The 71,474-nt window shown below is 39.1% G+C and overlaps 5 protein-coding genes across 5 annotated transcripts in view; all 5 read right to left on the bottom strand.

The window, feature by feature from the left end:
• The window catches only part of LOC139324822 (vomeronasal type-2 receptor 26-like), an 8,467-nt gene extending 3,506 nt beyond the window's left edge, over positions 1–4,961 (bottom strand). Inside the window, exons 1-3 of the mRNA XM_070954574.1 lie at positions 4,800–4,961; positions 2,586–3,437; positions 1,481–1,708 (exon numbers count right to left, since the gene is read on the bottom strand). Of these exons, the coding sequence (XP_070810675.1) occupies positions 1,481–1,708; positions 2,586–3,437; positions 4,800–4,961 (1,242 nt within the window). The remainder of the gene's footprint in view (positions 1–1,480; positions 1,709–2,585; positions 3,438–4,799) is intronic.
• A 9,606-nt stretch (positions 4,962–14,567) lies between these two features.
• On the bottom strand, positions 14,568–20,733 carry LOC139324821 (vomeronasal type-2 receptor 26-like). Its single transcript, XM_070954573.1, has 4 exons — positions 19,945–20,733; positions 18,600–18,827; positions 17,655–17,781; positions 14,568–15,466 (listed from the first exon to the last, which is right to left on the bottom strand). Exons 1-4 carry the CDS (start codon positions 20,731–20,733, stop codon positions 14,568–14,570), a joined length of 2,043 nt encoding a protein of 680 aa, XP_070810674.1.
• A 6,098-nt stretch (positions 20,734–26,831) lies between these two features.
• Positions 26,832–32,454, bottom strand: LOC139324820 (vomeronasal type-2 receptor 26-like). Its single transcript, XM_070954572.1, has 4 exons — positions 31,666–32,454; positions 30,561–30,788; positions 29,609–29,735; positions 26,832–27,730 (listed from the first exon to the last, which is right to left on the bottom strand). Exons 1-4 carry the CDS (start codon positions 32,452–32,454, stop codon positions 26,832–26,834), a joined length of 2,043 nt encoding a protein of 680 aa, XP_070810673.1.
• Positions 32,455–43,874: 11,420 nt separating this feature from the next.
• On the bottom strand, positions 43,875–49,861 carry LOC139324819 (vomeronasal type-2 receptor 26-like). Its single transcript, XM_070954570.1, has 4 exons — positions 49,073–49,861; positions 47,733–47,960; positions 46,791–46,917; positions 43,875–44,773 (listed from the first exon to the last, which is right to left on the bottom strand). Exons 1-4 carry the CDS (start codon positions 49,859–49,861, stop codon positions 43,875–43,877), a joined length of 2,043 nt encoding a protein of 680 aa, XP_070810671.1.
• A 6,263-nt stretch (positions 49,862–56,124) lies between these two features.
• LOC139324818 (vomeronasal type-2 receptor 26-like) lies at positions 56,125–64,485 on the bottom strand. Its single transcript, XM_070954569.1, has 4 exons — positions 63,697–64,485; positions 59,992–60,219; positions 59,057–59,183; positions 56,125–57,023 (listed from the first exon to the last, which is right to left on the bottom strand). Exons 1-4 carry the CDS (start codon positions 64,483–64,485, stop codon positions 56,125–56,127), a joined length of 2,043 nt encoding a protein of 680 aa, XP_070810670.1.
• Between the last annotated feature and the right edge of the window lie 6,989 nt (positions 64,486–71,474).

Here is a 71,474-nt window from a genome sequence, read left to right as displayed (position 1 = left end):
GAGGCTTGATTTTCCTCAAAGTTACATTTTATTAGAGATGTCATACTGGCAAATCTGGGAAAACCCGAATCTGAAAGCTTCCTGGTTTTCCCCACCCAACGGAAAGTTCAAGTCCCTGCCCAATACCCACAAGTACATCACATGATCCAATCAAAGCACCGTCCCAACTGGAGATGCCTCCCAGTTCCATCCCCCTCCTGGTGCAGGACAAGTTGTCCTTGACTTCCTGAGAAAGGAATGTTTATTTATTTATTTATTTATTTATTTATTTATTTATTTATTTATTTATTTATTTATTAACTTTATATCCCGCCCTTCTCCCCGAAGGGACTCAGGGCGGTGAACAGCCAAGAATTAAAATAACATACAATATAAAAGTTAAAAGAATTAAAAATAAATTAAATTAAATGGCCGCCCCAATTTAAAATCCCTAGCAATATAATTAAAAAAACCCTAAAACCTATTCAGGCCAGGCCGGCTTGCTGAAATAAAAATGTCTTCAGGGCCTTACGGAAAGTGCAGAGATCCGGAATCAGCCGTATTCCGGGAGGTAGCTCGTTCCAGAGGGCCACAGAGAAGGCTCTCCCCCTGGGGGCCGCCAGCTGACATTGCTTGACCGATGGCACCCTGAGGAGGCCCTCTCTGTGAGAGCGTATTGGCCGGTGGGAGGTTATTGGTAGCAGCATGCGGTCTTGTAAATACCCTGGCCCTAAGCCATGGAGCGCTTTAAAGGTGGGAACCAACACCTTGAAGTGCACCCGGAAGACCACCGGGAGCCAGTGCAGCTTGCGCAGGAGAGGTGTTATATGGGAGCACCATGTCGCTCCCGTGATCACCTGCGCGGCCGCATTCTGGACCAGTTGGAGCCTCCGGGTGCTCCTCAAGGGGAGCCCCATGTAGAGAGAGTTAGCGTAGTCCAGGTGAGAAGTGACGAAAGCATGAGTGACTGTGCATAAGGAATCCCGACTCAGAAAGGGGCGCAACTGGCGTATCAGGCAAATCTGATAAAAAGCCCCCCTGGCCACGGCCATCATATGCTCTTCTAAAGACAGCCGTGTGCCCAGGAGGATGCCCAAGTTGCGAGCCCCCTCTGTGGGGGTCAATGACTCGCCCCCCAATGGCACCAGCTGGCTATATCGGGATGCCGGCATCCACAGCCACTCGGTCTTGGAAGGGTTGAGTCGAAGCCTGTTCCTCCCCATCCAGACCCGCACGGCCTCCAGACACTGGGACATCACTTCAAGGGCATCGTTGGGGTGGTTTGTTATTATGTTTATATATGTTATCATGTTATTATGATTATATATCACCCGTGCTCCATACATTCCCCCTCCCAGTTTCCCACAGCAGTAAACGTGGCAGGTCTGAAGGCCTAATACAAAAGATGGCTTCCAGGCCTGTCACTATGTTCAATACAGACGAAGAGACCTTCGTGGTATCATAATGGATCACAATAAATGGCCATTAAATGTTTCCACACCTGGTTAAAAGCTGGGTGCCAGATAATCTCATCTTCACTGATAAACAATTCTTTCCCTTTTGGAGCACTGGGATCTAAGACTCCAACTGTAACTTTCTGAAAGGATCTGTTTGGAAAAGTGATCAAGTTGGTGATGTCGAATCCACCTGCTGCTTCCCTTTTCTCATTCAGGCACACTCTCTCCCCAGCTGAATTGTTAAATGAAATGCCTTGAAGAAATGGATGGAGCTACTTGAAAGAGAATAGAAGAGAGAGGGAATTGAAAGGATAACAATGGAGAACAAGCCATCGTATTCACATTTCTTTCAGTCATTCTTCCCCTTTCTGTAATAACGCTCAAATAAGTACATTGAGAAAATTGATATTCTGTATTGCATGGAATGTATAGATTTACTCTATTATTAATCTGAGGAAAAATAGAAAATAGTGCCCATCAATACAAGCAAAATGGAAACTGGCTATTTTGTATTAATCAATCAATTAATCAAACCTTCACCCTACATAATCTTATCCACCATTTTTCTTTCTTACAAAGCTATTTGAGAGCCTGGGATCTGACAAATTTCATTAAGCCAGATTTTAGAATTTGCGATTTAAGTGAGGAGAGAGAGAGAGAGAAAGGGAGAGGAGAGAAAAGGAGAGGAGAGGGAACACATTCATATTCTCAACACTGAAAACATTTATGAGCCAAGTAAAAGTATCTTGGACAATTTATTATTTATGGAAAAGAGAATGAAAAATAATTATAAATGATTGTATGAAGCAGTGCTTCCTTTGATCATCTTTTATGATGCAAATTATGATAATTTTCTACATAAACCACACTTAAACCTAACATCTGGCAATCTGCAGATGTGGAACATCAGGGGTTTCTTTATGATAATTGTTTTTTTTTTAATGATACAAAAAATCCATTGACTAGACTGAAAGACTATTTTTTTTTCAACGCTTTTGTTCTATAATATAGAATCAGCTTTTACATTAATAACATTGTTTCCTCGGTATCTGTCTTGATCTGTGGCCATGGCAAACAAGCTATATTAGATTATGATAAGAAAGGCTATTCACTGGGAAAGAAAAGGTAGGTGTGGCATAGAGACATTACCTGCCATGGCTGCAGATTTGAAAATGCAAACATTTTAATTCCTCTGTGTTGGGCTCTTGATCTCACAGCCTCATGCAGAGAATGTGCCACTGCATAAACAGCATTGTAGATGCTGTAGCTTTGGCCAGTCATCTTCATCTCAAACAGAGGAGAAGGCAGATTTTCCAAATTCTCTTCTCCACTACATGTTTGATTGGATATTGGGGGTGATTCTTCATTTGAAAGTGAGCAGTCAAACAATTGCTCCCAAACCTCTTGAAGAAATCCATCTTTGTGGGTTGAAGGTTTGATGACTTGAAGAAATTCTTTGAAGCCTTGAACTTCTCTTGAATGCACCGTAAAGGATAGAGACCCATGGTACAACTGGACATCCCAAGCCCTATGAAATCCTGTCAGTATAAAATCAATTGGAAACATCAGGATCCAAACCTTTCTAAATGACGCACTCTCTTTATTGTCATAATCACGTAGAAACACAATAGTTCTGAGCCACAGAATCATGAAGGATTCGCCATAGACAAGAAAAACATTGGCTTTCTGATCCAACAGTTTCTTAGAAATAATGGTGATTAGAGCAAAGAGTGCTGAAAGTTGTTCAAATGGGGCTTGTTGTGGAATCTTTTGTGTGAAGGTTAAACAGATCCCATTCTGGAAAAGCAACGGATGCATTTTCTGAAGGAACTGTTCTCCCGTGTTTTTATCAAATGTAAAGACTCCAATCCATGTCCATCCAAAATGGAGAAGAAGTTTGATAATTCCAATGTACTGATGGTCCTCTTTTGGCACCATGCAATAAAGTGAAGAGAATTTAGTAGCCTGGAACTCTTCTTGGGCAAAAGAACCATAAGTCAACTGAACAAATAAAAGGCAGTCATTATTCACAAGAAGGAAAAAATATGGGAACTGAATGAACTCTAATGCTTGAACTCTTCGAGACCGCCTTCTACCACATAACTCCCAGCGACTGGTAAGATCTCAGAGAGTTGGTCTCCTCCGGGTCCCATCAGCTAAACAATGCTGGCTGGTGGGCTCACGGGGGATGCCTTCTCTGTGGCTGCCCCAGCTCTCTGGAACCAGTTACCTCCTGAGGTCCGGACAATCCCCACCCTATTGGCCTTCCGAAAAGCAGTGAAGACCTGGCTTTTCTGGAAGGCCTGGGGCCGTTGATCTCGCTCTTGCGATCCAGCGAGATCCGGCCATGAATGGTGTGAATGAGTTTTAATGTTTTTAATTTTTAAATGTTTTTTATAATGATTTTAAATGCATTGTGAGCCACCCTGAGTCTTCGTAGAGGGGTGGTATACAAATTGAATTAATAAATAAATAATAAATAAATAAATAATGGGTCCTAACTCCTGTTTGTGCACTGGGTTGAGCTACATTACAGTAACAGAGTTGAAAGGGTCATCTAGTCCAATCCCCACCCACCCACCCATGAAGAAGACCCTACATGGCACTCCAATCTCTTCTTGAAAGCCTCCAGTGATGAAGCTCCCACAAGTGTAAGAACATTTATCCTTCTTTCCAGGTTGAATCTCTCCTTCTTCAGTTTCCATCCATTATTCCTTGTCTGGCCTTCAGGTACTTTGGAAAATAGCCTCACTCTTTCCTCTCTGTAGCAGCCCCTCAAATATTGGAAGACTACTATCATGTCTCCCCTGATCCTTCTCTTCACTAGACTAGCCTTGCCCACTCCTGCAACCATTCTTCATGATCCCCTCCCACTCTGTTATTCTGTTATTCCCTGTTATTCCCTTATTTTGTGATTCACCCATCTCCTCCCACTTCTGACTGTATGACTTTAACCTTGTAGCTGGTATCCTTAAGATTTATATTGACTGTTTCCTAAAATGATTTGATTGCTTATTTGTTCCCTATGACTATCATTAAGTGTTGTACCTTATGATTCTTGACAAATGTATCTTTTCTTTTATGTACACCGAGAGCGTATGCACCAAGAAAATTCCTTGTGTGTCCAATCACACTTGGCCAATAAAGAATTCTATTTTATTCTAATTCTCTATTTCATTCCATTCCATTCCATTCCATTCCATTCCATTCCATTCCATTCCATTCCATTCCATTCTATTCTATTCTATTCTATTCTATTCTATTCTATTCTATTCTATTCTATTCTATTCTATTCTATTCTTACTGTTAATGTTCATTACAAAAGAAGATAAGATTCTCTCTTACTGCTCTCCCAAAAGTTACCTGTGGAATCTTGAAGAGATTTACACTTTCTGCCATAAAGGAAGAAGTAGGGGCATCTAACCCTCCAATGATGGCCATGAGATTCTTCTGATTATCACATTTGTAGTTAGGAACAAATTCCTGGGATTTGAAAAGGAGGTCCAGAGTGGTGCGGTAAGTCATCCTTGGGTTGTAGTAACTGTCACAGATGTGGAACCCAAGAGTGATGTTAGGTAAGATCTGGGAGTCTTCATTGATCTCCTTCACAGCAAAGGCCACGGCAAGGACGTGTTGATAGAATTTGGTTACTACACTGCCAAGAGTTAAATCCCCCCAATTGAAGAAAGTCATTTTAAGATTCTTATAATTTGGCGTCATTTCTAACTATGTAACAAAGGTTTCTATCTCTGATGCAAGTAGGAGGGTGATAAGTACAATGTATTAATGTATTGTAATAATTTGTACAGAGTGCCATCACACTGCTAAACAAATAATTCCCTCAACACTGTCAAACTAGTTACTAAGTCTGCATTACTATTAATCTTTTCATCCTTCCTATCACCCATCTCCTCCCACCTATGACTGGATGACTGTAATCTTGTTGCTGGTATCCTTAAGATTTATATTGACTGTTTCCTAATATAATTTCATTGCTTATTTGTTCCCTATGACTGTACCTTATGATTCTTGACAAATGTATCTTTTCTTTTATGTACACCGAGAGCGTATGCACCAAGACAAATTCCTTGTGTGTCCAATCACACTTGGTCAATAAAGAATTCTGTTCTGTTCTGTCCTGTCCTGTCCTGTCCTGTCCTGTCCTGTCCTGTCCTGTCCTATCCTATCCAATCCTATTCTATTGTAATAATTTGTTTTTGAGTGTTTCCATGATTTGAAATAAATATACACGACAGCAAACAAATTATGTTTTCTAAGCTACATTTATTTTCCATCAGTTTAGCATGAAATGAAATATAAACAGATCTTGTTTTAAAAGAAATAACTTCAGCTCATTAATTGTTCTTCAAAAAAAACCTCAATAAGCCTTTTGGAGATTTAATTTAGGAATCAATAAGACTTTAAGACTCTAATGTATTTTCATGAGAAAAATTTTAACTTAATGTAAAGAAAGTATTTCTTTGCTCACAACCCAATGTAATGCAAAGACAAAGAAGGCTTAGATTAGATCCAAAATGTACAGTAGTGGTCAAAATTGTGGAAACCTTTTGAGAAAAGTGTATTTTCTAAAACTGGCTAATAACACCACTTTTTTTGGAAGTAGTACCATAAAATTATATATCAATGGAAAGATAATTTAATCAAGAATGTAATGCAATAACTTTTATGAAGGATTTTCTGTTAGAATAGAAGTTACAGTATAAAGAAGAAAAGGGAAACCCGTAGAAAAAAAATGAGAGATACAAAAATGATCACCATGTCAGTTAATACTTAGTTGGGTAACCTTTAGCATGAATTACAGCCTTGCAATGTCTTCCCATGGAGTGAACCAAATCTTTTAGTTCTGCAGATGTTATAATGTGAAACCAAGATTGAATGATTGCTTCTGTTAACTGGGTTTTATTGCTGGGTTGCTTCTGACTAAGTTTCTTTAGTCAGCTCCATAGATTTTCAATTGGGTGAAGGTCTGGGCTATTTCCAGGCCATTCCAGCAGTGGAATAGGATTATCTTGAAACTAAAAAAAAAAAAGTGATGTTATGAACCATCAAACCTCAAAAATACACTTTTCCCAAAAGGTTTCCACAATTTTGGCCACTACTGTGCATTATGTTGAAACTCATATAACAAATATTTAAGGAGCTGGCTAAGATTGGAGAACAGCCCTGAAGAAAAATATATTCTTACAGTGGTAACTGATAAGGTTTTAGGGAAGGATGTTCCTTAAATTCAATTTCAAGAAAGTTATAAAATATTTGAGACACCATCCCACCAATGATGAGGTCACCAGGCTGGAACCACTCATGTGGAACAGGGAAAGCATCACTTGCAGGGCATCTTAGAGTAGCTACTCTGTGCATGGAGAACATCAAAAGGAATAACAGCTTCATTCTATTGTTACATTTGGATCTATCCGTCAAATAGAAGTCAAATAGAAGAAGGAAGAGAATCTGTGGAAATGAACTTCATAGAGCAAACCCCTTTGGGCCCCCATGTGACTCTAGGAGTATTTATACCACTTGTTTCTCAATTCCTATTCCCTTCTGCAGAGAACCTTTGATGTTTTGGACTACATGGAAAATAGACTGATTTCAGTTATTTATAAGGGATATAATTACCTGTGAAACATTGGCAAGCTGGCAATTTTTCTTTGCATAGCTGATCAACATCTTTCTCTCTTTTGGGTGACCGACAGTTAACCTGTTTGTAAAATACTTGGAGAAGTAGAATTGGGAAGGTATTTTTCACTTTTCTATATATTTTCTATATATTTCTATATATTTTCTATTTTTCACTTATTCAAAATAATATTTACAGGTAATCCTCAAATTACATCAACAATTGAGCCCAGAATTTATGTGGCTAAGTGAAACATGTGTTAAGTGAGTTTTGCCCCCATTTTATGACTTTTCTTGCCATATTTGTTAAGTGGTCACCACAATTTTCAAATTAGTAACACGGTTGTTAAGTAAATCTGGCTTTCCTTGTCAGAAATCAGAAAAGATAATCACATGGCCCTGGGAGACTGCAACTGCAACATATTCTTTCTAGCCAGATTTTACCTACGTAAACTAAGATGTTATAAGAATATGCACATAAAAGCTTACGGAAAAGAAAAAGAAACAATGTACCTTTACAGGGAGGATACTTGAGAAGAGGGTGTGGCTCACTGATGAAGCCTTATAAGGCAGAAATAGCTATCTGAGTCTCCCAAAGTCTCCCAAAGACTCTCAGCACAGAGTTGCTATCTGTCAACAAGAAACAAAAAGCCCAGAAACTTGTGAATGAGATTTCACAGAACCAGGGCTGTATAACATCTTAGCTTACGTAGGTAAAACCTGGCTAGAAAGAATATGTACATAAAAGCCTATGAAAAAGAAAAAGATATATATATATATATAATTGTATAATATGTATGTATAATAGATAGATAGATAGATAGATAGATAGATAGATAGATAGATATAATTTTTCTAAATTTATTCAATGCACACTGGTGATGGGTTGCTACCAGTTTGCCCCAGTTCAGGTGAACCAGTAGCAGCGGTGGTGGGAGGCTCCACCCACCTGCCCAGACATCAAATACAATCTGCACATGCGCAGAAGCGAACTTGTAGCAATGGTAAGTGAAACCCACCCCTGATACACACACACATACACATCCTCTCGCCCCTCCTGTTCAACATTTATGTGAAGCCGCTGGGCGAGATCATCCGTGGCTTTGGAGTGAGATACCACCAGTACGCTGATGACACCCAGCTGTACATCTCCACCCCAGGCCACCCCAACGATGCCCTTGAAGTGATGTCCCAGTGCCTGGAGGCTGTGCGGATCTGGATGGGGAGGAACAGGCTCAGGCTCAACCCTTCCAAGACTGAGTGGCTGTGGCTCCCGGCATCCCAATATAGTCAGTTGACTCCATCACTGACTATTGGGGGCGAGTCGTTGGCCCCCACAGAGAGGGCTCGCAATCTGGGAGTCCTCCTGGATAGGCAGCTGTCCTTGGAGGAACATCTGACGGCTGTAACCAGGGGGACCTTTTGTCAGGTTCGCCTGATCCGCCAGTTGCGGCCCTTTCTTGATCGGGATTCCCTGTGCACAGTCACTCATGCCCTCGTCACCTCTCGCCTTGACTACTGCAACGCTCTCTACATGGGGCTCCCCTTGAGGAGCACCCGGAGGCTCCAACTGGTCCAGAATGCAGCAGCGCGGGTAGTGACGGGAGCAGCCTTGCGCTCCCATGTAACACCGCTCCTGCGCGAGCTGCACTGGCTCCCAGTGGTCTTCCGGGTGCGCTTCAAGGTGTTGGTTATCACCTTTAAAGCGCTCCATGGCATAGGGCCTAGCTATCTTCGAGACCGCCTGCTGCCACCGACAATCTCCCATCGACCCGTGCGCTCCCACAGAGAGGGCCTCCTCGGGGTGCCATCAGCCAAACAGTGCAGGCTGGTGACCCCCAGGGGGAGGGCCTTCTCTGTGGGGGCACCTACCCTCTGGAATCAATTGCCTCCAGAGATAAGGAGAATCCAAGACCTTGGTGCCTTCCGCCGTGCCCTTAAAACCTTCCTTTTCCAGCAAGCCGGGCTGGCCTAATTTTTTAAGTGTTTTTAAGTGTTTTGTTTATTGTTTTTAATTAATGGGGCCAAATTTATATATGTATATTTTAACTGTATTTTAATATTTGTACTTGATGTTTTTACTTGGCTGTTCACCGCCCTGAGTCCTCAGGGAGAAGGGCGGTATACAAATTCAAAATAAAATAAAAATAAATAAAATAAATAAAATACACACACACACAAATACATATACATATAGTCCTTGACTTACAACAGTTCATTTAGTGACCATTCAAAGTTTGCAATGGCGTGCTCACACACACACACACACACACACACACACACACACACACACACACGCACCAAAATGCTTCATCTACTCTTCTTACGTATCTAGACTGAGATGTAAAGTAGCTTTGTGTGTTCCTGGTACTTGAAATAATTGACCTAAAATGTGCAGGGATACAGCAAAGGTTTCCAATTTCAACATTTCCTCAATTGCTGTTGGTTCCCAATTTTCTAAAATGTTGTACTTTCAAAACCGACAGTAGGATATCTCCATCTTAAATTAGGAAATATTCCTCGGTGATTGCTATTTCTTTATAGAGAACAAAGTATACTTTCTTTTCAGAGGTGCTATTCAGCAGGTTCTTGAAAACTGGTAACGGAAATTTTGAGTAGTTCAGAGAACCGACAAATACCACCTCTGGCTGGCCCCAGAGTGGAGTGGGAATGGAGATTTTGCAATATCCTTCCCCCAGGAGTGGGGAGGGAAGGGGGATTTTGCAGTATCCTTCCCCTGCTATGCCCACCACGCCACACCGGTAGTAAAAAAAAATTGAATTTCACCACTGGTTCCTTTACTGGATATTTTAATTCCTACTTCTGCAGGCTTTAATTTTTACTAGTATTTATTCACTTTTGCTCTTGATATGCTGTATTAGAGAACAAACTGGCAAAAAATAAAGTCTTCTTACTTCATGTCTCCAATAAAGCAGCAGGGCCTCCCTAATCTTCAGCTTCCTCTTTAGCAGGATATTGTAAGCCATTTCAACATAATTACTTCACGTGTTTTAAGTCATCTTATAAAGCGTTATCACCTTGTCCTTCTGAATTCCTTTTTAAAATAGCTAACCATACTGTATTTCCAATCCAGTTAAAACATCCTCCCACAAGTTAAGATATATTATGGTATCCTCCATCACAGAAGTGGGTTTCAGCAGGTTCTGACCAGTTCTAGAGAACCGGTAGCGAAAATTTTGAGTAGTTTGGAGAACTGGTAGTAAAAATTCTGACTAGCCCTGCCCCCAACTATTCTCTGCCTCCCAAGTCCCAGCTGATCAGGAAGAAATGGGGATTTTGCAGTATTCTTTCCCTGCCATGCCCACCAAACCACACCCACCAAGTCATGCCACGCCCACCAAGCCACACCCGCAGAACTGGTAGTAAAAATTTTTGAAACCCCCCCACTGCTCCACCAGATCATATATTTTATCAGAAAGTTAGAAAGTGATTATTAGAACAATGTCATCATCCTTGTAGAATTGTCCCCAAAGTTCTTCAATGGTTGTGATCAGACATTCACCCATAGTATATTGCAGATGATGTTGAATGGCAGCTTGTAACAGCCAATGGATCTTTTTGTGGAGAGATCATCTGGCCTTACGACCCCACATTTCCCTTCCTGCTGTACATCTTTTTGTAGGGCCAAATTTTGCTCGTAGCATGGTAGCTGCTCCTTGCAACCTTTTTACTCTTGGAACAAGTAAAAACCAAGAAGGGTTTTGATCAGAGGTGGGTTTCAGCAGATTCTGACCAGTTCTAGAGAACCGGTAGTGAAAATTTTGCGTAGTTCGTAGAACCGGTAGTAGAAACTCTGACTGGGCCTACGTCCATGTATTCTCTGCCTCCCAAGTCCTAGCTGATTGGGAGAAAATTGGGATTTTGCAGTAACCTTCCCCTGGAGGGGGTGGGAATGGAGATTTTACAGTATCCTTCCCCTGCCACGCCCACCAAGCCACACCCATCAAACTGGTAGTAAAAAAATTTGAAACCCACCACTGGTTTTGATAGACAACTTTAAAGTTAATATTTGTTTCCATATAGTAAGTCATTTGTGTACCAAGTCTGGCTGAAATTGCTCAAGGCGTCCCAGAGTATGATGGAGCATACATACATACAGCCTTTTTTATATATATAGATCAGCTTACCTTAGCATAAAACAGAATATGAATAGATGTAGCAAATATCACTCATTTACTGTATGCATGTTTTATGAGGAGAGATAAAGCAGTCTTTTTCTGACAGTCAGAATGGAAGAAGCTCCTTGGATGAGAAGTGAATGTTACTATTCATGATTAATGTCAGTATTGTTTTTAATTCATTGTATGTCTATTGCTGGTCGAGGACCGTAATAAAGTTTTATTCATTCAACTGCTTAAAGAGCAATTTAGTTTTCAACCTTGAGTCCTTGATGCTCTCTGAAATAGGCTATTTGGTTGCAGACTTTTCATTACCTAACTAGGTAATAACATCATTGCAAATCTTTGAAAACCATTCGTTTTCCATGGTTTCCATAGGCACAGCTCTTGTTATGAATGACAAGAGCTTTGCACCATCTTATCAATTGTTTCAAATTTGTTGTTATGAGTAGATGTAGAAGAGGGGGGAGGGATATGACAATCTACAACACAGTCCTTTCAACAGTTCCAAGAAGGCTCCACATCCATTTGAACCACTCAGGTGACCCTGATGACACAGATAAACCTCCAGGTGACCTTAACGACCCGCTAAAAGAATGCAAATGACCAGTTTCCTGCAAGGAGTATAAATCCTTCCATTCCCCACCATCCAGTCAGAGCTGAAGAAGCTTCTTGGATGAGAAGTGAAACGTCTTCAAAGAAAACCAGAAAGTCCAGTTGCCTCTTAAAAAAAGCATCTTTGGGATGTCCATTATCTGCTCTGAACAATGTCTCAAGTTTCTTTTTCTATTTACTTTACTTTTTCCAAATTTAATTTGTCCTTGATCATCTATTAACTGTGATATTTTCCTTGAGTTCCTTTCTTTTTTCAATTTATATGCTAGCCATCTGCCTGGTTTATTAGCATCTTCAAAATATTTCTGTTTAGCATTGCTGATTTTTTGTGCTAGCTCTTCTTTCTCTAATAATCCCATTTTATGTTTAATCGTGTCCATTTTCATTTTAATGTCTTTTTTTTGTGGGAACTTCTGCAGTTCTTTTTCAAATGTCTTATAATCATCCTCTAGAATTTTATATGCTTGCCTTTTCTTAATATTTCTTTTCCTTGTATAGTCAATAATCAGGCCTCTGGCATAAGCTTTCATGGTATCCCACCGGTTCTGCAGTGATGTATCCTCTTTTCTATTTTCTTTGAAAAAAAAAAGCTAATTCTTTCTCCATGCTCTGTAGGAAATCCTTTTCTTTTAATATTGTAGTGTTAGCCTTGACCAGTGGTGAAATCCAATTTTTTTTTACTACCGGTTCTATGGGTGTGGCTTGGTGGGAGTGGTGTGGCTTGGTGGGTGTGGCAAGGGAAGCATACTGCAAAATCTCCATTCCCACCCCACTCTGGGGCCAGTCAGAGGTGGTATTTGCCAGTTCTCCAAACTACTCAAAATTTCCGCTACCGGTTCGCTGAACTGCTCAAAATTTCCGCTACTGGTTCTCTGAACTGCTCAAAATTTCCGCTACCGGTTCTCCAGAACCTATCAGAACCTGCTGGTTTTCACCCCTGGCCTTGACCCTGATCACCATCCAGGAAACCAGACTTGCACGTTATTGAGTACAGTTCAATGTATTTGATATCATCGCCTACGCTTCCCTCCCTCTTTTTAAATATATATTTTGATATGGTCAAAAATTGATCTAAGAACCCCATATTGTAAAAGGAATGTATTTATTGACTTCTTTGGAAAATGGTTGTAAATGCAATAGCACGAGAACTCCTTTTGGAATGGCAAACGTAATAAATCTTAATAACAATAATAATCCTCCATAAATCTTCCTTTCACAGAAATTAAAACTATATGTTTACAGGAGATAGCAGACAGTCTTTCAATTGTCAGCAAATTTTCTTTTTTTTTAAAAAAACTATAAACTTTATTAAAACACATATAAAACACATATAAAAAACATTTACAAAACATACAACATATAAGTAAATTTTCCTCTTAAAGCAATATTTCGTAGTGGTTCTTCAATTAATACAGTTGTAATTTTCCCCTTATTTTTAGCCTAGTAGTTTTTCCTTTCCCTTTTCCTCCCCCTCCTTTCCTTTTTCCCTTCCCCTTAGGATTCCTTAGCAATCTTTATATTTGGATTATACTTTTGTTTGGAAATTCCCTTATTCATGTTTACTTGTCCATAGGAAATTATTAGTATACCTATTTACATCTTTATTCTATTCTTCTTGCACCTATGTATCTTTATTAGCGGCGTTGTACCATATGTACCATTTGTCCCATATTCTGTAGTACTCTGTCTCTTCTTTTTCCTTAATCCCTTTTGTTAGTCTATCCATTTCAGCACTCTGTGCGATTTTATCTGTTAACTCTTCTCCCGTTAGGATTTTTTCTTGTTTCCAATTCCTTGCGTACATTATTCAAGCTGCCGTTAGAATATGTATTATCAGGTATTTTATATCTTTAGGATATATTTTTCTGAAGATTCCTAGCAGGAAAGTTTCTGGTTTCATCTCTATTTGTAATTTTGTTATTTCTTCCAACCATTTCTTAATGTTAGACCAAAACTTCTTTGCTGCCGGGCACGTCCACCATAGATAGTAAAAGGTACCCTGCGATTTTTTGCATTTCCAGCATAATGAACTGTTCTTTGAATGAATTTTTGCCAATCTTGTGGGTGACATATGCCACCTATAAAACATCTGCAGCTGGTTCTCCTTGTATCTCCTTGTGCCACCGCTAATGTTAATTTTGTATTCATTTGCCATAATTCCTCCCACTTCTCCAAATCTATTGTATATTTAAAATTTTGCATCCATTTAATTATTGTATCTTTTACTGTTTCCTCCTCCATCTTATATCGCAATAGAAAATTATAGATTTTACTAATTAATTTCTCTTGTGAGTCTAATATAATTTTATCTAGTTCTTGTTTCTCTCTGTAGATTTCATATGTTTTTATATGTTCCTTGTATTTGGATTGTATCTGTGTAAAAGTCCACCAGTCGACTTCTCTATTTAGCTCTATTTCCAATTGTTATTTGGTTTTCAGCTTCCCTTGATAGTCTATTAAGTCTTTGTATCTAATTATATTTTTGGGTTCTGTTAAGTTTGGGTGTCTTGCCGCTTCTAATGGTGATAGCCAATTCAGAATTTTTGTGTAGTGATGTTTTTTAATTTTTAGCCAAATTAGTAGTAGTGTATTCCTAATTGTGTGTCTTTTAAAATAGGTATGTGTTTTATATCTTTCATCCCATAAAAAGGAGTGCCAGCCCCTTAGCAGTTCGTGGCATTCAATTGTTAATATCCTAATTGTCAGCAAATTTTCATAGTGAGAAAACTCACATCATGTACTAAGTCCTCTTTATTAGTTGCTCTTTCTGGTTTAGCTCAGGCTTAAAAACAATGATGTAGCATTTGGGCAGAAATATGCATCCCAGTAAAGCAGCACTGGAGGCCAAGATGGAGAAGACCTCCACAGCTACCATGGCTTTTCCTTTTGTGCTCAGATAGGCTGGAAAGAAGGAGATCCACACACTGCAATAGGCCAACATGCTGAAGGTGATGAACTTGGCTTCGTTAAAACTGTCAGGTAATTTACGGGCAAGGAAAGCCACAATAAAGCTGGCGATGGCCAAGATACCCATGTAGCCCAAGACACAGTAGAAGAAGAAAGCTGACCCCTCATTGCATTGTAAAATCATTTCTTGGACCTCTGAGTACATGTCCAACTCAGGGAATGGGGGAGATGTCGATAACCAAAGAATACAAATACACATTTGCAATAGAGAGCAAGAAAGGACAATAGAAAAAGCCAATCTTTTCCCCACCCACTTTCTCATCTGAGATCCCGGTTTAGTGGCCATGAAAGCCACAACCACAGTGACGGTTTTGGCCAGGACACTAGAAATGGCCACTGAGAAAGTGAGGCCAAAAGCTGATTGTCGGAGAAGGCAGGTTACCTTGCCAGGTTGGCTGAGGAAGAGGAAAGAGGAGAGAAAACAGAGCAGAAGAGAGACAAGAAGGGTGTAGGTGAGGGACCGATTGTTGGCTTTGACAATGGGAGTATCCCGGTGCTTAATAAAAGTTCCAAGTACCCAAGAGGTCAAGAAGAAGAAAGAAAGAGCAGCTGAGGCTAAACCAGTTCCTAAGGTTTCCTCAAATGATAGAAAGACCACCGGTTTCAGGATACATTCTTTCTGTTCTTTATCCGGGTAGTGATCTTTAGAACATTCAAAACAGTCGTCCATATCTGGAACAAAAAGTCAAGGCATTTGTCATCTCTCCATTGCATACTGTTGAAAATTCTTTTCCTAGTGGATGCTCACTGTTATTGGTTATCAGTTCTTTCCACCGGTTACTAGTCTGATCGTGATTCTGTGAAAATGCAGGTTTTCCTCTATTTAGGATTCACATGTAATAAAGTATATGTGAGGGGAAAGGCAATTATTCTTTGAAATCAATACTGAAAAAAGTATGTTGGGTCCAACAAGCAAAAATAATCTCCTATGCTTGCTTTCAAGATAATGAAGGTATATTAATCCTTTCGTTTGTTATAGAAATAGAATGACAGAGTTGGAAGGGACCTTGGAGGTCTTCTAGTCCAACCCCCTGCTTAGGCAGGAAACCCTACACCACTTCAGACTAATGGTTATCCAACATCTTCTTAAAAACCTGGGTGTGTTGCAGCATTCACAACATCTGGAGGCAAATTGTTCCTTAGCCACAAGGTTGTTTGTTGAGTTTTACACTATCATTTTTTAAAACTGTCATGGTTTATTTGAACTTTAACTAGAAGTATAAATTTAACTTGAATCTCCTTATTAACATTCCTTTTTTAAAAAAAGAAGAGATTGGTGGTCTTCAAATTATACTTTAATCTAGGCTAAAAAGAAAAAAAAGATAATTAAAAATTGAGTTAAATCATCGCTTAATTGACTCAAATGATATATTCATTTAGGGTTTTCTGGTAAGAAAAAAGTACTTTGTGCTTTTCTTTTCCCAGCAGACTTTTTCTTTAATTCCTAAATATTTATTGCTTCACAGAATTTACAGTGATTAGGTTAACATCACAATTTATGAAGATGACATCTTCAAGATAGAAGACACCAAGAAGCATTTAAAAAAAAATAATAATAAGCATAATATATCCCGAGTTTATAAAAATCATGATAGATTTGAACAATCTTATGGGGGACGGGGTGTCCTTGGTGCTCTCTGAGCTTGCTTTTTTTCTTGCAAACATTTCATTACCCAAACAGGTAACATCATCAGGGCTCGTCCTACTGATGTTACCTAGTTGGGTAATGAAAGATCTGCAAGAAAACAAGCAAGCTCAGAGAGCACCAAGGACCCCCATCCCAAGTCAACCCTGAGCTACAAATATATAAACCCTCAAAAAATAAACCCTCAATAGGCAAATGAAGTTGAAACTATGAGAAATAAATAAATGGATAATAGATGGTGTGATCATAGAAGATCTATGGCTCAATGGAGATATATATTTTGGGCTCATATTAGGAAACTCTACCTGCCAAAATCTCTGAATAAGAGACTGTAGTCTACAGTATAGAAAGGAACATTCATCCCGAAGAACTCATAAAACTACTAATTCTACATATCCCAAAGTAATTAATTACTGTACTTTTCGAAGTATAAAACGCACTTCCCCTCCCCCAAAGTGGGTGAAAATTTGGGTGCATCTTATACACTGAATATAGCCTCCCCACCTGCCAGCCCCCACCCTTTGTCCATTTTTGGCCTCTGTGCGTTGCATTTTTGGCCTTCGCATGCTGTTTTAGACCTGTTCCAGGCTGCAGGGATTTCTTTCGCTGCTTCCGTGCCTCGTGTTTTTGGCCTCTGCGTGTTTTTTTTTTTTTTTTTACTTCAAATTTATATACCGCCCTTCTTCCTGGGAACTCAGGGCGGTGTACAGCCAGATAAAAACACATAATATAAACATTAAGAACAGATTAAAAGGAAAGGTGTTGCGTTTTTGGCCTCTGCGTGTTGCATTCTCGGCCTTCAAATGCTGCAGTTTAGACGCATTCCAGGCTGCGGAGATCACCACAGCACATCGCCGCCAATTGCCGCCTCCACGCATCGCATTTTTAGCCTCCACGCGTCATGTTTTTGGCCTCTGCATGCCCCATTTTTTGCCTCTGCGCATTGTGTTTTCGGGTGGTTCCAGGCGGCGGGGATCTGCGAGTCATGCTGCGATAATGTGCTGAAGCTGACAAGGCAGCTTGCTATTTGCTGCAAGGATGTTAGCCAGATGAATACTGATGGATGTTGGTAGGCAGAGGCAGAATTTTTTCCCATTGTTTTCCTCCCCAGAAACTAATGTGCGTATTATGCTCTGGAGCATCGTATACTCCGAAAAATACGGTACATTTTGCTTAAGTCAATCTAATGAAAACTTGATGGATTGTCTCACCTACCCTTTTGATTTGAAATCTTTCCTTCTGGGCATGAAACACAGTCATAACAGCAGAATTGTTTTCCTTCTATCCTTTTCTTCCAGTATCCAGGCGAGCAATGGTCATTACACAGAGAAATTGGAAGTACCTGGTCATAAACATGAAAGGTTTTTCAAACAAAGATTTTTTTTAAAAAAAAACCCAGATTCGAATTATTCTCTTTTATGGCAGGAAAGAATTTTAATGGCCTGTTTGGAGAATGGCAGGGTGAGGAAATAAATGTGCACCATGACAATCTTATGGAAACAGCATGACTTCTGTGATTTCAAATCGAAATGTAGCTCGGATACGAAAATCTGGCTTTTACATTGTAATGTCATTTTGTCAGTTTGGGAAATGCTTGAACATGGTCAGCATTTATATAGAATATATCTGGTTGTTGTTTTTTTTTTTTTCATTTAAAAAAACTGAAAGAAAAGATGGATAAAGAGACTATGTGTCAGGGTTCCAAGTAACAGCCCCAACAAAAGAAAACTCTGAGGCTTGAGTTTCCTCAAAGTTACATTTTATTAGAGATGTCATACTGGCAAATCTGGGAAAACCCGAATTTGAAAGCTTCCAGGCTTTCCCCACCCAACGGAAAGTTCAAGTCCCTACCCAACACCCACAAGTCCATCACATGATCTAATCAAACCACCGTCCCAAGTGGAGATGCCTCCCAGTTCCATCCCTCCAGGTGCAGGACAGGTTGTCCTTGACTTCCTGAGAAAGAAATGTTATTATGATTATATATCACCCATGCTCCATACATTCCCCCCTCCCAGTTTCCCACAGCAGTAAACGTGGCAGGTCTGAAGGCCCAATACAAAAGATGGCTTCCAGGCCTGTCATTATGTTCAATACAGATGAAGAGACCTTTGGGTATCATAATGGATCACAATAAATGGCCATTAAACGTGTCCACACCTGGTTAAAAGCTGGGTGCCAGATAATCTCATCTCCACTGATAAACAATTCTTTCCCTTTTGGAGCACTGGGATCTAAGACTCCAACTGTAACTTTCTGAAAGGATCTGTTTGGAAAAGTGATCAAATTGGTGATGTCGAATCCACCTGCTGCTTCTCTTTTCTCATTCAGGCACACTCTCTCCCCAACTGAATTGTTAAATGAAATGCCTTGAAGAAATGGATGGAGCTACTTGAAAGAGAATAGAAGAGAGAAGGAATTGAAAGGCTAATAAATGGAGAACAAGCCATCGTATTCACATTACCTTCAGTCATCCTTCCCCTTTCTGTAATAATACTCAAATAAGTACATTGAGAAAATTCATAATCTGAATTGGATGCATGGAAATGTATAGGTTTACTCTATTATTAATCTGAGGAAAAATAGGAAATAGTGTCAATCAATAAGAGCAAAATGAAAAAAGGCTATTTTGTATATGATTTCTCTTAATCAAACCTTCACCCTACATAATCTTATCCACCACTTTTTTTTTCTTCATTGGTACAGAGCTATTTGAGAGCCTGGGACCTGACAAATTTCATTAACTCAGATTTTAGAATTTGAGATCTATTCTATTCTATTCTATTCTATTCTATTCTATTCTATTCTATTCTATTCTATTCTATTCTATTCTATTCTATTCTATTCTATTCTATTCTATTCCATTCTATTCCATTCCATTCCACTCCACTCCACTCCACTCCACTGGACTCCGCTCAATTCGTCTATTCTGTTCTGTTCTGTTCATTCTGTTCTGTTCTATTCTTTTGTATTCTGTTCTGTTCTGTTCTGTTCTGTTCTGTTCTGCTCTATTCTATTCTGTGAGGAGGGAGTGAGAGAGAGAGAACACATTCATATTCTCAACATTGAAAACATTTATGAGCCAAGTAAATGTATCTTGGACAATTTTTTATTTATGGAAAAGAGAATGACAAATAATGTTAAACGATTGTATGAAGCAGTGCTTCCTTTGATCATCTTTCATGATGCAAATTATGATGATTTTCTACATAAATCTCACTTATGCCTAACATCTGGCAATCTTCAGATGTGGAACATTGGGGGTTTCCTTATTGATAATTGTTTTTTTAATAATACAAAAATTCCATTGACTAGACTGAAATTTGCAAAGACTGGGTTTTTTCAACGCTTTTGTTCTATAACATATAATCAGCTGTTATGTTAATAACTTTGTTTTCTTGGTATCTGTATTGATCTGTGGCCATGGCAAACAAACCATATTAGATTATGAGAAGAAAGGCTATTCACTGGGAAAGAAAAGATAGGTGTGGCATAGAGACATTACCTGCCATGGCTGCAGATTTGAAAATGCAAACATTTTAATTCTTCTGTGTTGGGCTCTTGATCTCACAGCCTCATGCAGAGAATGTGCCACTGCATAAACAGCATTGTAGATGCTGTAGCTTTGGCCAGTCATCTGCAACTCAAACAGAGGAGAAGGCAGATTTTCAAAATTCTCCTCTCCACTACATGTTGGATTGGACATTGAGGTTGATTCTTCATCTGAAAGTGAGCAGTCAAACAATTGTTCCCAAATTTCTTGAAGAAATCCATCTTTGTGGGTTGAAGGTGTGATGTCTTGAAGAAATTCTTTGAATCCAGTAGTTTCTCGCGAATGCACTGTAAAGGAAAGAGACCCATGGAACAACTGGACATCCCAAGACCTTTGAATTCCTGTCAGTATGAAATCAATTGGGAACATCAGGATCCAAACCTTTCTAAAAGATGCACTCTCTTTTTTCTCTTGATCATAGAAAAACACAACAGTTCTGAGCCACAGAATCGTGAATGATTCACCATAGACAAGAAAAACATTAGTCTTCTGATTTACAAGTTTCTCAGAAATAATTGAGATGACATCAAAAAATTCTGAACTTTCGTCTAATTTGACTTGTTGCGGAATTTTTTGTGTGAAAGCCAAGCAGATCCTATTTTGAAAAAGCAATGGGTGCAGTTTCTGCAAGAAATGTTCTCCCTTATTGTTATCTAAAGTGAAGACTCCAATCCACATCCATCCAAAATGGAGAAGAAGCTGTATAGCTCCATTGTATTGATGCTCCTCTTTGGGGACCATGCAATAAAGGAAAGATAACTCAGTAGTTGTAAAGTCTTCTTGGGCAAAGGAGCCGTAGGTCAACTAGACACAAAAAAGGAGAATCTCCATTCATGACAATGAAGGGAAAAATATGGAGACTGAATGAACTCTAACATTGAACTCTAATGTTGATTCCTAAAGAAAACAAGTTTCACTCTTACCCCTCCACCCAAATTACCTGCGGAATCTTGAAGACATGTATACTTTCTGCCATATAGGATGTAGTATCAGACACAAGAGCTCCAATGATGGCCATGAGATTCTTCTGGTTATCACATTTGTAGTTAGGAAAAAATCCCTGAGATTTGAAAAGCAGGTCCAGAGTGGTGCGGTAGGTCATCCTTGGGTTGTAGTAACTGTCGTAGATGTGGAACCCAAGAGTGATGTTAGGTAAGATCTGGGAGTCTTCATTGATCTCCTTCACAGCAAAGGCCAAAGCGAGGACGTCCTGGTAGAATTTTGTTATTATTCTGTCAATAAGTTAAATCCCCCCATGGAAGAGGTCATTTTAAAATTCTTACAATGTGACATCATATTTAAATATATAACAAAGACTTCTATCTCTGATGGAAGTAGGAAGATGATAACTACAAAAATGCTAATTTGCTGTAATAATTTCTAGAGAGTGTTCCCAATGTATTTCCATGAGTTGCAATAAATAAACAAAGACAATAATAACTTTGATTCCAAGCTATCATATTTGTTTTCTATCATCTTAGCACAAAACAGAAAAGGGACAGATGAAGCAAATATCAGTCATTTACTGTCTGCCCATTTTCAAAGGGATGATAATACAGTCCTTTTAAAAAAAAAATTACCTTCAGCTCCTTAAATGTTCCACAAAATTTGAATATGGTTTTTTTGAATGACATTTAGGATACAAATGAAAAAAAGCATATATTTGATGAGAAAGACTTTTAAGTTAATACAAGAAAAATACACAGCAGTTGCCAAAAAAGCCAACACAATTCTAAGCTGCATAAACAGAGGGATAGAATCAAGGTCATGTGAAGTGCTAATACCACTTTATAATGCCTTGGTGAGGCCACACTTGGAATTCTGCATCCAGTTTTGGTCATCATGCTGTAAAAAAATGTTGAGACTCTAGAAAGAGTGCAGAGAAGAGCAACAAAATTGATGAGGGGACTGGAGGCTAAAACATATGAAGAACGGTTGCAGGAACTGTGCATGTCTAATTTGATGAAAAGAAGGACTAGGGGAGACGTGATAGCAATGTTCTAATATCTCAGGGGCTACCACAAAGAAGAGGAAGTCAAGCTATTCTCCAAAGCACCTGAGGGTAGGACAAGAAGCAATGGGTGGAAACTAATCAAGGAGAGAAGCAACTTAGAACTAAGGAGAAATTTCCAGACACTGAGAACAATTAATCAGTAGAACAACTTGCCTCCAGAAGTTGTGAATGCTCTAACACTGTAAATTTTTTAAAAAGATGTTGGATAACCATTTGTCTGAAGTGGTGTAGGGTTTCCTGCTTGGGTAGGGGGTTGGACTAGTAAACCTCCAAGGTCCATTCCAACTCTGTTATTCTATATTTCTTCTCTTACAACCATTCAAAAGAGAAGGAAGATACAAAAACTACATTCATGCTCAGTTTTTACTCATATTAGCACATTCACTGGATTTGGATAAATTTAGGGAACATGTGGGAGGGGGGAGTCCTTACATTGGAAAGGGATAAGGATTTAGAGAAGGATGTTCCTTAAATTCAATTTCATAAAAGTTGTAAAAAATTTGAGACACCATCCCACCAATGACGAGGTCACCAAACTGGAACCACTCATGTGGAACAGGGAAAGCTTCACTTGCAGGGCATCTCAGCATAACGACTTTGTGCATCAAGAACATCAGAAGGAACAACATCTTCACATTATTTTTACGCGACAATGTCTCAGTCAATCATTCAAAGAGAAGTTCTGGCACATAAAGACAGGAGGGAGAGAATTTGTCTTCCTGCCTCTGTCTGGCTCTTGAAATACTTATATGGATTGTTTTTCAATTCCAATTCCTGTGTTTGCTACTTTTCCCTTTTAGAATAATATAGTAATTTCAGTAATTCACAAGAGACATAATTATCGTTGAAACATTGGCATCCTGGCAATTTTCCTTTGTACATTGGTTCAACAGCTTTCTCTCCTTTGGGTGACCTGACAAGGGATTGCTGCTTAATTTGCTTTGGGAATAGTTGAAAAAAGAGAATTGGTAAGATGTTTTTCAAGGCAAGAAATATTACATGATGTACTAGTTTCTTTTTATGAGTTGTTCCCTGTGATTTACGTCAGGCCTGGAAACAATGATGTAACATTTAGCCAAAAATATGCATCCCAGTAATGCAGCACTGGAGGCCAAGATGGAGAAGACCTCCACAGCTACCATGGCTTTGCCTTTTGTGCTCAGATAGGCTGGAAAGAAGGAGACCCAAACACTGCAAAAGGCCAACATGCTGAAAGTGATGAACTTGGCTTCATTAAAGTTGTCAGGTAATTTATGGACAAGAAAAGCCACAATAAAGCTGGTGATGGCCATGCAGCCCAAGACACAGTAGAAAAAGAAATCTGACCCCTCATGGCATTGCAAAATAATTTCTTGGAGCTCTGAGTCCATGTCCAACTCAGGGAATGGGGAAAATGTTGAAACCTCCTCCTCCGATGCGCTCCTCTTTCCCACCCTGTCTACGATCCTGGCATTTGCCCCAAATCCATCAGGCGCTTTCCCATTGCTCCACTGGATAACGAACATCACAGATGCCTTTCCAGAAGCTGCAAAGGAATTGACATCACAAACAATTGCCGCTCTCAGATGCCGCTCTCACTCTCCTTAACGGCCCAGGCATTTCACAGTTGTGCTGGAACACACACACACACACACTGGGGTGTTTTAACACACACAGTATTTGTTTCCATATAGTAAGTCATTTGTGTACCAAGTCTGGTTGAAATTGCTCAAGGCATCCCAGAGTTATGATGGAGCATACATACATACATACATACAGCCTTTTTTATATAGCTAGATCAGTTTAGCTTAGCATAAAACAGAATATGAATAGATGTAGCAAATATCACTCATTTACTGTATGCATGTTTTATGAGGAGAGATAAAGCAGTCTTTTTCTGACAGTCAGAATGGAAGAAGCTTCTTGGATGAGAAGTGAATGTTTCTATTCATGATTAATGTCAGTATTGTTTTTAATTCATTGTATGTCTATTGCTGGTCGAGGACCGTAATAAAATTTTATTCATTCAATTGCTTAAAGAGCAATTTAGTTTTCAACCTTGAGTCCTTGATGCTCTCTGAAATAGGTTATTTGGTTGCAGACTTTTCATTACCTAACTAGGTAATAGCATCATTGCAAACCTTTGAAAACCATTCGTTTTCCATGGTTTCCATAGGCACAGCATATGTCATGAATGACAAGAGCTTTGCACCATCTTATCAATGGTTTCAAATTTGTTGTTATGAGTAGATGTAGAAGAGGGGGGAGGCTCCACATCCATTTGCACCACTCAGGTGACCCTGAGGACACAGATAAACCTCCAGGTGACCTTAACGTCCCGCTAAAAGAATGCAAATGACCTGTTTTCTGCAAGGAGTATAAATCCTTCCATTCCCCACCATCCAGTCAGAGCTGAAGAAGCTTCTTGGATGAGAAGTGAAATGTCTTCAAAGAAAACCAGAAAGTCCAGTTGCCTCTTGAAAAAAATCACATTTGGGATGTCCATTATCTGCTCTGAACAATGTCTCAAGTTTCTTTTTCTATTTCCTTTACTAAAGGAAAATATAGGTAGTCCTTGACTTGCAACCATTTCTTTTTTGACCGTTCAAAATTACAACAACACTGAAAAAAAATGACCTACTACAACTGATCCCCGCACTTACAACCATGGTGGCATCCCCACAGTCATGTGATCGAACTTTAGTTGCTTGGCAACTGACATGTATTTGTAACAGTTGCAGAATCCCAGAGCATTCTATTTCACCAGTTGTGGCTGTAGAAAGAATCACAGGACACCCCCTTCTCTTTGTTTCCATGCCCTTAGAGAAGGCAAAGAAAAACCAAGTATAGAAGGTAAAGCAATCCCTGCCTTCCAGCCAGAATGGCCTCAAGTAATCCCAATTAGAAGACTGAGACAGACGGAATTGACAGGATTAAGGATTATGTCAGACGACACAAAGCCACACAGAATTTACATTCCCCACGTTTCCCCAAGGCTAGCCTTGACCAGTGGTGAAATCCAATTTTTTATTACTACTGGTTCTATGGGCGTGTCTTGGTGGGAGTGGTGTGGCTTGGTGGGCATGGCTTGGTGGGTGTGGCAAGGGAAGGATACTGCAAAATCTCCATTCCCACCCCACTCTGGGTCCAGTCAGAGGTGGTATTTGCCAGTTCTCCAAACTACTCAAAATTTCCGCTACCGGTTCTCTGAACTGCTCAAAATTTCCACTACCGGTTCTCCAGAACCTGTCAGAACATGCTGAATTTCACCCCTGGCCTTGACCCTGATCACCATCCAGGAAACCAGACTTGCAAGTATTGAGTACAGTTCAATGTATTTGATATCATCGCCTACGCTTCCCTCCCTCTTTTTAAATATATATTTTGATATGGTCAAAAATTGATCTAAGAACCCCATATTGTAAAAGGAATGTATTTATTGACTTCTTTGGAAAATGGTTGTAAATGCAATAGCACGAGAACTCCTTTTGGAATGGCAAACATAATAAATCTTAATAACAATAATAATCCTCCATAAATCTTCCTTTGACAGAAATTAAAACTATATGTTTACAGGAGATAGCAGACAGTCTTTCAATTGTCAGCAAATTTTCTTTTTTTAAAAAAAAATTATAAACTTTATTAAAACACATATAAAACACATATAAAAAACATTTACAAAACATACAACATATAAGTAAATTTTCCTCTTAAAGCAATATTTCGTAGTGGTTCTTCAATTAATACAGTTGTAATTTTCCCCTTATTTTTAGCCTAGTAGTTTTTCCTTTCCCTTTTCCTCCCCCTCCTTTTCTTTTTCCCTTCCCCTTAGGATTCCTTAGCAATCTTTATATTTGGATTATATTTTTGTTTTGAAATTCCCTTATTCATGTTTACTTGTCCATAGGAAATTATTAGTATACCTATTTACATCTTTATTCTATTCTTCTTGCACCTATGTATCTTTATTAGCGACGTTGTACCATAGGTACCATTTGTCCCATATTCTGTAGTACTCTGTCTCTTCTTTTTCCTTAATCCCTTTTGTTAGCCTATCCATTTCAGCACTCTGTGCAATTTTATCTGTTAACTCTTCTTCCGTTGGGATTTTTTCTTGTTTCCAATTCCTTGCGTACGTTATTCGAGCTGCCGTTAGAATATGTATTATCAGATATTTTATATCTTTAGGATATATTTTTGTGAAGATTCCTAGCAGGAAAGTTTCTGGTTTCATCTCTATTTGTAATTTTGTTATTTGTTCCAACCATTTCTTAATGTTAGACCAAAACTTCTTTGCTGCTGGGCACGTCCACCATAGATGGTAAAAGGTAACCTGTGATTTTTTGCATTTCCAGCATAATGAACGGTTCTTTGAATGAATTTTTGGCAATCTTGTGGGTGACATATGCCACCCACTTCTCCAAATCTAAAATTTTGCATCTATTTAATCATTGTATCCTTTACTGTTTCCTCCTCCATCTTATATCGCAATAGAAAATTATAGATTTTACTAATTAATTTCTCTTCTGAGTCTAATATAATTTTATCTAGTTCTTGTTTCTCTCTGTAGATTTCATATGTTTTTATATGTTCCTTGTATTTGGATTGGATCTGTGTAAAAGTCCACCAGTCGACTTCTCTATTTAGCTCTATTTCCAATTGTTTTTTAATTTTTAGCCAAATTAGTAGTAGTGTATTCCTAATTGTGTGTCTTTTAAAATAGGTATGTGTTTTATATCTTTCATCCCATAAAAAGGAGTCCCAGCCCATTTGCAGTTCGTGGCCTTCAATTGTTAATATCCTAATTGTCAGCAAATTTTCATAGTGAGAAAACTTATATGAGGTACTAAGTCCTCTTTATTAGTTGCTCTCTCTGGTTTAGCTCAGGCTTAAAAACAATGATGGAGCATTTTGGCAAAAATATGCATCCCAGTAATGCAGCGCTGGAGGCCAAGATGGAGAAGACCTCCACAGCTACCATGGCTTTGCCTTTTGTGCTCAGATAGGCTGGAAAGAAGGAGATCCACACACTGCAGAAGGCCAACATGCTGAAGGTGATGAACTTGGCTTCATTAAAGCTGTCGGGTAATTTACGGGCAAGAAAAGCCACAATAAAGCTGCCAATGGCCAAGACACCCATGTAGCCCAAGACACAATAGAAGAAGAAAGCTGACCCCTCATTGCATTGTAAAATCATTTCTTGGAGCTCTGAATGCATGTCCAACTCAGGGAATGGGGGAGATGTCGACAACCAAAGAATACAAATCCATCCTTGAATGATGGAGCATGAAAGGACAATAGAAAAAGCCAATCTTTTCCCCACCCATTTCCTCATCTGAGATCCTGGTTTAGTGGCCATGAAAGCCACAACCACAGTGATGGTTTTGGCCAGGACACTAGAAATGGCCACTGAGAAAGTGAGGCCAAAAGCTGATTGTCGGAGAAGGCAGGTCACTTTGCCAGGCTGGCTGAGGAAGAGCAAAGAGGAGAGAAAACAGAGCTGAAGAGAGACAAGCAGGGTGTAGGTGAGGGACCGGTTGTTGGCTTTCACAATGGGAGTATCCCGGTGCTTAATAAAAGTTCCAAGTACCCAAGAGGTCAAGAAGAAGAAAGAAAGAGCAGCTGAGGCTAAACCAGTTCCTAAGGTTTCTTCAAATGATAGAAAGACCACCGGTTTCAGGATACATACTTTCTGTTCTTTATCCGGGTAGTGATCTTTAGAACATTCAAAACAGTCGTCCATATCTGGAACAAAAAGTCAAGGCATTTGTCATCTCTCCATTGCATACTGTTGAAAATTATTTTCCTAGTGGATGCTCACTGTTATTGCTTATCAGTTCTTTCCACCGGTTACTAGTCTGATCGTGATTCTGTGAAAATGCAGGTTTTCCTCTATTTAGGATTCACATGTAATAAAGTATATGTGAGGGGAAAGGCAATTATTCTTTGAAATCAATACTGAAAAAAGTATGTTGGGTCCAACAAGCAAAAATAATCTCCTATGCTTGCTTTCAAGATAATGAAGGTATATTAATCCTTTCGTTTGTTATAGAAATAGAATGACAGAGTTGGAAGGGACCTTGGAGGTCTTCTAGTCCAACCCCCTGCTTAGGCAGGAAACCCTACACCACTTCAGACTAATGGTTATCCAACATCTTCTTAAAAACCTGGGTGTGTTGCAGCATTCACAACATCTGGAGGCAAATTGTTCCTTAGCCACAAGGTTGTTTGTTGAGTTTTACACTATCATTTTTTAAAACTGTCATGGTTTATTTGAACTTTAACTAGAAGTATAAATTTAACTTGAATCTCCTTATTAACATTCCTTTTTTAAAAAAAGAAGAGATTGGTGGTCTTCAAATTATACTTTAATCTAGGCTAAAAAGAAAAAAAAGATAATTAAAAATTGAGTTAAATCATCGCTTAATTGACTCAAATGATATATTCATTTAGGGTTTTCTGGTAAGAAAAAAGTACTTTGTGCTTTTCTTTTCCCAGCAGACTTTTTCTTTAATTCCTAAATATTTATTGCTTCACAGAATTTACAGTGATTAGGTTAACATCACAATTTATGAAGATGACATCTTCAAGATAGAAGACACCAAGAAGCATTTAAAAAAAAATAATAATAAGCATAATATATCCCGAGTTTATAAAAATCATGATAGATTTGAACAATCTTATGGGGGACGGGGTGTCCTTGGTGCTCTCTGAGCTTGCTTTTTTTCTTGCAAACATTTCATTACCCAAACAGGTAACATCATCAGGGCTCGTCCTACTGATGTTACCTAGTTGAGTAATGAAAGATCTGCAAGAAAACAAGCAAGCTCAGAGAGCACCAAGGACCCCCATCCCATGTCAACCCTGAGCTACAAATATATAAACCCTCAAAAAATAAACCCTCAATAGGCAAATGAAGTTGAAACTATGAGAAATAAATAAATGGATAATAGATGGTGTGATCATAGAAGATCTATGGCTTAATGAAGATATATATTTTGGGCCCATATTAGGAAACTCTACCTGCCAAAATCTCTAAATAAGAGACTGTAGTTTTACTTACTGTAGTTTTCGGAGTATAAGACGCTCCCCCCCCCAAAGTGGGTGAAAATTTGGGTGCATCTTATATATAGCCCCCCCACCCACCAGCCCCCACCCTTTGTCCGTTTTCAGCCTCCGTGTGTTGCATTTTTGGCCTCTGTGTGTCTCATTCTCGGCCTCCAAATGCTCCAGTTTAGACCCATTCCAGGCTGCAGAGATGACCGCCAATCGCCGCCTCCGCGCATCGCGTTTTCAGTGTCCATGAGTCATGTTTTTGGCCTCTGCATGCCCCATTTTTTGCCTCCGCACATTGTGTTTTCGGGTGGTTCCAGGCGGCGGGGATCGGCGAATCATGCTGCGATAATGTGCTGAAGCTGACAAGGCTGTTTGCTATTTGCTCTGAGGATGCTAGCCAGATGAATACCAATAGATGTTGGTAGGCAAAGGCAGATTTTTTTTCCATTGTTTTCTTCCTAAAAAACTAATGTGCGTATTATGCTCTGGAGCATCGTATACTCCGAAAAATACGGTACATTTTGCCTAAGTCAATCTAATTAAAACTTGATGGATTGTCTCACCTACCCTTTTGATTTGAAATCTTTCCTTCTGGGCATGAAACACAGTCATAGCAGCAGAATTGTTTTCCTTCTATCCCTTTCTTCCAGGATCCAGGGGAGCAATGGTCATTACAGAGAGAAATTGGAAGTACCTGGTCATAAACATGAAAGGTTTTTCAAACAAAGATTTTTTTTAAAAAAAAAACAGCTTCAAATTATTTTCTTTTATTCTCTTTTATAGGAAAGAATTTTAATGGCCTGTTTGGAGAATGGCAGGGTGAGGAAATAAATGTGCACCATGACAATCTTATGGAAACAGCATGACTTCTGTGATTTCAAATCGAAATGTAGCTCGGATATGAAAATCTGTCTTTTACATTGTAATGTCATTTTGTCAGTTTGGTAAATGCTTGAACATGGTCAGCATTTGTATAGAATATATCTGTGGGGTTTTTTTATTTTCCTTTTTAAAAAAGACTGAAAGATAAGATGGATAAAGAGACTATGTGTCAGGGTTCCAAGTAACAGCCCCAACAAAAGAAAACTCTGAGGCTTGAGTTTCTTCAAAGTTACATTTTATTAGAGATGTCATACTGGCAAATCTGGGAAAACCCGAATTTGAAAGCTTCCAGGTTTTCCCCACCCAACGGAAAGTTCAAGTCCCTGCCCAACACCCACAAGTCCATCACATGATCCAATCAAACCACCGTCCCAAGTGGAGATGCCTCCCAGTTCCATCCCTCCAGGTGCAGGACAGGTTGTCCTTGACTTCCTGAGAAAGGAATGTTATTATGATTATATATCACCCATGCTCCATACATTCCCCCCTCCCAGTTTCCCACAGCAGTAAACGTGGCAGGTCTGAAGGCCTAATACAAAAGATGGCTTCCAGGCCTGTCGCTATGTTCAATACAAACGAAGAGACCTTCGTGGTATCATAATGGATCACAATAAATGGCCATTAAACATGTCCACACCTGGTTAAAAGCTGGGTGCCAGATAATCTCATCTTCACTGATAAAGAATTCTTTCCCTTTTGGAGCACTGGGATCTAAGACTCCAACGGTAACTTTCTGAAAGGATCTGTTTGGAAAAGTGATCAAGTTGGTGATGTCGAATCCACCTGCTGCTTCCCTTTTCTCATTCAGGTACACTCTCTCCCCAGCTGAATTGTTAAAAGAAATGCCTCGAAGAAATGGATGGAGCTACTTGAAAGAGAATAGAAGAGAGAGGGAATTGAAAGGATAATAAATGGAGAACAAGCCATCGTGTTCACATTTCTTTCAGTCATTCTTCCCCTTTCTGTAATAACGCTCAAATAAGTACATTGAGAAAATTTATATTCCGTATTGCATGGAATGTATAGATTTACTCTATTATTAATCTGAGGAAAAATAGAAAATAGTGTCCATCAATACAAGCAAAATGAAAACAGGCTATTTTGTATTAATCAATCAATTAATCAAACCTTCACCCTACATAATCTTATCCACCACTTTTCTTTCTTACAAAGCTATTTGAGAGCCTGGGATCTGACAAATTTCATTAAGCCAGATTTTAGAATTTGCGATTTAAGTGAGGAGAGAGAGAGAGAGAGAAAGGGAGAGGAGAGAAAAGGAGAGGAGAGGGAACACATTCATATTCTCAACACTGAAAACATTTATGAGCCATGTAAAAGTATCTTGGACAATTTTTTATTTATGGAAAAGAGAATGAAAAATAATGTTAAATGATTGTATGAAGCAGTGCTTCCTTTGATCATCTTTTATGATGCAAATTATGATGATTTTCTACGTAAATCACACTTATACCAAACATCTGGCAATCTGCAGATGTGGAACGTCAGGTGTTTCCTTATGATAATTGTTTTTTTTAATGATAAAAAAATTCCATTGACTAGACTGAAAGACTATTTTTTTTCAATGCTTTTGTTCTATAATATAGAATCAGCTGTTACCTTAATAACTTTGTATCCTCGGTATCTGTCTTGATCTGTGGCCATGGCAAACAAGCTATATTAGATTATGATAAGAAAGGCTATTCACTGGGAAAGAAAAGGTAGGTGTAGCATAGAGACATTACCTGCCATGGCTGCAGATTTGAAAATGCAAACATTTTAATTCCTCTGTGTTGGGCTCTTGATCTCACAGCCTCATGCAGAGAATGTGCCACTGCATAAACAGCATTGTAGATGCTGTAGCTTTGGCCAGTCATCTTCAACTCAAACAGAGGAGAAGGCAGATTTTTCAAATTATCTTCTCCACTACATGTTTGATTGGATATTGAGGGTGATTCTTCATTTGAAAGTGAGCAGTCAAACAATTGCTCCCAAACCTCTTGAAGAAATCCATCTTTGTGGGTTGAAGGTTTGATGACTTGAAGAAATTCTTTGAAGCCTTGAACTTCTCTTGAATGAACCGTAAAGGAAAGAGACCCATGGTACAACTGGACATCCCAAGCCCTATGAAATCCTGTCAGTATGAAATCAATTGGGAACATCAGGATCCAAACCTTTCTAAATGACGCAATCTCTTTATTGTCATAATCACGTAGAAACACAATAGTTCTGAGCCACAGAATCGTGAAGGATTCGCCATAGACAAGAAAAACATTGGCTTTCTGATCCAACAGTTTCTTAGAAATAATGGTGATTAGAGCAAAGAGTGCTGAAAGTTTTTGAAATGGGGCTTGTTGTGGAATCTTTTGTGTGAAGGTTAAACAGATCCCATTCTGGAAAAGCAACGGATGCATTTTCTGCAGGAACTGTTCTCCTGTGTTTTTATCAAATGTAAAGACTCCAATCCATGTCCATCCAAAATGGAGAAGAAGCTTGATAATTCCAATGTACTGATGGTCCTCTTTTGGCACCATGCAATAAAGTGAAGAGAATTTAGTAGCCTGGAACTCTTCTTGGGCAAAAGAACCATAAGTCAACTGAACAAATAAAAGGCAGTCATTATTCATAAGAAGGAAAAAATATGGGAACTGAATGAACTCTAATGCTCGAACTCTTCGAGACCACCTTCTACCACATAACTCCCAACGACTGGTAAGATCCCACAGAGTTGGTCTCCTCTGGGTCCCATCAGCTAAACAATGCCGGCTGGTGGGCCCACAGGGGAGGGCCTTCTCTGTGGCTGCCCCAGCTCTCTGGAACCAGTTACCTCCTGAGGTCTGGACCATCCCCACCCTACTGACCTTCTGAAAAGCGGTGAAGACCTGGCTTTTCCGGCAGGCCTGGGGCCGTTGATCTTGCTCTTGCGATCCAGCGAGATCCGGCCATGAATGGTGTGAATGAGTTGTAATGTTTTTAATGTTTTTAATTTTTAAATATTTTTTATAATGATTTTAAATGCATTGTGAGCCACCCTGAGTCTTCGTAGAGGGGCGGTATACAAATTGAATTAATAAATAAATAATGAATAAATAAATAACGGGTCCTAACTCCTGTTTGTGCACTGGGTTGAGCTACATGACAGTAACAGAGTTGGAAGGGACCTTGTAGGTCATCTAGTCCAATCCCCACCCACCCACCCATGAAGAAGACCCTACGTGGCAGTCCAATCTCTTCTTGAAAGCCTCCAGTGATGAAGCTCCCACAAGTGTCAGAAAATTTATCCTTATTTCCAGGTTGAATCTCTCCTTCTTCAGTTTCCATCCATTATTCCTTGTCTGGCCTTCAGGTACTTTGGAAAACAGTCTCACTCTTTCCTCTCTGTAGCAGCCCCTCAAATATTGGAAGACTACTATCATGTCCCCCCTGGTACTTCTTTTCACTAGACTAGCCTTGCCCACTCCTGCAACCATTCTTCATGATCCCCTCCCACTCTGTTATTCTGTTATTTATTTATTTATTTATTTTTCATATTTGTATACCGCCCTACTCCCGAAGGACTCAGGGCGGTGAACAGCCATAATAAATACAAATACATATAGAAGTTAAAAACTATTAAGAAACAGATTAAGTAATTTAGGCTCAAAGATTAAAAAACATCCAAATTTATCTAAAGAGGTTTAAAACCCAATTTAAAAGACAGTTTAAAAGCCAATTAAAAAGGGAGAGTTAGGCCAGACCAGCTTATTCCCTGTTATTCCCTTATTTTGTGATTCACCCATCTCCTCCCACTTCTGACGGTATGACTCTAACCTTGTTGCTGGTATCCTTAAGATTTATATTGACTGTTTCCTAAAATGATTTGATTGCTTATTTGTTCCCTATGACTATCATTAAGTGTTGTTCCTTATGATTCTTGACAAATGTATCTTTTCTTTTATGTACACCGAGAGCGTATGCACCAAGACAAATTCCTTGTGTGTCCAATCATACTTGGCCAATAAAGAATTCCATTCCATTCCATTCCATTCCATTCCATTCCATTCCATTCCATTCTATTCTATTCTATTCTATTCTATTCTATTCTATTCTATTCTATTCTATCTGCTAATGTTCATTACAAAAGAAGATAAGTTTCTCTCTTACTGCTCTCTCAAAAGTTACCTGTGGAATCTTGAAGAGATTTACACTTTCTGCCATAAAGGAAGAAGTAGGGGCATCTAACCCTCCAATGATGGCCATGAGATTCTTCTGGTTATTACATTTGTAGTTAGGAACAAATTCCTGGGATCTGAAAAGGAGGTCCAGAGTGGTGCGGTAAGTCATCCTTGGGTTGTAGTAACTGTCACAGATGTGGAACCCAAGAGTGATGTTAGGTAAGATCTGGGAGTCTTCATTGATCTCCTTCACAGCAAAGGCCACGGCAAGGACGTGTTGATAGAATTTGGTTATTACACTGCCAAGAGTTAAATCCCCCCAATTGAAGAAAGTCATTTTAAGATTCTTATAATTTGGCATCATTTCTAACTATGTAACAAAGGTTTCTATCTCTGATGCAAGTAGGAGGGTGATAAGTACAATGTATTAATGTATTGTAATAATTTGTACAGAGTGCCATCACTCTGCTAAACAAATAATTCCCTCAACACTGTCAAACTAGTTACTAAATCTGCATTACTATTAATCTTTTCATCCTTCCTATCACCCATCTCCTCCCACCTATGACTGTAATCTTGTTGCTGGTATCCTTAAGATTTATATTGACGGTTTCCTAATATGATTTGATTGCTTATTTGTTCCCTATGACTATCATTAAGCGCTGTACCTTATGATTGTTGACAAATGTATCTTTTCTTTTATGTACCCCGAGAGCGTATACACCAAGACAAATTCCTTGTGTGTCCAATCACACTTGGCCAATAAAGAATTCTATTCTGTTCTATTCTGTTCTATTCTATTCTATTCTATTCTATTCTATTCTATTCTATTCTATTCTATTCTATTCTATTCTAATAATTTGTTTTTGAGTGTTTCCATGGTTTGAAATAAATATGCATGACAGCAAACAAATTATGTTTTCTAAGCTACATTTATTTTCTTCAGTTTAGCATGAAATGAAATATAAACAGATCTTGTTTTAAAAGAAATAACTTCAGCGCAGTAAATGTTCTTCAAAAAAACCTCAATAAGCCTTTTGGAGATTTAATTTAGGAATCAATAAGACTTTAAGACTCTAATGTATTTTCTTGAGAATGTAAAGAAAGTATTTCTTTGCTCACAACCCAATATAATGCAAAGACAAAGAAGGCTTAGATTAGATCCAAAATATACAGTAGTGGTCAAAATTGTGGAAACCTTTTGAGAAAAGTGTATTTTCTAAAACTGGTTAATAACACCACTTTTTTTTGGAAGTAGTACCATAAAATTATATTACAATGGAAAGATAATTTAATCAAGAATGTAATGCAATAACTTTTATTAAGGATTTGCTATTAGAATAGCAGTTACAGTATAAAGAAGAAAAGGGAAACCCGTAGAAAAAATGAAATATACAAAAATGATCACCATAGAAAAAAATGAGAGATACAAAAATGATCACCATGTCAGTTAATACTTATTTGGGTAACCTTTAGCATGAATTACAGCCTTACAATGTCTTCCCATGGAGTGAACCAAATCTTTTAGTTCTGCAGATGTTATAATGTGAAACCAAGATTGAATGATTGCTTCTGTTAACTGGGTTTTATTGCTGGGTTGCTTCTGACTAAGTTTCTTTAGTCGGCTCCATAAATTTTCAATTGGGTGAAGGTCTGGGCTATTTCCAGGCCATTCCAGCAGTGGAATAGGATTATCTTGAAACTAAAAAAAAAAAAAAGTGGTGTTATGAGCCATCAAACCTCAAAAATACACTTTTCCCATAAGGTTTCCACAATTTTGGCCACTACTGTGCATTATGTTGAAACTCATATAACAAATATTTAAGGAGCTGGCTAAGATTGGAGAACAGCCCTGAAGAAAAATATATTCTTACAGTGGTAACTGATAAGGTTTTAGGGAAGGATGTTCCTTAAATTCAATTTCAAGAAAGTTATAAAATATTTGAGACACCATCCCACCGATGATGAGGTCACCAGGCTGGAACCACTCATGTGGAACAGGGAAAGCATCACTTGCAGGGCATCTTAGAGTAGCTACTCTGTGCATGGAGAACATCAAAAGGAATAACAGCTTCATTCTATTGTTACATTTGGATCTATCCGTCAAATAGAAGTCAAATAGAAGAAGGAAGAGAATCTGTGGAAATGAACTTCATAGAGCAAACCCCTTTGGGCCCCCATGTGACTCTAGGAGTATTTATACCACTTGTTTCTCAATTCCTATTCCCTTCTGCAGAGAACCTTTGATGTTTTGGACTACATGGAAAATAGACTGATTTCAGTTATTTATAAGGGATATAATTACCTGTGAAACATTGGCAAGCTGGCAATTTTTCTTTGCATAGCTGATCAACATCTTTCTCTCTTTTGGGTGACCGACAGTTAACCTGTTTGTAAAATACTTGGAGAAGTAGAATTGGGAAGGTATTTTTCACTTTTCTATATATTTTCTATATATTTCTATATATTTTCTATTTTTCACTTATTCAAAATAATATTTACAGGTAATCCTCAAATTACATCAACAATTGAGCCCAGAATTTATGTGGCTAAGTGAAACATGTGTTAAGTGAGTTTTGCCCCCATTTTATGACTTTTCTTGCCATATTTGTTAAGTGGTCACCACAATTTTCAAATTAGTAACACGGTTGTTAAGTAAATCTGGCTTTCCTTGTCAGAAATCAGAAAAGATAATCACATGGCCCTGGGAGACTGCAACTGCAACATATTCTTTCTAGCCAGATTTTACCTACGTAAACTAAGATGTTATAAGAATATGCACATAAAAGCTTACGGAAAAGAAAAAGAAACAATGTACCTTTACAGGGAGGATACTTGAGAAGAGGGTGTGGCTCACTGATGAAGCCTTATAAGGCAGAAATAGCTATCTGAGTCTCCCAAAGTCTCCCAAAGACTCTCAGCACAGAGTTGCTATCTGTCAACAAGAAACAAAAAGCCCAGAAACTTGTGAATGAGATTTCACAGAACCAGGGCTGTATAACATCTTAGCTTACGTAGGTAAAACCTGGCTAGAAAGAATATGTACATAAAAGCCTATGAAAAAGAAAAAGATATATATATATATAATTGTATAATATGTATGTATAATAGATAGATAGATAGATAGATAGATAGATAGATAGATAGATATAATTTTTCTAAATTTATTCAATGCACACTGGTGATGGGTTGCTACCAGTTTGCCCCAGTTCAGGTGAACCAGTAGCAGCGGTGGTGGGAGGCTCCACCCACCTGCCCAGACATCAAATACAATCTGCACATGCGCAGAAGCGAACTTGTAGCAATGGTAAGTGAAACCCACCCCTGATACACGCACACATACACATCCTCTCGTCCCTCCTGTTCAACATTTATGTGAAGCCGCTGGGCGAGATCATCCGTGGCTTTGGGGTGAGATACCACCAGTACGCTGATGACACCCAGCTGTACATCTCCACCCCAGGCCACCCCAACGATGCCCTTGAAGTGATGTCCCAGTGCCTGGAGGCTGTGCGGATCTGGATGGGGAGGAACAGGCTCAGGCTCAACCCTTCCAAGACTGAGTGGCTGTGGCTCCCGGCATCCCGATATAGTCAGTTGACTCCATCACTGACTATTGGGGGCGAGTCGTTGGCCCCCACAGAGAGGGCTCGCAATCTGGGAGTCCTCCTGGATAGGCAGCTGTCCTTGGAGGAACATCTGACGGCTGTAACCAGGGGGACCTTTTGTCAGGTTCGCCTGATCCGCCAGTTGCGGCCCTTTCTTGATCGGGATTCCCTGTGCACAGTCACTCATGCCCTCGTCACCTCTCGCCTTGACTACTGCAACGCTCTCTACATGGGGCTCCCCTTGAGGAGCACCCGGAGGCTCCAACTGGTCCAGAATGCAGCAGCGCGGGTAGTGACGGGAGCAGCCTGGCGCTCCCATGTAACACCGCTCCTGCGCGAGCTGCACTGGCTCCCAGTGGTCTTCCGGATGCGCTTCAAGGTGTTGGTTATCACCTTTAAAGCGCTCCGTGGCATAGGGCCTAGCTATCTTCGAGACCGCCTGCTGCCACCGACAATCTCCCATCGACCCGTGCGCTCCCACAGAGAGGGCCTCCTCGGGGTGCCATCAGCCAAACAGTGCAGGCTGGTGACCCCCAGGGGGAGGGCCTTCTCTGTGGGGGCACCTACCCTCTGGAATCAATTGCCTCCAGAGATAAGGAGAATCCAAGACCTCGGTGCCTTCCGCCGTGCCCTTAAAACCTTCCTTTTCCAGCAAGCCGGGCTGGCCTAATTTTTTAAGTGTTTTTAAGTGTTTTGTTTATTGTTTTTAATTAATGGGGCCAAATTTATATATGTATATTTTAACTGTATTTTAATATTTGTACTTGATGTTTTTACTTGGCTGTTCACCGCCCTGAGTCCTCAGGGAGAAGGGCGGTATACAAATTCAAAATAAAATAAAAATAAATAAAATAAATAAAATACACACACACACAAATACATATACATATAGTCCTTGACTTACAACAGTTCATTTAGTGACCATTCAAAGTTTGCAATGGCGTGCTCACACACACACACACACACACACACACACACACACACACACACACACACGCACCAAAATGCTTCATCTACTCTTCTTACGTATCTAGACTGAGATGTAAAGTAGCTTTGTGTGTTCCTGGTACTTGAAATAATTGACCTAAAATGTGCAGGGATACAGCAAAGGTTTCCAATTTCAACATTTCCTCAATTGCTGTTGGTTCCCAATTTTCTAAAATGTTGTACTTTCAAAACCGACAGTAGGATATCTCCATCTTAAATTAGGAAATATTCCTCGGTGATTGCTATTTCTTTATAGAGAACAAAGTATACTTTCTTTTCAGAGGTGCTATTCAGCAGGTTCTTGAGAACTGGTAACGGAAATTTTGAGTAGTTCAGAGAACCGACAAATACCACCTCTGGCTGGCCCCAGAGTGGAGTGGGAATGGAGATTTTGCAATATCCTTCCCCCAGGAGTGGGGAGGGAAGGGGGATTTTGCAGTATCCTTCCCCTGCTATGCCCACCACGCCACACCGGTAGTAAAAAAAAATTGAATTTCACCACTGGTTCCTTTACTGGATATTTTAATTCCTACTTCTGCAGGCTTTAATTTTTACTAGTATTTATTCACTTTTGCTCTTGATATGCTGTATTAGAGAACAAACTGGCAAAAAATAAAGTCTTCTTACTTCATGTCTCCAATAAAGCAGCAGGGCCTCCCTAATCTTCAGCTTCCTCTTTAGCAGGATATTGTAAGCCATTTCAACATAGTTACTTCACTTGTTTTAAGTCACCTTATAAATCATTATCGCCTTGTCCTTCTGAATTGCTTTTAAAATAGCTAACCATACTGTATTTCCAATCCAGTTAAAACTTCCTCCCACAAGTTAAGATATGTTATGGTATCCTCCACCACAGAGATGGGTTTCAGCAGGTTCTGACCAATTCTGGAGAATCGGTAGCGAAAATTTTGAGTAGTTTGGAGAACTGGTAGTAAAAATTCTGACTAGCCCTGCCCCCAACTATTCTCTGCCTCCCAAGTCCCAGCTGATCAGGAAGAAATGGGGATTTTGCAGTATTCTTTCCCTGCCATGCCCACCAAACCACACCCACCAAGTCATGCCACGCCCACCAAGCCACACCCGCAGAACTGGTAGTAAAAATTTTTGAAACCCCCCCACTGCTCCACCAGATCATATATTTTATCAGAAAGTTAGAAAGTGATTATTAGAACAATGTCATCATCCTTGTAGAATTGTCCCCAAAGTTCTTCAATGGTTGTGATCAGACATTCACCCATAGTATATTGCAGATGATGTTGAATGGCAGCTTGTAACAGCCAATGGATCTTTTTGTGGAGAGATCATCTGGCCTTATGACCCCACATTTCCCTTCCTGCTGTACATCTTTTTGTAGGGCCAAATTTTGCTCGTAGCATGGTAGCTGCTCCTTGCAACCTTTTTACTCTTGGAACAAGTAAAAACCAAGAAGGGTTTTGATCAGAGGTGGGTTTCAGCAGATTCTGACCAGTTCTAGAGAACCGGTAGTGAAAATTTTGCGTAGTTCGTAGAACCGGTAGTAGAAACTCTGACTGGGCCTACGTCCATGTATTCTCTGCCTCCCAAGTCCTAGCTGATTGGGAGAAAATTGGGATTTTGCAGTAACCTTCCCCTGGAGGGGGTGGGAATGGAGATTTTACAGTATCCTTCCCCTGCCACGCCCACCAAGCCACACCCATCAAACTGGTAGTAAAAAAATTTGAAACCCACCACTGGTTTTGATAGACAACTTTAAAGTTAATATTTGTTTCCATATAGTAAGTCATTTGTGTACCAAGTCTGGCTGAAATTGCTCAAGGCGTCCCAGAGTATGATGGAGCATACATACATACAGCCTTTTTTATATATATAGATCAGCTTACCTTAGCATAAAACAGAATATGAATAGATGTAGCAAATATCACTCATTTACTGTATGCATGTTTTATGAGGAGAGATAAAGCAGTCTTTTTCTGACAGTCAGAATGGAAGAAGCTCCTTGGATGAGAAGTGAATGTTACTATTCATGATTAATGTCAGTATTGTTTTTAATTCATTGTATGTCTATTGCTGGTCGAGGACCGTAATAAAGTTTTATTCATTCAACTGCTTAAAGAGCAATTTAGTTTTCAACCTTGAGTCCTTGATGCTCTCTGAAATAGGCTATTTGGTTGCAGACTTTTCATTACCTAACTAGGTAATAACATCATTGCAAATCTTTGAAAACCATTCGTTTTCCATGGTTTCCATAGGCACAGCTCTTGTTATGAATGACAAGAGCTTTGCACCATCTTATCAATTGTTTCAAATTTGTTGTTATGAGTAGATGTAGAAGAGGGGGGAGGGATATGACAATCTACAACACAGTCCTTTCAACAGTTCCAAGAAGGCTCCACATCCATTTGAACCACTCAGGTGACCCTGATGACACAGATAAACCTCCAGGTGACCTTAACGACCCGCTAAAAGAATGCAAATGACCAGTTTTCTGCAAGGAGTATAAATCCTTCCATTCCCCACCATCCAGTCAGAGCTGAAGAAGCTTCTTGGATGAGAATTGAAACGTCTTCAAAGAAAACCAGAAAGTCCAGTTGCCTCTTAAAAATAGCATCTTTGGGATGTCCATTATCTGCTCTGAACAATGTCTCAAGTTTCTTTTTCTATTTACTTTACTTTTTCCAAATTTAATTTGTCCTTGATCATCTATTAACTGTGATATTTTCCTTGAGTTCCTTTCTTTTTTCAATTTATATGCTAGCCATCTGCCTGGTTTATTAGCATCTTCAAAATATTTCTGTTTAGCATTGCTGATTTTTTGTGCTAGCTCTTCTTTCTCTAATAATCCCATTTTATGTTTAATCGTGTCCATTTTCATTTTAATGTCTTTTTTTTGTGGGAACTTCTGCAGTTCTTTTTCAAATGTCTTATAATCATCCTCTAGAATTTTATATGCTTGCCTTTTCTTAATATTTCTTTTCCTTGTATAGTCAATAATCAGGCCTCTGGCATAAGCTTTCATGGTATCCCACCGGTTCTGCAGTGATGTATCCTCTTTTATATTTTCTTTGAAAAAAAAAAGCTAATTCTTTCTCCATGCTCTGTAGGAAATCCTTTTCTTTTAATATTGTAGTGTTAGCCTTGACCAGTGGTGAAATCCAATTTTTTTTTACTACCGGTTCTATGGGTGTGGCTTGGTGGGAGTGGTGTGGCTTGGTGGGTGTGGCAAGGGAAGCATACTGCAAAATCTCCATTCCCACCCCACTCTGGGGCCAGTCAGAGGTGGTATTTGCCAGTTCTCCAAACTACTCAAAATTTCCGCTACCGGTTCGCTGAACTGCTCAAAATTTCCGCTACTGGTTCTCTGAACTGCTCAAAATTTCCGCTACCGGTTCTCCAGAACCTATCAGAACCTGCTGGTTTTCACCCCTGGCCTTGACCCTGATCACCATCCAGGAAACCAGACTTGCACGTTATTGAGTACAGTTCAATGTATTTGATATCATCGCCTACGCTTCCCTCCCTCTTTTTAAATATATATTTTGATATGGTCAAAAATTGATCTAAGAACCCCATATTGTAAAAGGAATGTATTTATTGACTTCTTTGGAAAATGGTTGTAAATGCAATAGCACGAGAACTCCTTTTGGAATGGCAAACGTAATAAATCTTAATAACAATAATAATCCTCCATAAATCTTCCTTTCACAGAAATTAAAACTATATGTTTACAGGAGATAGCAGACAGTCTTTCAATTGTCAGCAAATTTTATTTTTTTTTAAAAAAACTATAAACTTTATTAAAACACATATAAAACACATATAAAAAACATTTACAAAACATACAACATATAAGTAAATTTTCCTCTTAAAGCAATATTTCGTAGTGGTTCTTCAATTAATACAGTTGTAATTTTCCCCTTATTTTTAGCCTAGTAGTTTTTCCTTTCCCTTTTCCTCCCCCTCCTTTCCTTTTTCCCTTCCCCTTAGGATTCCTTAGCAATCTTTATATTTGGATTATACTTTTGTTTTGAAATTCCCCTATTCATGTTTACTTGTCCATAGGAAATTATTAGTATACCTATTTACATCTTTATTCTATTCTTCTTGCACCTATGTATCTTTATTAGCGGCGTTGTACCATATGTACCATTTGTCCCATATTCTGTAGTACTCTGTCTCTTCTTTTTCCTTAATCCCTTTTGTTAGTCTATCCATTTCAGCACTCTGTGCGATTTTATCTGTTAACTCTTCTCCCGTTAGGATTTTTTCTTGCTTCCAATTCCTTGCGTACATTATTCAAGCTGCCGTTAGAATATGTATTATCAGGTATTTTATATCTTTAGGATATATTTTTCTGAAGATTCCTAGCAGGAAAGTTTCTGGTTTCATCTCTATTTGTAATTTTGTTATTTCTTCCAACCATTTCTTAATGTTAGACCAAAACTTCTTTGCTGCCGGGCACGTCCACCATAGATAGTAAAAGGTACCCTGCGATTTTTTGCATTTCCAGCATAATGAACTGTTCTTTGAATGAATTTTTGCCAATCTTGTGGGTGACATATGCCACCTATAAAACATCTGCAGCTGGTTCTCCTTGTATCTCCTTGTGCCACCGCTAATGTTAATTTTGTATTCATTTGCCATAATTCCTCCCACTTCTCCAAATCTATTGTATATTTAAAATTTTGCATCCATTTAATTATCGTATCTTTTACTGTTTCCTCCTCCATCTTATATCGCAATAGAAAATTATAGATTTTACTAATTAATTTCTCTTGTGAGTCTAATATAATTTTATCTAGTTCTTGTTTCTCTCTGTAGATTTCATATGTTTTTATATGTTCCTTGTATTTAGATTGGATCTGTGTAAAAGTCCACCAGTCGACTTCTCTATTTAGCTCTATTTCCAATTGTTATTTGGTTTTCAGCTTCCCTTGATAGTCTATTAAGTCTTTGTATCTAATTATATTTTTGGGTTCTGTTAAGTTTGGGTGTCTTGCCGCTTCTAATGGTGATAGCCAATTCAGAATTTTTGTGTAGTGTTGTTTTTTAATTTTTAGCCAAATTAGTAGTAGTGTATTCCTAATTGTGTGTCTTTTAAAATAGGTATGTGTTTTATATCTTTCATCCCATAAAAAGGAGTGCCAGCCCCTTAGCAGTTCGTGGCATTCAATTGTTAATATCCTAATTGTCAGCAAATTTTCATAGTGAGAAAACTCACATCATGTACTAAGTCCTCTTTATTAGTTGCTCTTTCTGGTTTAGCTCAGGCTTAAAAACAATGATGTAGCATTTGGGCAGAAATATGCATCCCAGTAAAGCAGCACTGGAGGCCAAGATGGAGAAGACCTCCACAGCTACCATGGCTTTTCCTTTTGTGCTCAGATAGGCTGGAAAGAAGGAGATCCACACACTGCAATAGGCCAACATGCTGAAGGTGATGAACTTGGCTTCGTTAAAGCTGTCAGGTAATTTACGGGCAAGGAAAGCCACAATAAAGCTGGCGATGGCCAAGATACCCATGTAGCCCAAGACACAGTAGAAGAAGAAAGCTGACCCCTCATTGCATTGTAAAATCATTTCTTGGACCTCTGAGTACATGTCCAACTCAGGGAATGGGGGAGATGTCGATAACCAAAGAATACAAATACACATTTGCAATAGAGAGCAAGAAAGGACAATAGAAAAAGCCAATCTTTTCCCCACCCACTTCCTCATCTGAGATCCCGGTTTAGTGGCCATGAAAGCCACAACCACAGTGACGGTTTTGGCCAGGACACTAGAAATGGCCACTGAGAAAGTGAGGCCAAAAGCTGATTGTCGGAGAAGGCAGGTTACCTTGCCAGGTTGGCTGAGGAAGAGGAAAGAGGAGAGAAAACAGAGCAGAAGAGAGACAAGAAGGGTGTAGGTGAGGGACCGATTGTTGGCTTTGACAATGGGAGTATCCCGGTGCTTAATAAAAGTTCCAAGTACCCAAGAGGTCAAGAAGAAGAAAGAAAGAGCAGCTGAGGCTAAACCAGTTCCTAAGGTTTCCTCAAATGATAGAAAGACCACCGGTTTCAGGATACATTCTTTCTGTTCTTTATCCGGGTAGTGATCTTTAGAACATTCAAAACAGTCGTCCATATCTGGAACAAAAAGTCAAGGCATTTGTCATCTCTCCATTGCATACTGTTGAAAATTCTTTTCCTAGTGGATGCTCACTGTTATTGGTTATCAGTTCTTTCCACCGGTTACTAGTCTGATCGTGATTCTGTGAAAATGCAGGTTTTCCTCTATTTAGGATTCACATGTAATAAAGTATATGTGAGGGGAAAGGCAATTATTCTTTGAAATCAATACTGAAAAAAGTATGTTGGGTCCAACAAGCAAAAATAATCTCCTATGCTTGCTTTCAAGATAATGAAGGTATATTAATCCTTTCGTTTGTTATAGAAATAGAATGACAGAGTTGGAAGGGACCTTGGAGGTCTTCTAGTCCAACCCCCTGCTTAGGCAGGAAACCCTACACCACTTCAGACTAATGGTTATCCAACATCTTCTGAAAAACCTGGGTGTGTTGCAGCATTCACAACATCTGGAGGCAAATTGTTCCTTAGCCACAAGGTTGTTTGTTGAGTTTTACACTATCATTTTTTAAAACTGTCATGGTTTATTTGAACTTTAACTAGAAGTATAAATTTAACTTGAATCTCCTTATTAACATTCCTTTTTTAAAAAAAGAAGAGATTGGTGGTCTTCAAATTATACTTTAATCTAGGCTAAAAAGAAAAAAAAAGATAATTAAAAATTGAGTTAAATCATCGCTTAATTGACTCAAATGATATATTCATTTAGGGTTTTCTGGTAAGAAAAAAGTACTTTGTGCTTTTCTTTTCCCAGCAGACTTTTTCTTTATTTCCTAAATATTTATTGCTTCACAGAATTTACAGTGATTAGGTTAACATCACAATTTATGAAGATGACATCTTCAAGATAGAAGACACCAAGAAGCATTTTAAAAATAATAATAATAAGCATAATATATCCCGAGTTTATAAAAATCATGATAGATTTGAACAATCTTATGGGGGACGGGGTGTCCTTGGTGCTCTCTGAGCTTGCTTTTTTTGTTGCAAACATTTCATTACCCAAACAGGTAACATCATCAGGGCTCGTCCTACTGATGTTACCTAGTTGGGTAATGAAAGATCTGCAAGAAAACAAGCAAGCTCAGAGAGCACCAAGGACCCCCATCCCAAGTCAACCCTGAGCTACAAATATATAAACCCTCAAAAAATAAACCCTCAATAGGCAAATGAAGTTGAAACTATGAGAAATAAATAAATGGATAACAGATGGTGTGATCATAGAAGATCTATGACTCAATGGAGATATATATTTTGGGCCCATATTAGGAAACTCAACCTGCCAAAATCTCTGAATAAGAGACTGATGTTTACAGTATAGAAAGGAACATTCATCCCGAAGAACTCATAAAACTACTAATTCTACATATCCCAAAGTAATTAATTACTGTACTTTTCGGAGTATAAAACGCACTTCCCCCCCCCCCCCAAAGTAGGTGAAAATTTGGGTGCATCTTATACACTGAATATAGCCTCCCCACCTGCCAGCCCCCACCCTTTCTTCGTTTTCAGCCTCCGTGTGGTGCATTTTTGGCCTCCGCGTGCTGTTTTGGACCTGTTCCAGGCTGCAGGGATTACTACAGCATATCGCTGCTTCCGTGCCTCATGTTTTTGGCTTCCGTGTGTTGCGTTTTTGGCCGCTGCATGTTGCATTATCGGCCTCCAAATGCTAGAGTTTAGACCCATTCCAGGCTGTGGAGATCACCACAGCACATTGCCGCCAATCACTGCCTTCATGCATCGCATTTTTAGCCTCCACGCGTCATGTTTTTGGCCTCTGTATGCCCCATTTTTTGCCTCCACGCATTGTGTTTTTGGCTGTTTGCTATTTGCTGCAAGGATGCAAGCCAGATGAATACCAATGGATGTTGGTAGGCAGAGGCAGAATTTTTTTCCATTGTTTTCTTCCTAAAAAACTAATGTGCATATTATGCTCTGGAGCATCGTATACTCCAAAAAATACGATACATTTTTCTTAACTCAATCTAATAAAAACTTGAGGGATTGTCTCACCTACCCTTTTGATTTGAAATCTTTCCTTCTGGGCATGAAACACAGTCATAACAGCAGAATTGTTTTCCTTCTATCCTTTTCTTCCAGTATCCAGGCGAGCAATGGTCATTACACAGAGAAATTGGAAGTACCTGGTCATAAAAATGAAAGGTTTTTCAAACAAAGATTTTTTTTAAAAAAAACCCAGATTCGAATTATTCTCTTTTATGGCAGGAAAGAATTTTAATGGCCTGTTTGAAGAATGGCAGGGTGAGGAAATAAATGTGCACCATGACAATCTTATGGAAACAGCATGACTTCTGTGATTTCCAATCGAAATGTAGCTTGGATACGAAAATCTGGCTTTTACATTGTAATGTCATTTTGTCAGTTTGGGAAATGCTTGAACATGGTCAGCATTTATATAGAATATATCTGGTTGTTGTTTTTTTTTTTCATTTAAAAAAACTGAAAGAAAAGATGGATAAAGAGACTATGTGTCAGGGTTCCAAGTAACAGCCCCAACAAAAGAAAACTCTGAGGCTTGAGTTTCCTCAAACTTACATTTTATTAGAGATGTCATACTGGCAAATCTGGGAAAACCCGAATTTGAAAGCTTCCAGGTTTTCCCCACCCAACGGAAAGTTCAAGTCCCTACCCAACACCCACAAGTCCATCACATGATCCAATCAAACCACCGTCCCAAGTGGAGATGCCTCCCAGTTCCATCCCTCCAGGTGCAGGACAGGTTGTCCTTGACTTCCTGAGAAAGGAATGTTATTATGATTATATATCACCCATGCTCCATACATTCCCCCCTCCCAGTTTCCCACAGCAGTAAACGTGGCAGGTCTGAAGGCCCAATACAAAAGATGGCTTCCAGGCCTGTCATTATGTTCAATACAGATGAAGAGACCTTTGGGTATCATAATGGATCACAATAAATGGCCATTAAACGTGTCCACACCTGGTTAAAAGCTGGGTGCCAGATAATCTCATCTCCACTGATAAACAATTCTTTCCCTTTTGGAGCACTGGGATCTAAGACTCCAACTGTAACTTTCTGAAAGGATCTGTTTGGAAAAGTGATCAAATTGGTGATGTCGAATCCACCTGCTGCTTCCTTTTTCTCATTCAGGCACACTCTCTCCCCAGCTGAATTGTTAAATGAAATGCCTTGAAGAAATGGATGGAGCTACTTGAAAGAGAATAGAAGAGAGAAGGAATTGAAAGGCTAATAAATGGAGAACAAGCCATCGTATTCACATTACCTTCAGTCATCCTTCCCCTTTCTGTAATAATACTCAAATAAGTACATTGAGAAAATTCATAATCTGAATTGGATGCATGGAAATGTATAGGTTTACTCTATTATTAATCTGAGGAAAAATAGGAAATAGTGTCAATCAATAAGAGCAAAATGAAAAAAGGCTATTTTGTATATGATTTCTCTTAATCAAACCTTCACCATACATAATCTTATCCACCACTTTTTTTTTCTTCATTGGTACAGAGCTATTTGAGAGCCTGGGACCTGACAAATTTCATTAACTCAGATTTTAGAATTTGAGATCTATTCTATTCTATTCTATTCTATTCTATTCTATTCTATTCTATTCTATTCTATTCTATTCTATTCTATTCTATTCTATTCCATTCCATTCCATTCCATTCCATTCCACTCCACTCCACTCCACTCCACTCCACTGGACTCCGCTCAATTCGTCTATTCTGTTCTGTTCTGTTCATTCTGTTCTGTTCTGTTCTTTTGTATTCTGTTCTGTTCTGTTCTGTTCTGTTCTGTTCTGCTCTATTCTATTCTGTGAGGAGGGAGTGAGAGAGAGAGAACACATTCATATTCTCAACATTGAAAACATTTATGAGCCAAGTAAATGTATCTTGGACAATTTTTTATTTATGGAAAAGAGAATGACAAATAATGTTAAACGATTGTATGAAGCAGTGCTTCCTTTGATCATCTTTCATGATGCAAATTATGATGATTTTCTACATAAATCTCACTTATGCCTAACATCTGGCAATCTTCAGATGTGGAACATTGGGGGTTTCCTTATTGATAATTGTTTTTTTAATAATACAAAAATTCCATTGACTAGACTGAAATTTGCAAAGACTGGGTTTTTTCAACGCTTTTGTTCTATAACATATAATCAGCTGTTATGTTAATAACTTTGTTTTCTTGGTATCTGTATTGATCTGTGGCCATGGCAAACAAACCATATTAGATTATGAGAAGAAAGGCTATTCACTGGGAAAGAAAAGATAGGTGTGGCATAGAGACATTACCTGCCATGGCTGCAGATTTGAAAATGCAAACATTTTAATTCTTCTGTGTTGGGCTCTTGATCTCACAGCCTCATGCAGAGAATGTGCCACTGCATAAACAGCATTGTAGATGCTGTAGCTTTGGCCAGTCATCTGCAACTCAAACAGAGGAGAAGGCAGATTTTCAAAATTCTCCTCTCCACTACATGTTGGATTGGACATTGAGGTTGATTCTTCATCTGAAAGTGAGCAGTCAAACAATTGTTCCCAAATTTCTTGAAGAAATCCATCTTTGTGGGTTGAAGGTGTGATGTCTTGAAGAAATTCTTTGAATCCAGTAGTTTCTCGCGAATGCACTGTAAAGGAAAGAGACCCATGGAACAACTGGACATCCCAAGACCTTTGAATTCCTGTCAGTATGAAATCAATTGGGAACATCAGGATCCAAACCTTTCTAAAAGATGCACTCTCTTTTTTCTCTTGATCATAGAAAAAAAAAACAGTTCTGAGCCACAGAATCGTGAATGATTCACCATAGACAAGAAAAACATTAGTCTTCTGATTTACAAGTTTCTCAGAAATAATTGAGATGACATCAAAAAATTCTGAACTTTCGTCTAATTTGACTTGTTGCGGAATTTTTTGTGTGAAAGCCAAGCAGATCCTATTTTGAAAAAGCAATGGGTGCAGTTTCTGCAAGAAATGTTCTCCCTTATTGTTATCTAAAGTGAAGACTCCAATCCACATCCATCCAAAATGGAGAAGAAGCTGTATAGCTCCATTGTATTGATGCTCCTCTTTGGGGACCATGCAATAAAGGGAAGATAACTCAGTAGTTGTAAAGTCTTCTTGGGCAAAGGAGCCGTAGGTCAACTAGACACAAAAAAGGAGAATCTCCATTCATGACAATGAAGGGAAAAATATGGAGACTGAATGAACTCTAACATTGAACTCTAATGTTGATTCCTAAAGAAAACAAGTTTCACTCTTACCCCTCCACCCAAATTACCTGCGGAATCTTGAAGACATGTATACTTTCTGCCATATAGGATGTAGTATCAGACACAAGAGCTCCAATGATGGCCATGAGATTCTTCTGGTTATCACATTTGTAGTTAGGAAAAAATCCCTGAGATTTGAAAAGCAGGTCCAGAGTGGTGCGGTAGGTCATCCTTGGGTTGTAGTAACTGTCATAGATGTGGAACCCAAGTGTGACATTAAGTAAGATCTGGGAGTCTTCATTGATCTCCTTCACAGCAAAGGCCAAAGCGAGGACGTCCTGGTAGAATTTTGTTATTATTCTGTCAATAAGTTAAATCCCCCCATGGAAGAGGTCATTTTAAAATTCTTACAATGTGACATCATATTTAAATATATAACAAAGACTTCTATCTCTGATGGAAGTAGGAAGATGATAACTACAAAAATGCTAATTTGCTGTAATAATTTCTAGAGAGTGTTCCCAATGTATTTCCATGAGTTGCAATAAATAAACAAAGACAATAATAACTTTGATTCCAAGCTATCATATTTGTTTTCTATCATCTTAGCACAAAACAGAAAAGGGACAGATGAAGCAAATATCAGTCATTTACTGTCTGCCCATTTTCAAAGGGATGATAATACAGTCCTTTTTTTGAAAAAAAAAATTACCTTCAGCTCCTTAAATGTTCCACAAAATTTGAATATGGTTTTTTTGAATGACATTTAGGATACAAATGAAAAAAAGCATATATTTGATGAGAAAGACTTTTAAGTTAATACAAGAAAAATACACAGCAGTTGCCAAAAAAGCCAACACAGTTCTAAGCTGCATAAACAGAGGGATAGAATCAAGGTCATGTGAAGTGCTAATACCACTTTATAATGCCTTGGTGAGGCCACACTTGGAATTCTGCATCCAGTTTTGGTCATCATGCTGTAAAAAAATGTTGAGACTCTAGAAAGAGTGCGGAGAAGAGCAACAAAATTGATGAGGGGACTGGAGGCTAAAACATATGAAGAACGGTTGCAGGAACTGTGCATGTCTAATTTGATGAAAAGAAGGACTAGGGGAGACGTGATAGCAATGTTCTAATATCTCAGGGGCTACCACAAAGAAGAGGAAGTCAAGCTATTCTCCAAAGCACCTGAGGGTAGGACAAGAAGCAATGGGTGGAAACTAATCAAGGAGAGAAGCAACTTAGAACTAAGGAGAAATTTCCAGACACTGAGAACAATTAATCAGTAGAACAACTTGCCTCCAGAAGTTGTGAATGCTCCAACACTGTAAATTTTTTAAAAAGATGTTGGATAACCATTTGTCTGAAGTTGTGTAGGGTTTCCTGCCTGGGCAGGGGGTTGGACTAGTAAACCTCCAAGGTCCATTCCAACTCTGTTATTCTATATTTCTTCTCTTACAACCATTCAAAAGAGAAGGAAGATACAAAAACTACATTCATGCTCAGTTTTTACTCATATTAGCACATTCACTGGATTTGGATAAATTTAGGGAACATGTGGGAGGGGGGAGTCCTTACATTGGAAAGGGATAAGGATTTAGAGAAGGATGTTCCTTAAATTCAATTTCATAAAAGTTGTAAAAAATTTGAGACACCATCCCACCAATGACGAGGTCACCAAACTGGAACCACTCATGTGGAACAGGGAAAGCTTCACTTGCAGGGCATCTCAGCATAACGACTTTGTGCATCAAGAACATCAGAAGGAACAACATCTTCACATTATTTTTACGCGACAATGTCTCAGTCAATCATTCAAAGAGAAGTTCTGGCACATAAAGACAGGAGGGAGAGAATTTGTCTTCCTGCCTCTGTCTGGCTCTTGAAATACTTATATGGATTGTTTTTCAATTCCAATTCCTGTGTTTGCTACTTTTCCCTTTTAGAATAATATAGTAATTTCAGTAATTCACAAGAGACATAATTATCGTTGAAACATTGGCATCCTGGCAATTTTCCTTTGTACATTGGTTCAACAGCTTTCTCTCCTTTGGGTGACCTGACAAGGGATTGCTGCTTAATTTGCTTTGGGAATAGTTGAAAAAAGGGAATTGGTAAGATGTTTTTCAAGGCAAGAAATATTACATGATGTACTAGTTTCTTTTTATGAGTTGTTCCCTGTGATTTACGTCAGGCCTGGAAACAATGATGTAATATTTAGCCAAAAATATGCATCCCAGTAATGCAGCACTGGAGGCCAAGATGGAGAAGACCTCCACAGCTACCATGGCTTTGCCTTTGTGCTCAGATAGGCTGGAAAGAAGGAGACCCAAACACTGCAAAAGGCCAACATGCTGAAAGTGATGAACTTGGCTTCATTAAAGTTGTCAGGTAATTTATGGACAAGAAAAGCCACAATAAAGCTGGTGATGGCCATGCAGCCCAAGACACAGTAGAAAAAGAAATCTGACCCCTCATGGCATTGCAAAATAATTTCTTGGAACTCTGAGTCCATGTCCAACTCAGGGAATGGGGAAAATGTTGAAACCCCCTCCTCCGATGCGCTCCTCTTTCCCACCCTGTCTACAATCCTGGCATTTGCCCCAAATCCATCAGGCGCTTTCCCATTGCTCCACTGGATAACGAACATCACAGATGCCTTTCCAGAAGCTGCAAAGGAATTGACATCACAAACAATTGCCGCTCTCAGATGCCGCTCTCGCTCTCCTTAACGGCCCAGGCATTTCACAGTTATGCTGGAACACACACACACACACACACACACACACACACACACTGGGGTGTTTTAACACACACAGTATTTGTTTCCATATAGTAAGTCATTTGTGTACCAAGTCTGGTTGAAATTGCTCAGGGCATCCCAGAGTTATGATGGAGCATACATACATACATACATACAGCCTTTTTTATATAGCTAGATCAGTTTAGCTTAGCATAAAACAGAATATGAATAGATGTAGCAAATATCACTCATTTACTGTATGCATGTTTTATGAGGAGAGATAAAGCAGTCTTTTTCTGACAGTCAGAATGGAAGAAGCTTCTTGGATGAGAAGTGAATGTTTCTATTCATGATTAATGTCAGTATTGTTTTTAATTCATTGTATGTCTATTGCTGGTCGAGGACCGTAATAAAATTTTATTCATTCAATTGCTTAAAGAGCAATTTAGTTTTCAACCTTGAGTCCTTGATGCTCTCTGAAATAGGTTATTTGGTTGCAGACTTTTCATTACCTAACTAGGTAATAGCATCATTGCAAACCTTTGAAAACCATTCGTTTTCCATGGTTTCCATAGGCACAGCATATGTCATGAATGACAAGAGCTTTGCACCATCTTATCAATGGTTTCAAATTTGTTGTTATGAGTAGATGTAGAAGAGGGGGGAGGCTCCACATCCATTTGCACCACTCAGGTGACCCTGAGGACACAGATAAACCTCCAGGTGACCTTAACGTCCCGCTAAAAGAATGCAAATGACCTGTTTTCTGCAAGGAGTATAAATCCTTCCATTCCCCACCATCCAGTCAGAGCTGAAGAAGCTTCTTGGATGAGAAGTGAAATGTCTTCAAAGAAAACCAGAAAGTCCAGTTGCCTCTTGAAAAAAATCACATTTGGGATGTCCATTATCTGCTCTGAACAATGTCTCAAGTTTCTTTTTCTATTTCCTTTACTAAAGGAAAATATAGGTAGTCCTTGACTTGCAACCATTTCTTTTTTGACCGTTCAAAATTACAACAACACTGAAAAAAAATGACCTACTACAACTGATCCCCGCACTTACAACCATGGTGGCATCCCCACAGTCATGTGATCGAACTTTAGTTGCTTGGCAACTGACATGTATTTGTAACAGTTGCAGAATCCCAGAGCATTCTATTTCACCAGTTGTGGCTGTAGAAAGAATCACAGGACACCCCCTTCTCTTTGTTTCCATGCCCTTAGAGAAGGCAAAGAAAAACCAAGTATAGAAGGTAAAGCAATCCCTGCCTTCCAGCCAGAATGGCCTCAAGTAATCCCAATTAGAAGACTGAGACAGACGGAATTGACAGGATTAAGGATTATGTCAGACGACACAAAGCCACACAGAATTTACATTCCCCACCTTTCTCCAAGGCTAGCCTTGACCAGTGGTGAAATCCAATTTTTTATTACTACTGGTTCTATGGGCGTGTCTTGGTGGGAGTGGTGTGGCTTGGTGGGCATGGCTTGGTGGGTGTGGCAAAGGAAGGATCCTGCAAAATCTCCATTCCCACCCCACTCTGGGTCCAGTCAGAGGTGGTATTTGCCAGTTCTCCAAACTACTCAAAATTTCCACTACCGGTTCTCTGAACTGCTCAAAATTTCCGCTACCGGTTCTCCAGAACCTGTCAGAACCTGCTGGTTTTCACCCCTGGCCTTGACCCTGATCACCATTCAGGAAACCAGACTTGCAAGTTATTGAGTACAGTTCAATGTATTTGATATCATCGCCTACGCTTCCCTCCCTCTTTTTAAATATATATTTTGATATGGTCAAAAATTGATCTAAGAACCCCATATTGTAAAAGGAATGTATTTATTGACTCCTTTGGAAAATGGTTGTAAATGCAATAGCACGAGAACTCCTTTTGGAATGGCAAACATAATAAATCTTAATAACAATAATAATCCTCCATAAATCTTCCTTTGACAGAAATTAAAACTATATGTTTACAGGAGATAGCAGACAGTCTTTCAATTGTCAGCAAATTTTATTTTTTTTAAAAAAATTATAAACTTTATTAAAACACATATAAAAACACATATAAAAAACATTTACAAAACATACAACATATAAGTAATTTTTCCTCTTAAAGCAATATTTCATAGTGGTTCTTCAATTAATACAGTTATAATTTTCCCCTTATTTTTAGCCTAGTAGTTTTTCCTTTCCCTTTTCCTCCCCCTCCTTTTCTTTTTCCCTTCCCCTTAGGATTCCTTAGCAATCTTTATATTTGGATTATACTTTTCTTTTGAAATTCCCTTATTCATGTTTACTTGTCCATAGGAAATTATTAGTATACCTATTTACATCTTTATTCTATTCTTCTTGCACCTATGTATCTTTATTAGCGGCGTTGTACCATAGGTACCATTTGTCCCATATTCTGTAGTACTCTGTCTCTTCTTTTTCCTTAATCCCTTTTGTTAGTCTATCCATTTCAGCACTCTGTGCGATTTTATCTGTTAACTCTTCTTCCGTTGGGATTTTTTCTTGTTTCCAATTCCTTGTGTACATTATTTGAGCTGCCGTTAGAATATGTATTATCAGGTATTTTATATCTTTAGGATATATTTTTCTGAAGATTCCTAGCAGGAAAGTTTCTGGTTTCATCTCTATTTGTAATTTTGTTATTTGTTCCAACCATTTCTTAATGTTAGACCAAAACTTCTTTGCTGCCGGGCACGTCCACCATAGATGGTAAAAGGTAACCTGCGATTTTTTGCATTTCCAGCATAATGAACGGTTCTTTGAATGAATTTTTGGCAATCTTGTGGGTGACATATGCCACCCACTTCTCCAAATCTATTGTATATTTAAAATTTTGCATCCATTTAATCATCGTATCCTTTACTGTTTCCTCCTCCATCTTATATCGCAATAGAAAATTATAGATTTTACTAATTAATTTCTCTTGTGAGTCTAATATAATTTTATCTAGTTCTTGTTTCTCTCTGTAGATTTCATATGTTTTTATATGTTCCTTGTATTTGGATTGGATCTGTGTAAAAGTCCACCAGTCGACTTCTCTATTTAGCTCTATTTCCAATTGTTATTTGGTTTTCAGCTTCCCTTGATAGTCAATTAAGTCTTTGTATCTAATTATATTTTTGGGTTCTGTTAAGTTTGGGTGTCTTACCGCTTCTAATGGTGATAGCCAATTCGGAATTTTTGTGTAGTGTTGTTTTTGAATTTTTAGCCAAATTAGTAGTAGTGTATTCCTAATTGTGTGTCTTTTAAAATAGGTATGTGTTTTATATCTTTCATCCCATAAAAAGGAGTGCCAGCCCATTAGCAGTTCGTGGCCTTCAATTGTTAGTATCCTAATTGTCAGCAAATTTTCATAGTGAGAAAACTCACATGAGGTACTAAGTCCTCTTTATTAGTTGCTCTCTCTGGTTTAGCTCAGGCTTAAAAACAATGATGTAGCATTTTGGCAAAAATATGCATCCCAGTAATGCAGCGCTGGAGGCCAAGATGGAGAAGACCTCCACAGCTACCATGGCTTTTCCTTTTGTGCTCAGATAGGCTGGAAAGAAGGAGACCCACACACTGCAAAAGGCCAACATGCTGAAGGTGATGAACTTGGCTTCATTAAAGCTGTCGGGTAATTTACGGGCAAGAAAAGCCACAATAAAGCTGCCGATGGCCAAGACACCCATGTAGCCCAAGACACAGTAGAAGAAGAAAGCTGACCCCTCATTGCATTGTAAAGTCATTTCTTGTAGCTCTGAGTACATGTCCAACTCAGGGAATGGGGGAGATGTTGACAACCAGAGAATACAAATCCATCCTTGAATGATGGAGCATGAAAGGACAATAGAAAAAGCCAATCTTTTCCCCACCCATTTCCTCATCTGAGATCCTGGTTTAGTGGCCATGAAAGCCACAACCATAGTGATGGTTTTGGCCAGGACACTAGAAATGGCCACTGAGAAAGTGAGGCCAAAAGCTGATTGTCGGAGAAGGCAGGTCACTTTGCCAGGCTGGCTGAGGAAGAGCAAAGAGGAGAGAAAACAGAGCAGAAGAGAGACAAGCAGGGTGTAGGTGAGGGACCGGTTGTTGGCTTTGACAATGGGAGTATCCCGGTGCTTAATAAAAGTTCCAAGTACCCAAGAGGTCAAGAAGAAGAAAGAAAGAGCAGCTGAGGCTAAACCAGTTCCTAAGGTTTCTTCAAATGATAGAAAGACCACCGGTTTCAGGATACATTCTTTCTGTTCTTTATCCGGGTAGTGATCTTTAGAACATTCAAAACAGTCGTCCATATCTGGAACAAAAAGTCAAGGCATTTGTCATCTCTCCATTGCATACTGTTGAAAATTCTTTTCCTAGTGGATGCTCACTGCTATTGCTTATCAGTTCTTTCTACCGGTTACTAGTCTGATCATGATTCTGTGAAAATGCAGGTTTTCCTCTATTTAGGATTCACATGTAATAAAGTATATGTGAGGGGAAAGGCAATTATTCTTTGAAATCAATACTGAAAAAAGTATGTTGGGTCCAACAAGCAAAAATAATCTCCTATGCTTGCTTTCAAGATAATGAAGGTATATTAATCCTTTCGTTTGTTATAGAAATAGAATGACAGAGTTGGAAGGGGCCTTGGAGGTCTTCTAGTCCAACCCCCTGCTTAGGCAGGAAACCCTACACCACTTCAGACTAATGGTTATCCAACATCTTCTTAAAAACCTGGGTGTGTTGCAGCATTCACAACATCTGGAGGCAAATTGTTCCTTAGCCACAAGGTTGTTTGTTGAGTTTTACACTATCATTTTTTAAAACTGTCATGGTTTATTTGAACTTTAACTAGAAGTATAAATTTAACTTGAATCTCCTTATTAACATTCCTTTTTTTAAAAAAAGAAGAGATTGGTGGTCTTCAAATTATACTTTAATCTAGGCTAAAAAGAAAAAAAAGATAATTAAAAATTGAGTTAAATCATCGCTTAATTGACTCAAATGATATATTCATTTAGGGTTTTCTGGTAAGAAAAAAGTACTTTGTGCTTTTCTTTTCCCAGCAGACTTTTTCTTTAATTCCTAAATATTTATATATTTAATTCCTAAATATTTATTGCTTCACAGAATTTACAGTGATTAGGTTAACATCACAATTTATGAAGATGACATCTTCAAGATAGAAGACACCAAGAAGCATTTAAAAAAAAAATAATAAGCATAATATATCCCGAGTTTATAAAAATCATGATAGATTTGAACAATCTTATGGGGGACGGGGTGTCCTTGGTGCTCTCTGAGCTTGCTTTTTTTCTTGCAAACATTTCATTACCCAAACAGGTAACATCATCAGGGCTCGTCCTACTGATGTTACCTAGTTGGGTAATGAAAGATCTGCAAGAAAACAAGCAAGCTCAGAGAGCACCAAGGACCCCCATCCCAAGTCAACCCTGAGCTACAAATATATAAACCCTCAAAAAATAAACCCTCAATAGGCAAATGAAGTTGAAACTATGAGAAATAAATAAATGGATAACAGATGGTGTGATCATAGAAGATCTATGGCTCAATGGAGATATATATTTTGGGCCCATATTAGGAAACTCTACCTGCCAAAATCTCTGAATAAGAGACTGATGTCTACAGTATAGAAAGGAACATTCATCCCGAAGAACTCATAAAACTACTAATTCTACATATCCCAAAGTAATTAATTACTGTACTTTTCGAAGTATAAAACGCACTTCCCCCCCCCAAAGTGGGTGAAAATTTGGGTGCATCTTATACACTGAATATAGCCTCCCCACCTGCCAGCCCCCACCCTTTGTTCGTTTTCAGCCTCTGTGTGGTGCATTTTTGGCCTCCGCGTGCTGTTTTGGACCTGTTCCAGGCTGCAGGGATTACTACAGCACATCGCTGCTTCTGTGCCTCATGTTTTTGGCTTCCGTGTGTTGCGTTTTTGGCCTCTGCGTGTTGCATTATCGCCTCCAAATGCTCCAGTTTAGACCCATTCCAGGCTGCAGATATCACCACAGCACATCGCCGCCAATCACTGCCTTCATGCATCGCATTTTTAGCCTCCACACGTCATGTTTTTGGCCTCTGCATGCCCCATTTTTTGCCTCCACGCATTGTGTTTTTGGCTGTTTGCTATTTGCTGCAAGGATGCAAGCCAGATGAATACCAATGGATGTTGGTAGGCAGAGGCAGAATTTTTTTCCATTGTTTTCTTCCCCAAAAACTAATGTGCATATTATGCTCTGGAGCATCGTATACTCCAAAAAATACAATACATTTTGCTTAACTCAATCTAATAAAAACTTGAGGAATTGTCTCACCTACCCTTTTGATTTGAAATCTTTCCTTCTGGGCATGAAACACAGTCATAACAGCAGAATTGTTTTCCTTCTATCCTTTTCTTCCAGGATCCAGGGGAGCAATGGTCATTACACAGAGAAATTGGAAGTACCTGGTCATAAAAATGAAAGATTTTTCAAACAAAGATTTTTTTTAAAAAAAAAAACCAGATTCGAATTATTCTCTTTTATGGCAGGAAAGAATTTTAATGGCCTGTTTGGAGAATGGCAGGGTGAGGAAATAAATGTGCACCATGACAATCTTATGGAAACAGCATGACTTCTGTGATTTCCAATCGAAATGTAGCTCGGATACGAAAATCTGGCTTTTACATTGTAATGTCATTTTGTCAGTTTGGGAAATGCTTGAACATGGTCAGCATTTATATAGAATATATCTGGTTGTTGTTGTTTTTTTTCATTTAAAAAAACTGAAAGAAAAGATGGATAAAGAGACTATGTGTCAGGGTTCCAAGTAACAGCCCCAACAAAAGAAAACTCTGAGGCTTGAGTTTCCTCAAACTTACATTTTATTAGAGATGTCATACTGGCAAATCTGGGAAAACCCGAATTTGAAAGCTTCCAGGTTTTCCCCACCCAACAGAAAGTTCAAGTCCCTACCCAACACCCACAAGTCCATCACATGATCTAATCAAACCACCGTCCCAACTGGAGATGGCTCCCAGTTCCATCCCTCCAGGTTCAGGACAGGTTGTCCTTGACTTCCTGAGAAAGGAATGTTATTATGATTATATATCACCTATGCTCCATACATTCCCCCTCCCAGTTTCCCACAGCAGTAAACGTGAAGGCCTAATACAAAAGATGGCTTCCAGGCCTGTCACTATGTTCAATACAGACGAAGAGACCTTCGTGGTATCATAATGGATCACAATAAATGGCCATTAAATGTGTCCACACCTGGTTGAAAGCTGGGTGCCAGATAATCTCATCTTCACTGATAAACAATTCTTTCCCTTTTGGAGCACTGGGATCTAAGACTCCAACGGTAACTTTCTGAAAGGATCTGTTTGGAAAAGTGATCAAGTTGGTGATGTCGAATCCACCTGCTGTTTCCCTTTTCTCATTCAGGCACACTCTCTCCCCAGCTGAATTGTTAAAAGAAATGCCTCGAAGAAATGGATGGAGCTACTTGAAAGAGAATGAAAGAGAGGGAATTGAAAGGATAACAATGGAGAACAAGCCATCGTATTCACATTTCTTTCAGTCATTCTTCCCCTTTCTGTAATAACGCTCAAATAAGTACATTGAGAAAATTGATATTCTGTATTGCATGGAATGTATAGATTTACTCTATTATTAATGTGAGGAAAAATAGAAAATAGTGCCCATCAATACAAGCAAAATGAAAACGGGCTATTTTGTATTAATCAATCAATTAATCAAACCTTCACCCTACATAATCTTATCCACCATTTTTCTTTCTTACAAAGCTATTTGAGAGCCTGGGATCTGACAAATTTCATTAAGCCAGATTTTAGAATTTGAAATTTAAGTGAGGAGAGAGAGAGAGAGAGAGAGAGAGAGAGAGAGAGAGAGAGAGAGAGAGAGAGAGAGAGAGGAGAGGAGAGGAGAGAAAGGGAGAGGAGAGGAGAGGAGAGGAGAGGAGAGGAGAGGAGAGGAGAGGAGAGGAGAAGGAACACATTCATATTCTCAACACTGAAAACATTTATGAGCCAAGTAAAAGTATCTTGGACATTTTTTTATTTATGGAAAAGAGAATGAAAAATAATGGTAAATGATTGTATTTATTTATTTATTTATTTATTTATTTATTATATTTCTATACCGCCTTTCTCCCGTAGGACTCAAGGCGGTGTACAGTCAAGAAAAATATAGACACACAAACATCATAAAATTGCTAATTAAAATTGTTACTTAGTTTGGTCAATTAAATAAAACCCAGAATTAGATATCATTTAAAAAATCATTTGCATGTTTGTATGTTTAGCCCTGCCTGTTGGAACATCAGGGTCTTGAGGGCACGGCGGAAAGCACGGAGATCAGGGATATTCCGTATCTCCGGGGGCAGTTCATTCCAAAGGGTTGGAGCCCCCACAGAGAAGGCCCTCCCCCTGGGAGTCGCAAGTCGACATAATTTGACTGACGGTACCCTGAGTAGTCCCTCCCTGTGAGAACGAACTGGTCGGTGGGAGGCTATTGGTGGCAAAAGATGGTCTCATAGGTACCCAGGTCCTAAGCCATGGAGCGCTTTAAAGGTGATAACTAACACCTTGAATCGCACCCGGAAGACCACCGGGAGCCAGTGCAGCTCGCGTAGGAGAGGTGTTACATGGGCGTAATGAGCTGCGCCCATAATCACCCGCGCGGCTACGTTCTGGACCAGTTGGAGCCTCCGGGTGCTTTTCAAGGGGAGCCCCATGTAGAGAGCATTACAGTAGTCCATACGGGAGGTAACTAGGGCATGAGTGACCGTGCGCAAGGCGTCCCGATCCAGAAAGGGACGCAACTGGCGGATCAGGTGAACCTGATAAAAGGCACCCCTGGCCACAGCCATCAAATGATCTTCTAAAGATAACCGTGAATCCAGGAGGACACCCAAGTTGCGGGCCCTCTCTGTGGGGAGCAAGATCTCATCCCCTATTGTCAGTGATGGTACCAGCTGACTATACCAGGACGCCGGAAGCCACAGCCACTCGGTCTTGGAGGGGTTGAGTCTGAGCTTGTTTCTCCCCATCCAGATCCGCACGGCCTCCAGGCAACGGGACATCACAGCAAGGGCATCATTGGAGTGGTCTGGGGTGGAGATGTATAGCTGTGTGTCATCAGCATACTGATGAACACTCACCCCAAAACCACGGATGATCTCACCTAGCGGTTTTACATAAATGTTGAACAGAAGGGGTGAGAGGACTGACCCTTGCGGCACCCCACAAATAAGGTGCCTCGAGGTCGACCTCTGCCCCCCTGCCAACACAAACTGCGAACGGTCAGAGAGGAAGGAGGAGAACCACCGAAGAACGGTGCCCCCTATTCCTAACCCCTCCAGCCGGTGCAGTAAGATACCATGGTCGATGGTATCAAAAGCCGCTGAGAGATCTAATAGGACCAGGATAGAGGAGCAACCTCTGTCCTGAGCCCTCCAGAGATCATCCACCAATGCGACCAAAGCCGTTTCTGTGCTGTATCGTGACCTGAAGCCTGACTGGAATGGATCCAGATAGACAACTTCATCCAGGTATCGGGGTAGTTGTCGCGCCATCACACTCTCAACAACCTTCGCAACAAAGCGAAGATTGGAGACTGGACGATAATTTGATAATATAGCCGGGTCCAGGGAAGGCTTCTTGAGGAGGGGCTTCACAACCGCCTCTTTCAAGGCGGCGGGAAAGACACCCTCACTCAGAGAAGCATTTATAATCCCCTGGAGCCAGCCTCGTGTAACCTCCCGGGAGGCCAGTACCAACCAGGAGGGACACAGGTCCAATAAACATGTGGCAGCGTTAAGCTTGCCCAGAATCCTGTCCACGTCCTCAGGAGCCACAGAGTCAAACTCTTCCCAGATAATGCTCTCAAGACCTGCCCCCGTCTCCTCCCCTGGATCTACCCAATCGGAGTCCAGGCCTTCCCGAATCTGAGCGACTTTATCATGCAGGAATTGTACAAAATTCTCAGCTCGACCCTTTAAGGGATCTTCCTGTACCCCCACCTGAAGTAGGGAGCGGGTCACCCTAAACAGCGCAGCTGGGCGGTTCTCTGCAGATGCAATAAGAGCGGATAAGTAGCTAGACTTCGCCGCTCTTATCGCCACTAGGTAGATCTTAATATAAGATCTCACCTGTGTTCGGTCAGATTCAGATCGGCTTGTCCTCCAATCACTCTCCAGGCGTCTTTTCCGACGCTTCATCTCTCTCAGCTCCTCGGAAAACCAAGGAGCTAGACGAGATCGGCATCGGGTCAGAGGCCGCAAAGGCACGACGCGGTCCAAGGCCCCAGTAGCCACCCTGTCCCAGGCGACCACCAGGTCCTCAGTTGAGTCATGAGCCAGAGTCTCAAGAAATGGCCCAAGCTCCATCAGGAACCTTTCGGGGTCCATCAGGCGCCTGGGATGGAACCATTTGGTTGGTTCCGTCTCCCTGCGGTGGGTGGAAGTGACTTGAAAGTCCATGTGAAGGAGAGAATGATCAGACCATGACAAGGGCTTGATGTCTATATCCCCTATTCTTAAATCATTCAGCCACTGATCAGAGACAAAAATCAAGTCCAGAGTGTGATTCCCCAAGTGGGAATATAAAAGTATGAAGCAGTGCTTCCTTTGATCATCTTTTATGATGCAAATTATGATAATTTTCTACATAAATCATACTTAAACCTAACATCTGGCAATCTGCAGATGTGGAACGTCAGGGGTTTCTTTATGATAATTGTTTTTTTTTAATGATACAAAAAATCCATTGACTAGACTGAAAGACTATTTTTTTTTCAATGCTTTTGTTCTATAATATAGAATCAGCTGTTACATTAATAACTTTGTTTCCTCGGTATCTGTCTTGATCTGTGGCCATGGCAAATAAGCTATATTGATTATGATAAGAAAGGCTATTCACTGGGAAAGAAAAGGTAGGTGTGGCATAGAGACATTACCTGCCATGGCTGCAGATTTGAAAATGCAAACATTTTAATTCTTCTGTGTTGGGCTCTTGATCTCACAGCCTCATGCAGAGAATGTGCCACTGCATAAACAGCATTGTAGATACTGTAGCTTTGGCCAGTCATCTGCAACTCAAACAGAGGAGAAGGCAGATTTTCCAAATTCTCTTCTCCACTACATGTTGGATTGGATATTGAGGGTGATTCTTCATTTGTAAGTGAACAGCCAAACAATTGCTCCCAAACTTCTTGAAGAAATCCATCTTTGTGGGTTGAAGGTTTGATGACTTGAAGAAATTCTTTGAAGCCTTGAACTTCTCTTGAATGCACCGTAAAGGAAAGAGCCCCATGGAACAACTGGACATCCCAAGACCTTTGAATTCCTATCAGTATGAAATCAATTGGGAACATCAGGATCCAAACCTTTCTAAATGACGCAATCTCTTTATTGTCATAATCACGTAGAAACACAATAATTCTGAGCCACAGAATCGTGAAGGATTCGCCATAGACAAGAAAAACATTGGCTTTCTGATCCAACAGTTTATTAGAAATAATGGAGATTAGATCAAAGAATGCTGAAAGTTCTTCAAATGGGGCTTGCTGTGGAATCTTTTGTGTGAAGGCTAAACAGATCCCATTCTGGAAAAGCAACGGATGCATTTTCTGAAGGAACTGTTCTCCCGTGTTTTTATCAAATGTAAAGACTCCAATCCATGTCCATCCAAAATGGAGAAGAAGTTTGATAAGTCCAATGTATTGATGGTCCTCTTTTGGCACCATGCAATAAAGTGAAGAAAATTTAGTAGCCTGGAACTCTTCTTGGGCAAAAGAACCATAAGTCAACTGAAGAAATAAAAGGCAGTCATTATTCATAAGAAGGAAAAAATATGGGAACTGAATGAACTCTAATGCTCGAACTCTTCGAGACCGCCTTCTACCGCATAACTCCCAACGACTGGTAAGATCCCACAGAGTTGGTCTCCTCCGGGTCCCTTCAGCTAAACAATGCCGGCTGGCGGGCCCATGGGGGAGGCCTTCTCTGTGACTGCCCCAGCTCTCTGGAACCAGTTACCTCCTGAGGTCTGGATCATCCCCACCCTACTGGCCTTTCGAAAAGTGGTGAAAACCTTGCTTTTCCGGCAGGCCTGGGGCCGTTGATCTCGCTCTTGCGATCCGGCGAGATCCGGCCATGAATGGTGTGAATGAGTTTTAATGTTTTTAATGTTTTTAATTTTTAAATGTTTCTTATACTGATTTTAAATGCATTGTGAGCCGCCCTGAGTCTTCGTAGAGGGGTGGTATACAAATTGAATTAATAAATAAATAATAAATAAATAAATAATGGGTCCTAACTCCTGTTTGTGCACTGGGTTGAACTATATTACAGTAACAGAGTTGGAAGGGACCTTGTAGGTCATCTAGTCCAATCCCCACCCACCCACCCATGAAGAAGACCCTACATGGCAGTCCAATCTCTTCTTGAAAGCCTCCAGTGATGAAGCTCCCACAAGTGTCAGAAAATTTATCCTTATTTTCAGGTTGAATCTCTTCTTGTTCAGTTTCCATCCATTATTCCTTGTCTGGCCTTCAGGTACTTTGGAAAATAGCCTCACTCTTTCCTCCCTGTAGCAGCCCCTCAAATATTGGAAGAGTACTATCATGTCTCCCCTGGTCCTTCTCTTCACTAGACTAGCCTTGCCCACTCCTGCAACCATTCTTCATGATCCCTTCCCACTCTGTTATTCTGTTATTCCCTTATTTTGTGATTCACCCATCTCCTCCCACTTCTGACTGTATGACTCTAACCTTGTTGCTGGTATCCTTAAGATTTATATTGACTGTTTCCTAATATGATTTGATTGCTTATTTGTTCCCTATGACTATCATTAAGTGTTGTACCTTATGATTCTTGACAAATGTATCTTTTCTTTTATGTACACCGAGAGCGTATGCACCAAGACAAATTCCTTGTGTGTCCAATCACACTTGGCCAATAAAGAATTCTATTTTATTCTAATTCTCTATTCCATTCCATTCCATTCCATTCCATTCCATTCCATTCCATTCCATTCCATTCCATTCCATTCTATTCTATTCTATTCTATTCTATTCTATTCTATTCTTACTGTTAATGTTCATTACAAAAGAAGATAAGTTTCTCTCTTACTGCTCTCCCAAAAGTTACCTGTGGAATCTTGAAGATGTTTACACTTTCTGCCATAAAGGAAGAAGTAGGGGCATCTAACCCTCCAATGATGGCCATGAGATTCTTCTGGTTATCACATTTGTAGTTAGGAACAAATTCCTGGGATTTGAAAAGGAGGTCCAGAGTGGTGCGGTAAGTCATCCTTGGGTTGTAGTAACTGTCACAGATGTGGAACCCAAGAGTGATGTTAGGTAAGATCTGGGAGTCTTCATTGATCTCCTTCACAGCAAAGGCCACGGCAAGGATGTGTTGATAGAATTTGGTTACTACACTGCCAAGAGTTAAATCCCCCCAATTGAAGAAAGTCATTTTAAGATTCTTATAATTTGGCGTCATTTCTAACTATGTAAGAAAGGTTTCTATCTCTGATGCAAGTAGGAGGGTGATAAGTACAATGTATTAATGTATTGTAATAATTTGTACAGAGTGCCATCACTCTGCTAAACAAATAATTCCCTCAACACTGTCAAACTAGTTACTAAGTCTGCATTAATATTAATCTTTACATCCTTCCTATCACCCATCTCCTCCCACCTATGACTGTAATCTTGTTGCTGGTATCCTTAAGATTTATATTGACGGTTTCCTAATATGATTTGATTGCTTATTTGTTTCCTATGACTATCATTAAGTGTTGTACCTTATGATTCTTGACAAATGTATCTTTTCTTTTATGTACACCGAGAGCGTACGCACCAAGACAAATTCCTTGTGTGTCCAATCACACTTGGCCAATAAAGAATTCTATTCTGTTCTGTTCTGTTCTATTCTATTCTATTCTATTCTATTCTATTCTATTCTATTCTATTCTATTCTATTCTATTCTATTCTATTCTATTCTATTCTGTTGTAATAATTTGTTTTTGAGTGTTTCCATGGTTTGAAATAAATATGCGTGACAGCAAACAAGTTATGTTTTCTAAGCTACATTTATTTTATATCAGTTTAGCATGAAATGAAATATAAACAGATCTTGTTTTAAAAGAAATAACTTCAGCTCATTAAATGTTCTTCAAAAATAACCTCAATAAGCCTTTTGGAGATTTAATTTAGGAATCAATAAGACTTTAAGACTCTAATGTATTTTCATGAGAAAAAATTTAACTTAATGTAAAGAAAGTATTTCTTCGCTCACAACCCAATGTAATGCAAAGACAAAGAAGGCTTAGATTAGATCCAAAATGTACAGTAGTGGTCAAAATTGTGGAAACCTTTTGAGAAAAGTGTATTTTCTAAAACTGGTTAATAACACCACTTTTTTTGGAAGTAGTACCATAAAATTATATTACAATGGAAAGATAATTTAATCAAGAATGTAATGCAATAACTTTTATGAAGGATTTGCTATTAGAATAGAAGTTACAGTATAAAGAAGAAAAGGGAAACCCATAGAAAAAATGAAATATACAAAAATGATCACCATAGAAAAAAATGAGAGATACAAAAATGATCACCATGTCAGTTAATACTTATTTGGGTAACCTTTAGCATGAATTACAGCCTTACAATGTCTTCCCATGGAGTGAACCAAATCTTTTAGTTCTGCAGATGTTATAATGTGAAACCAAGATTGAATGATTGCTTCTGTTAACTGGGTTTTATTGCTGGGTTGCTTCTGACTAAGTTTCTTAAGTCGGCTCCATAGATTTTCAATTGGGTGAAGGTCTGGGCTATTTCCAGGCCATTCCAGCAGTGGAATAGGATTATCTTGAAACTAAAAAAAAAAAAAAAAAAAAAAGTTGTGTTATGAGCCATCAAACCTCAAAAATACACTTTTCCCAAAAGGTTTCCACAATTTTGGCCTTGTGCATTATGTTGAAACTCATATAACAAATATTTAAGGAGCTGGCTAAGATTGGAGAACACCCCTGAAGAAAAATATATTCTTACAGTGGTAACTGATAAGGTTTTAGGGAAGGATGTTCCGTAAATTCAATTTCAAAAAAGTTATAAAATATTTGAGACACCATCCCACCGATGATGAGGTCACCAGGCTGGAACCATTCATGTGGAACAGGGAAAGCATCACTTGCAGGGCATCTTAGAGTAGCTACTCTGTGCATGGAGAACATCAAAAGGAATAACAGCTTCATTCTATTGTTACATTTGGATCTATCCGTCAAATAGAAGTCAAATAGAAGAAGGAAGAGAATCTGTGGAAATGAACTTCATAGAGCAAACCCCTTTGGGCCCCCATGTGACTCTAGGAGTATTTATACCACTTGTTTCTCAATTCCTATTCCCTTCTGCAGAGAACCTTTGATGTTTTGGACTACATGGAAAATAGACTGATTTCAGTTATTTATAAGGGATATAATTACCTGTGAAACATTGGCAAGCTGGCAATTTTTCTTTGCATAGCTGATCAACATCTTTCTCTCTTTGGGGTGACCGACAGTTAACCTGTTTGGAAAATACTTGGAGAAGTAGAATTGGGAAGGTATTTTTCCCTTTTCTATAGTTTTTCAAACTTATTCAAAATAATATTTACAGGCAATCCTCAAATTACATCAACAATTGAGCCCAGAATTTATGTGGCTAAGTGAAACATGTGTTAAGTGAGTTTTGCCCCCATTTTATGACTTTTCTTGCCATATTTGTTAAGTGGATCACCACAATTGTCAAATTAGTAACACGGTTATTAAGTGAATCCGGCTTTCCTTGTCAGAAATCAGAAAAGATAATCACATGCCCCTTGGAGACTGCAACTGTCATAAATATGAGCCAGTTGTCAAGCATCTGAATGTAAATCACGTGACGACAGCAATGATGCAATGGTCATCAGTGTGAAAAATGGTCATAAATCACTTTTTTCAATGACATTGTAACTTTGAACAGTCACTAAACAAACTGTTGTAAGTCGAGGACTATATATATAAAGTGTTTTTCTATCGAGGCACCTGGTCTACCCCAGCATGTGGGAGGGAGCATACTGCATCCCTTTCGCCTTTCAGCTCCAATCCAGGAGCCCTCAAGCAGTTGCATTCACAACAAATCATTTTATACCAAATATAAATTTATTTATATTTTTTAATATTTTTATTTCTTTATCAGTGAAATATAAATTATATATGTAAAAAAAGGAGCATACATACTGCGAACTCTGGAATTTAAGATTTTAAAATTTTAAAAGAATTAAAATTTTATTTTACTAAGCTTTTGTCAGCCATCTGCTGACTTCGTCAGAGTATTAAATACCATTACATTACCATTAATATTCTGATGATGTCAGCAGATAGCTGACGAAAGCTTAGTAAAATAAAATTTTAATTCTTTTAAAATTTTAAAATCTTAAATTCTGGAGTTTGCAGTATGTCTGCTTCTTTTTTTACTAATATACCTGGAACTTGTATTTTTAGAATAGTTTGTAATACATACATACATACATACATACATACATACGTGTGTGTGTGTGTGTGTGTGTGTGTGTGTGTGTGTCTTCTTAAGTTTTTGTGGGTGTGCATACGCAAAAAATTAAAATCTCAGGTGTTTTCCCGCGTCATTATAAATAAGTTGGTTAAAATATTTAAAATCCTAGTTAAAATCCCGGCTTAAAATCTTCTAAAATTCCCTACAGAGCACTCTGCAAGGTCCTTTAAAACCTCAGCTAAAATCCTACCAGTGACTTTAAAAGTTTTTCTTAAAGCAAGGTTTCGACAGGCTGAAGATGACAGGGTGTGAGCCTGTCGAAACATTGCTTTAAGAAAAACTTTTAAAGTCACTGGTAGGATTTTAGCTGAGGTTTTAAAGGACCTTGCAGAGTGCTCTGTAGGGAATTTTAGAAGATTTTAAACTGGGATTTTAACTAGGATTTTAAATATTTTAACCAACTTATTTATAATGACACGGGAAAACACCCGAGATTTTAATTTTTTGCATATATATATATATATATATATATATGTGGGTATGGGTGTTTTTTTTGTGTGTGTGTATATATATATGAAAACAGAACTGTAAAGCCTACAAACTTGAAATTTGGCACGTATGTTCCTCTTGGCTTCTATGTGCTCGCTAAGAAAGTATTTTTCGAAATTAATATGTGGTATATTCATATACAGTATATTAAGAAGCTCTGATGCTAAGAAGTTAGACACTCTACTCCCCCTCCCCACCTGAAATGTTCCAACTGCCACTTGCCTCACATTCCGTTACCTCAGTTCAAACTGGCAGACATTGCACTCCTTCACTCAGGGGCAGTCTGGGGCTCCTTACAGAACTAAATGTCACTACTTCACCAAAATGTCTATGGCTCCCACCTATGGAACTGCTTCCGGACTCAAGGCGTTGGGAGAGATATTCCCTTATGTGTTTCAATCACTGACCACCACTGAGCCAACGGATTGTGAACTGAATTTCTCCTGCATAGTGTTCCAGTCCCAACTCACTTCTTACCCTGACCTCCTCAGTTCAGACGAATCTGTTCCTTTCTACTGTAACACCATTTAAAGGGAAAAGACTGTCTTTCTGCTGCCCGGAAGTACAACGGATGCTTCCAAATGGCGTCTTTTGGAGCCAGAGAGATGAAGGAGGGAAATTTTATGCCAACATTCAAAGTGCAGGGGCAGGTCTACCATAGGATAGGGAGTATCATGACGGGGTCTCAACAGCAGCCTTCATTTCTCCAGATATACTTTGTTGGTGATGATGACAATGAGAGTCTGTCAAGACCATGGGGAAGCTACAATGGTCGTAAGTGTGAAAAATGGTCATAAGTACCAAAGCATGGGTATCCAGCTTCTGTGTGTGTGTGTCTCATTTTTTTTGTGTGTATATGTATGTATGTATGTGTGTGTGTGTGTGTGTGTGTGTGTGTGTGTGTGTGTGTGTGTGTGTGTGTGTTTACCAAGACACCTGGTCTACTCCAACATGTGGGAGAGAGCATTCTGCTCTCTGATGAGAGCTAAGAAGCTTGAAATAGATCTATACCAGTCTCCCTTTATTTCTTTATCAGTAAAATATATTTGGTATAAAAAATGATTTGTTGTGGATGCAACTGCTTAAATATGCAAAAAATTAAAATCTCAGGTGTTTTCCTGTGTCATTGTAAATAAGTTAGTTAAAATGTTTAAAATTCTGGTTAAAATCCTAGCTTAAAATCTTCTAAAAATCCTTACAGAGCACTCTGCAAGGTCCTTTAAAACCTTAGCTAAAATCCTACCAGTATCTTAAAAGTTTTTCTTTCTAGCAATGTTTTGACATATATATATGTATGCATATACACACAAAAAAAATGACACACACACACACACACAAGCTGGATACCCATGCTTTGCTACTTACAGAGGATTTTTAGAAGATTTTAAGCTAGGATTTTAACCAGAACTAACTTATTTACAATGACATGGGAAAATACCCGAGATTTTAATTTTTTGCATATACACACCCGCGAAAATTTAAGAAGACAGATTTATATATATATTTGTTTTACGTAGATTTTCACGGGTACAGGTATGCAAGTCTTGGTGTATTTGGGAGAAGACCCGAATACACCAAGACTTGTGTATATATATATATGTTTTTCTATCGAGATACCTGGTCTGCCCCTGCATGTGGGAGGGAG

The sequence above is a fragment of the Pituophis catenifer genome, unplaced genomic scaffold (genome assembly GCF_029215685.1).
Source record: "Pituophis catenifer annectens isolate HBS135680 unplaced genomic scaffold, rPitCat1.0.hap2 SCAF_15, whole genome shotgun sequence".
Classification (NCBI taxonomy): Eukaryota; Metazoa; Chordata; class Lepidosauria; order Squamata; family Colubridae; genus Pituophis; species Pituophis catenifer.
This window is presented reverse-complemented; position numbering and strand designations above follow the sequence as displayed.

Excerpts from the sequence above, each read along its gene's own strand:
- LOC139324821 (XM_070954573.1), bottom strand. The coding sequence starts at position 20,733 with ATGGTCCCCAAAGAGGAGCATCAATACAATGGAGCTATACAGCTTCTT. Across the intron at positions 17,782-18,599 it reads GGCACCCAGCTTTTAACCAG|GTACTTCCAATTTCTCTGTG; the intron begins GTGTGGACACGT and ends GTTTATGACCAG. Across the intron at positions 15,467-17,654 it reads AAAGATTTCAAATCAAAAGG|ATATGGACGACTGTTTTGAA; the intron begins GTAGGTGAGACA and ends TTTTTGTTCCAG.
- LOC139324818 (XM_070954569.1), bottom strand. The coding sequence starts at position 64,485 with ATGGTGCCAAAAGAGGACCATCAATACATTGGACTTATCAAACTTCTT. Across the intron at positions 60,220-63,696 it reads CAAATCTGCAGCCATGGCAG|CTCCATCCATTTCTTCGAGG; the intron begins GTAATGTCTCTA and ends TCTTTCAAGTAG. Across the intron at positions 59,184-59,991 it reads GGCACCCAGCTTTCAACCAG|GTACTTCCAATTTCTCTGTG; the intron begins GTGTGGACACAT and ends TTTTATGACCAG.
- LOC139324820 (XM_070954572.1), bottom strand. The coding sequence starts at position 32,454 with ATGGTGCCAAAAGAGGACCATCAGTACATTGGAATTATCAAGCTTCTT. Across the intron at positions 29,736-30,560 it reads GGCACCCAGCTTTTAACCAG|GTACTTCCAATTTCTCTCTG; the intron begins GTGTGGACATGT and ends GTTTATGACCAG. Across the intron at positions 27,731-29,608 it reads AAAGATTTCAAATCAAAAGG|ATATGGACGACTGTTTTGAA; the intron begins GTAGGTGAGACA and ends TTTTTGTTCCAG.
- LOC139324819 (XM_070954570.1), bottom strand. The coding sequence starts at position 49,861 with ATGGTCCCCAAAGAGGAGCATCAATACAATGGAGCTATACAGCTTCTT. Across the intron at positions 47,961-49,072 it reads CAAATCTGCAGCCATGGCAG|CTCCATCCATTTCTTCAAGG; the intron begins GTAATGTCTCTA and ends TCTTTCAAGTAG. Across the intron at positions 44,774-46,790 it reads AAAGATTTCAAATCAAAAGG|ATATGGACGACTGTTTTGAA; the intron begins GTAGGTGAGACA and ends TTTTTGTTCCAG.